The 72,089-nt window shown below is 39.8% G+C and overlaps 2 protein-coding genes across 6 annotated transcripts in view; one reads left to right on the forward strand and one right to left on the reverse strand.

Moving 5' to 3' along the window:
• Positions 1-14,773: 14,773 nt before the first annotated feature.
• On the reverse strand, positions 14,774-50,943 carry ptpn18 (protein tyrosine phosphatase non-receptor type 18). 2 transcript variants are annotated; one of them, XM_027151612.2, is made up of 18 exons: positions 50,735-50,943; positions 50,500-50,607; positions 38,698-38,806; positions 38,390-38,466; positions 38,042-38,137; positions 37,657-37,695; positions 37,500-37,568; positions 37,245-37,307; positions 35,892-36,034; positions 35,348-35,414; positions 34,815-34,892; positions 34,321-34,410; positions 32,340-32,434; positions 27,142-27,449; positions 23,828-23,853; positions 22,084-22,111; positions 16,034-16,126; positions 14,774-15,063 (listed from the first exon to the last, which is right to left on the reverse strand). In XM_027151612.2, exons 2-18 carry the CDS (start codon positions 50,581-50,583, stop codon positions 14,990-14,992), a joined length of 1,539 nt encoding a protein of 512 aa, XP_027007413.1. In that variant the 5' UTR covers positions 50,584-50,607; positions 50,735-50,943; the 3' UTR covers positions 14,774-14,989. The 2 variants fall into 2 exon arrangements, with proteins under 2 accessions (XP_027007413.1, XP_027007414.1); XM_027151613.2 differs by having other exon boundaries at positions 50,500-50,610.
• A 7,111-nt stretch (positions 50,944-58,054) lies between these two features.
• Positions 58,055-72,089, forward strand: part of gripap1 (GRIP1 associated protein 1) — a 59,153-nt gene continuing 45,118 nt past the window's right edge. For 2 of the 4 annotated variants that reach the window (XM_027151241.2, XM_027151243.2), the window contains exons 1-14: positions 58,056-58,200; positions 61,456-61,522; positions 63,140-63,201; positions 64,688-64,714; positions 65,109-65,216; positions 65,727-65,883; positions 66,241-66,404; positions 68,357-68,399; positions 68,715-68,785; positions 69,010-69,057; positions 69,142-69,173; positions 70,957-71,004; positions 71,224-71,323; positions 71,420-71,497. In XM_027151241.2, coding sequence (XP_027007042.1) covers positions 58,159-58,200; positions 61,456-61,522; positions 63,140-63,201; positions 64,688-64,714; positions 65,109-65,216; positions 65,727-65,883; positions 66,241-66,404; positions 68,357-68,399; positions 68,715-68,785; positions 69,010-69,057; positions 69,142-69,173; positions 70,957-71,004; positions 71,224-71,323; positions 71,420-71,497 — 1,047 coding nt within the window. In that variant the 5' untranslated portion in view covers positions 58,056-58,158. Of the gene's footprint in view, positions 58,201-61,455; positions 61,523-63,139; positions 63,202-64,687; positions 64,715-65,108; positions 65,217-65,726; positions 65,884-66,240; positions 66,405-68,356; positions 68,400-68,714; positions 68,786-69,009; positions 69,058-69,141; positions 69,174-70,956; positions 71,005-71,223; positions 71,324-71,419; positions 71,498-72,089 lie in introns of all 4 variants that reach the window. The other 2 variants (XM_027151240.2, XM_027151242.2) reach the window with 2 other exon arrangements.

The raw sequence follows: 72,089 nt of genomic DNA on the forward strand, positions 1-72,089 counted from the left end.
GAGACGAAGGAAGGAAGGAGGGAAGGGAGGAAGGAAGGAAGGAAGGAAGGGAAGGAAGGAGAGATGAAGGAAGTGAAGGAAGGACTAGCGTCATAGGATGGACGGAAGTCATGAAGGAATCCTTCACGTCCGGTATTATTAGCTTATTTATTTCTTAATCTTCGTTCTTCTTATGTCTTCACCTTCGCTTCTTCATCTCTCCTGCCTTCCGTCTTCCTCCTTCCGTCTTCCTCCCTTCCGTCCGTCTTCCCCTTCTCAGTCTTCCTTCTCTCTCCTGCTTCCCTTCCCTTCAGTCCTATCCTTCCTTCCTACCTTCCTTCCTTCCTTTTCAATTCAATTCAAGTTTATTTGTATAGCGCTTTTTACAATAGACATTGTCTCAAAGCAGCTTTACAGAACATAAACATAGAGCAGAAGGTAAACATAAGGAATGATAAAAGAAATAATGAATAATAAAAGAAAAAGAATTAACAGAATAAAAATTCCTTCCTGTCTTCCCCCTTCTGTCATTGTCTTCCTTCCTTCCTTCCTTCCTTCCTTCCATCCATCCAAGTCATTAAAAAAAGAAAAAAACAAAACAAAACAAGACATCCTAAATTCCACCAGTGATCTATAAAATACATCTCACAGCTGAACATAATCCTAATAAAACGATTAAGCTCATTGTAAACTATCTTCCATCAGGTCGTGTGTTCTGATTTTTTACTGAAAGGAAACCACACACTACTTTAAGAACTTCAAAACTAGAGAACTAAGGTCTAAAAAAGTACAAATACATGAGCTGAGTTTGACTCATGTGTGCATTTACAGTTTCCTCTCGGGTGTCCAGCCGTGACGGCGAGTCATGTGAAAATTGATGCCTACTCCTTTCTAATTTGTTGAAGGTGCCATAAAAATGCCAGCAGCATGCATGACAATGGCTCACTTCTCTCTCTCTTTCTGCTTCTCTCTTTCTCTCCGAGGCCCCTGACAGAGCCGCTCTATTCCTCTACGGGCTCCGAGCCGCACATCTGGCCTCTATAAAGCCACTGCAGCTGTTTAACAAATTATCTGTGTGTGTGTGTTTGTGTGTGTGTGTGTGTGTGTGTGTTGGTGTGTCCTTACTACAGAATACACAGCCTCCCTCTCTTTCTCTATTTCTCTTCAGTTCTGATGACAGGCTTCTTTCAACCCCCATCCTTTACTGTACGCCCCGTATCTCTTTATTCTTCTTATTTTCCTCTTTCATCTACCACGAAAATCATTTGTTTGTTCTGTCTGAAAAAGAGAAAGAAACTCTAAGTCTCAGATGATTACATTAAGGCCGCACTCGGCGGAGCCACGTAGGCCGACGTGTCAGAGGTGGCGCCTTATTGTTGTTTAATCATTCAGTTGTTTTCAATCGTCGCTCTATTCACCTTCTTCTTCTTCTAAGAAGGGGAAGAAGAAGGGAAAATAGAAAGAACACGTCAAAGTGCAGCTCAAACAGTTGCCAGGCAACAATTTTTTTGAAGCCCAGCAGCAGTTTTGCTCTGGTGTTGTCAGTGAGGTGATCCTCAGGGAATTAGTTACGGAAGCTACGAAAAGCTCACATCAGGATCCAGGTATCTGACTCGAATCCGACGCCAGGCTCATATCCGAAGTCCACTTTATCTCCTGCGCAGAAAGATTTTCATAAGGTGGAAAAAATATAAACAGAAGTTAATAAATAAATAAAACCCTACGCTACAGCACCTGTCAGTGTCTGACAGCTTGCCATCACAGTATAAAGAGATTCACTCACAGGACAGTGTGTGGAGATAACTGAGCAGTTACTGCAGTCATCAGTGTAAACATTAACACCTTCAGTGTATCTCATCACAAAGCTGCTAAAGCTTGCTTGCTTGCTTGCTTTCTTTCTTTCTTTCTTTCTTTCTTTCTTTCTTTCTTTCTTTCTTTTTATTTTCTGCCTTGTCTTGTCTTCCTTTCTTGCTTTTTTCTTTCTTTCATTTGCTATTACTACTTACTTAAATATTTTATTTATTTATTATTATTATTTATTCTATTTATTTTATTTATTTATTTATTCTTTATTTATTATTTTCAATATAAATCTTTTTCTTTCTTCTTTCTTTCTATATTAATTTCTTTTCTTTCTTTATTTATTTCTTTTCTTTAAAATAACTTTATTTCTTTCTTTCTTTATCTCTTTCTTTCTATCTTTTTATTTATTTTTGATTTTTGATGTCTTGTATCTTTCTTGATTTTTCTTTCTTTATTTGGTCTACTTTCTTTCTTACTTATTTCTTTATTTCTTTCTTCTTTCTTTCTTTCTTTATTCACACATAAATTTCTTTTATTTTCTTTATTTCTTTCTTATTTCTTTCTTTCTTTCTTCTTTTTTATGCCTTGTCTTGTCTTCATTTATTGATCTTTCATTGGTATTCACTTCATTAATTAATCCTTCCTTACATTCCTTCATCTTTGTTTGTTTGTTTGTTTGTTTGTTTGTTTATTTTTATTTCTGTCTTGTATGTATCATCTTGCTTTTTTATTTATTTCATTTGGTCTTAATTAATTAATTAATTCCTTATTCATTCCTTACATTCATTATTTTTATTCTATTATTTATTTAATTTATTTAATTTATTTATTTACTTTAAAAATAACTTTATTATTTATTTATTTATTTCTTTATGAATTGTCTTCCTTTCATTGCTTTTTTATTTAGTTCATTTGGTATTCCTTACTTATTACCTTAATTATTCTTTTTTTGTTGTTTGTTTGTTTGTTTATTTTTATTTTTTTTTATTTATATGTATTGTATTGTTGTCCTTTCTTGCTTTTTTCTTTCTTTCATTTGGTCTTCCTTCCTTCCTTCCTTCCTTCCTTCCTTCCTTCCTTCTTTCTTTCTTTCTTTCTTTCTTTCTTTCTTTCTTTCTTTCTTTCTTTTTATTTTCTGCCTTGTCTTGTCTTCCTTTCTTGCTTTTTTCTTTCTTTCATTTGGTCTTCCTTCCTTCCTTCCTTCCTTCCTTCCTTCCTTCTTTCTTTCTTTCTTTCTTTCTTTCTTTCTTTCTTTCTTTCTTTCTTTCTTTCTTTCCCTGCTCATCCCACACTTCCCTGTTCTCTGCTGCTCTTACATCAGGGTCGTTGGAGAGTTCAACATTCTCAGCTTCTTAAACTGTTTCTCGTTGGACTCCGTCCTAAAACAGAAACACCAGCTCAGTTTTACCCCAGAGGAACTTCGTCCTGATCGAAAATCCAGCTGGTCCAGTGTTTAACTGAGTGTGAAATTCAGAGCATAATTAACTTTACATCACAAAATATTTTTAATTTTATATATATATAAAATAACACAACAAAGTACTGTCACTTATATGGGTCTTACAACTTTTTTTTTTTTAAAGATTTTTTAATGTTTTCTTTTTAATCATAAACCGTTGGCATTTCTGGGAGCCTCCTTAGTCCAGAGCGACGTACAGAACAGCTTTGCAGTCTCCATGGAAATCATATCCTCATGCTAGCACAAAACACAGTCCTAAAGGCCAAGACAGAAAAACTGCACCCTACTTGTGGTAGCGTCCTATTTTTACATACGCATTTGGGATATCAGGACCAACCTCAAGCATTCTAATTCATATTTTTGGTTTGTTTACATCAAATTGTAATTGCTGCTTATTTCAGAATTCCATCGTGACCTAAAAGTAGCTTTTAGATTTTTAGTCAGAATTAAGGGTAGCTAGATACAAACAAACGAAAGCCCTAAATGTGCCCTTATAGGTGCAAGAGTAGTCATTAACATCAACTACTTTTCTCTTGTTCCTCTAAAATTACGTCTAAGTAAAGGTATGAACGATGTGCCCTTGAGGGAAACACCCCTGTAGCTTATAATCCGGTCCTTCCTTTTCTTCTTCCCATTCCTGATTACGAGCCTGAAACAATGCTGCCTTTATAAACCCTTTATACATCCAAACCGGTGTCAACCACTAAGGGGGCATTTTCAATCAGTATAAACTTTGAGAGTCAGGAGTCAGACGTTTGTTGGCTTTCTTGTTGTTGTTTTTTCCTATTTAATGGTTGTAGACAAACATTCATTCATTCATTCATTCATTCATTCATTTTCTTCCGCTTATCCGAATTTCTCGGGTCACGGGGAGCCTGTGCCTATCTCAGGCGTCATCGGGCATCGAGGCAGGATACACTCTGGACGGAGTGCCAACCCATCACAGGTCACACACACACACTCTCATTCACTCACACACTCACACACTATGGACAATTTTCCAGAGATGCCAATCAACCTACCATGCATGTCTTTGGACCGGGGGAGGAAACCGGAGTACCCGGAGGAAACCCCCGAGGCACGGGGAGAACATGCAAACTCCACACACACAAGGCGGAGGCGGGAATCGGGAATCGAACCCCCGACCATGGAGGTGTGAGGCGAACGTGCTAACCACTAAGCCACAGTGCCCCCCTGTAGACAAACACTTAAACTTTAATTAAATTTTATTCCTATAACACATTTAACAATAGACATTAATATTATACAAAAAGTTCAAGATTATTATTAGACTTAATACTTAAAGAGTTAAATGTGTTTGTATTTATCCCTAATGAACAAGTCTGAGGTGACTGTGGTGAGGAAAAACTCCCTTAGATGGAAGAGGAAGAAACCTTGAGAGGAACCAGACTCAAAAGGGAACCTCATCCTCATTTGAGTGACACTGCAGGGTGTGATTATAAACTGTTATAAACACCAGAGAGTGTTATAACGAATAATGTCCTTTATACAGTCAGATACAGTCTGATAATTGTGTATTGATTAGGAGGATGTTGTCCTCAGAGACCACATGGAGTTGGTATTTTCTCTTTGAATGCCTGAATCCTCATGAAGCTTGATCTGGTACGTCTCTAGATGTCTCAGGATAATCACAGGGTTCGGCTCTTGTCGAGTCCTGAGTGAGTGTCTACGTTCATATGAGCTTCATATTAACCACCACTGTGGAGTGAGACATGACAAGGACATTCAATAATAAACATGGACACTGAAGCAAATTCCATTTTTTGTCCTCTGGGGAAAAAGAATATTCACAGGATTCTATTTTTCATGAAGTTTCTGTAATCAAAAGTCCACACATCTATAAACAATCTTTTCAGAACTGATCCTAAGAGACAGGTTTGTTCTGAGGTTTTTAATCAGACTCGTCTAAGCTGTAGTGAACTTTAATAACTGTGACATGCTTCAGTTCTGCTGTTTACACTGAAGAAAGAGAAAAAGTGATGACCAGCTTTTTACAACCTGAGACACACACACACACACACACACACACACACACACACACACACACACACACACACACACACACACACACACACACACACACATACACACACACACACACACACACACACACACACTTTCACTCACACATCTGGACTCACTCAGCAGGCTTACTTACACACACACACACACACACACACACACACACACACACACACACACACACACACACACACACACACACACACACACACAGAAACTCTTGATTCAATGTGAGAACAAAAAGAAGGGAGGGAGTGATGAGGGAGGAGGAAGAAAGGGGGAAGGAAGGAAATTAGGAAGGAAGGAAGGAAGGAAGAAGCGAAGGAAGGAAGGGAAGGGAGGGGGGAGGGAGGGAGTGAGGAGTAGGAGGGAGGGAGGAGGGAGGGAGGGAGAAGAGAAGGAAGGAAGGAAGGAAGGGAGGGAGGAGGGAAGGAAGGAAGGAGGGGAGGGAGGGAGGTAGGAGGGAGGGAGGGGAGGGAGGGAGGTAGGGAAAAGGAAGGAAGGAAGAGGAGGAAGGGAGGGAGGGAGGGAGGGAGGGAGGGACGGAGGGAGGGAGGGAGGGAGGGAGGGAGGGAGGGAGGGAGGGAAAAGGGAAGGAAGGAAGGGAGTGGAGGGAGGGAGGGAGGGATGGAGGAGGTGAGGGATGGATGGAGGGGAGGAGGGAGGGAGGAGTAAGGAATGAAGGGAGGTAGAGGGAGGGAGGGGAGGGAGGAGGGAGGGAGGGAGGGAGGGAGGGAGTGAGGGATCTTTAGGTTTCTTTCTTTATTTCTAAATACCTACACAACATAACTAAGTTATTTGCTTTAGTTAGGTCTTTCTTGCGCGTTATTTATTTATGATTGTGAGTTAGGTATGAATAAATAACTAAAAAAAATCCATCACTACTTTATTGCTTTCTTTCTTTCTTTCTTTCTTTCTTTCTTTCTTTCTTTCTTTCTTTCTTTCTTTCTTTCCCTACCTGCTTATCCCACTCTTTCCTCTTCTCTGCTGCTCTTATGTAAGGGTCATTTTCAGTAAGACAGAAGTTGCAGCTCTTTCGTGTTCCTTAAAGGGCTTCATAATGGGCCTCGTTTACCAATATTTCAGTAAGCTCTAAGAGTGAGCTCAAAATATCCAGCAGTTTCACAAAAACTGTCAATTTCCCACCTGAACACTAGGGGGCTTTTCCTGCCTCTACACACCTGTTCCTAATGTTTCTCTGATGATTTGTCCTGTTTATACCTGATGTCTTGCTTGTGTGTGTGTGTGTGTGAACGTGCGCTCCCTGAGGCCTCGTCTCTTGTTTCCTGTTTTTTTTTTTTTTTCATGTTTGTCATTTTTCCGTTGTTCTGTTTTAAATAAATCCCTTAGTTTTGTAGTTGTCCTTGCGTTTGGGCCCGATTTTGTTCCTGAAAAGTCGCCCGTTACTTGGTATTAATCTGTGTATGTGTATGTAAAAACACAAGATTTTATAATGTACAGCTAATGAACAGTTAAAGTTCTGAAGTGGAGACAGAAGGCAACATCAGTAACCATCTGCTACAAGCATCTCTCATTCTGTGGTGTATTATGGGATAGATTAATACAGGAAAAAATACCCACTGCTTCCTATTTGTCTTGTTTGGAGAAAAAGTCGTTTTTGGAGCTGTGGTGTAAATCTTGATCAATAATATGTTCAATTAATTACAGTAAAAAAACATCAAAAAGAAAGAAAGAAAGAAAGAAATAATAAATAATAATAAAAAAAAACAAATAATAAAAAAATTACATTTATTAAATTTTAAATTACATGTATTACATTTTAAATTAAATTTAAATTTAAATTTAAAATTGAAATGAAATCAAATTCAATAAACTAACTGATAGCACACAAATTGATTATTTCATTAATTAAAATTTTATTTATTTTATTTTATTTATTAATTAATAATTTTATTAATGAAGTAAATTAATTGATCATTATACATGGAAGGTTTTATGTATGTTTGTACTTGTAGGTGCTGTAAAAAAATTATAATAATATCAATAATGATAATCATCATCATCATCATCATCATCCAAATAATACATTCAAAAACACATTCATTAAACATAATCTGATAAATGAATCACTCTATATTTAGCATTTCATTAATTAAATAAAGTAATTAAGCAATATAAGTTTAAGTTGTCATGTATCTATGTAGTTCTAGGTGGTCTGGTGTAAAAAAAAATAACATCAGTAATAATAATTATCATCATCATCATCATCATCATCATGCAAATAAAGAATTATTCATTTAACACAATCTGATAATAAATTAATGAATCATTATTAAGCATTTCATTAATTAAATAAATGAATTAATCATTTGAAATAAAAGGTTTATATTTCTGTTTAATATACAACAACGAACTGATTCCCCATGTGAGGAATCATCCCTTCACAGAACATCATTTAACTCTTTAATTACCGTTTATCTGTTCAAATTTTTTTAGTCTTAACACATTAGACAGCAATGGATTCCATTTTTAATCACGCACTGATATACAGAGTGAGACGGAGTGAAAGAGTTTCGGTGAAGGAATAAAGAAAGATGGAAAAGAAAGAGTTCATAAAAAAAAAAGAAACAAAGGGGTAAAATGGAGTGAGAGAAATGAGGGAAAAAGATGGAAAGCTAGCAAAGTGAACGAGCGAGGGAGAGGGGGGATGAAGAGACAGAGTGATGGGGGGGAAAACAGGCTTTGCTCGTGTGTTGTCTGTGCCAGGTCTTGGCATGTCTCTGCTGCGTCTGGATGAGAGTTTTTCAGCTTTCTCTGAGCGCGTCTCTGAGCCGAGAGAGCGAGCGAGCGAGTGAGCAGGCCTGGGCACTGCTTTAGCAGCTCTGACACACTGCCGGTAAACACTCTGGTCCTGAAATAGAACACACACCCGTATGGCTTTTTCCCACTTACACACACAGTCTGCTTCACATTTGTTCTCAGTTACAAAATGTACCTACAGCATTACTGCGCTCGTACATCAAGCGCACACGAGGCAAAAAAAAAAAACGAGAAGCAGGTGTTTGGGATGTGTGAGTGCAATAGAGTGGACGGCGTGGGTTTGAGTCGCCTCGCTTTCTTTGGCCAAATGAATTTGGGAGTTGGAGAGAGAAACTGAATGAGTTTGGAGGCTTCAGCTTTAAACAGCAGATGCTATTCTTCCTCTCTCTCTCTCTCTTGCTCTCTTTCTCTCTCTGTATCTCTTTCTCTCTCCATACACATGCATGCCTGTGGTCTCTCTTCCACTCGTTTTCGCCAACACCCAGTTCCAGAGGGAGATCCAACTCGGCCTGTGCCACGCAGCACTGCCTCTCGTACACCGCCAACCACCTTCTGAGAGAAAGAGAGAGAGAGAGAGAGAGAAAGAGAGAGATTGGAGAACAGAAGGGTAGCTACAGCCCACTGTGCAGCACTGAGTCCCCTGGAGAATATAATCTGTAGTTAACCGCAGGTCCTCAAATCCCACACTCCTCTGCTTTACTGCCTACAGCCATGGTGTTAGAAATGCAGCTGCTTCACTAGCACATAAATAAAGAGTAGGAATTTTCCAATACACCTTTTTTCACCCTTTTGGTTATACCAGTTCCTGTCCAGTTCCTGTCCTGACATGCACAGCTATGGATTTATCCAAATGTCTCTAACGTCCTTTAGACAAAGATCTAAAACAGGGATCCAATGTCAAATGTATGACTGTGAAGCTACAGATACACCAGATACACAAGCTTAGTCATCGTTGTGATATGAACGGTGTTGCTATGAAGGCTACTGGGAGAATTTTAAGACAGGGGCTAACCTGAGCTAAGGATTGAACCATCTGAGGTACCTGTTTTTCAATGAAAATATTGCCCCGAGCTGGCTAGGTTAAAAAAAAAGATACAGTTCTGTTGAATGTAACTATACAAAAAAACTCATTGCTAATTCGAGCACAAATGCCATGTTTTTGGTTTGATAAAAAAAAAAATAAAGAAAAAATAAAGAAAATGAAGTCATTCAGAAACATTAAATTCAACTATGAATAAATGTAAATAATAATAATTAAAAAAAAATTATTTGTGATGTAGAATTATCATTCATTCATTCATTCATTTTCTACCGCTTATCCGAACTTCTCGGGTCACGGGTAGCCTGTGCCTATTTCAGGCGTCATCGGGCATCGAGGCAGGATACACCCTGGGTGGAGTGCCAACCCATCACAGGGCACACACACACTCTCATTCACTCACACACTCACACACTACAGACAATTTTCCAGAGATGCCAATCAACCTACCATGCATGTCTTTGGACCGGGGGAGGAAACCGGAGTACCTGGAGGAAACCCCCGAGGCACGGGTAGAACATGCAAACTCCACACACACAAGGTGGAGGCGATGTAGAATTACTTTATCGGAAAAAAAGAACAGGAATTAAATAGTTTTAATGAACCACAACATTAATTTGAATCTTGTTGGATGGTATTTATCTCCTAAAATTATGTAAGAGATAAGTGCGCTAGACTGGATCGTAGATCTATCAAAATTTTCAGATCAGCATTATTATCGTATATCTACGTGCACCTAATAACAAAGCCAGCTAACAAAATGTATTCAAACAGAATAATATCTAAATAATCCCACTTAACCAGGTGAGAAAGTGGTTATAAGCCGCCTGTGTGTTCTACGTGTCCTTGAGCAAAGGGGCCCAATTCAGTCCGGGTGTGGCCTTTTGTTCTCCGTCGGTTCTCCTCTGTAAGGTCTTTTTGTTTTATTTGATAGGTGTAATTGTGTTTTAAAATTCTTTTGTAGCGGCTCATAATGCGGCGCTCATTTCCTGAAGGACAGGACAACAATGAGACGTGATGAATATGTTGAAGTGGAGCCCAACCTGTGGTGTGAGAAGCATTATTCCAGTTCCAGTGAAGGCGAATTGAAAAAGTGTCATGTCTCAAAAGCATGACAAGCCAATTAAGGCAAAGACAAGCGTAATTAAGCTTGATGTGGAGAGACAGGCTGATCTGGGTTCACACCAGTCGTGGCAAAATGGTTAGTGTTTTAGTTAAAGATTTCATCTGAATACTGTAGCAGTGTGAACATGTGTGTGTGTGTGTGTGTGTGTGTGTGTGTGTGTGTGTGTGTGTGTGTGTGTGTGTGTGTGTGTGTGTGTGTGTGTGTGGATGTGTTATGTGTAGTATTTAAGCTGTATGTCACTTCATTATCAGGATTTCATTACAATTACTGAACTTTGGCTTCTGGTTGACAGAGGCAAACTTCAGGGTCTTAAAGCCCTCCATTTTCATATACACAGAAAAAGCTTGTGTTTTCTGTCATCTTCGTGTTTTTTCTCCTTTTTTTTCTGTTTACTCTAATTCTTCCTCTCTCATTTTCTTTTCCTTTCTACCTCTGTCCCTCACCCCCTCTTTTTTCTCATTCTTTCTTAATCTCTCTCTCTCTCTCTCTCTCTCTCTCTCTCTCTCTCTCTCTCCATTCCATTCTCACATTCGCATGGCATCTCACTGTGTCTCCTTTTTTTCTCTATCTCACTACTGCTTTCATTCTCCACCTCTTCCTCCCCTTTTCTTCCTCTCATTCTCTCTCTTATATCTCATTCTTACCTCATCTCTCATTGTCTGTCACTCTCTCTCTCTCTCTCTCTCTCTCTCTCTCTCTCTCTCTCTCTCTCCATTCCATTCTCACATTCGCATGGCATCTCACTGTGTCTCCTTTTTTTCTCTATCTCACTACTGCTTTCCCCTTTTCTTCCTCTCATTCTCTCTCTTATATCTCATTCTTACCTCATCTCTCATTGTCTGTCACTCTCTCTCTCTCTCTCTCTCTCTCTCTCTCTCTCTCTCTCTCTCTCTCTCTCTCTCTCTCTCTCTCTCTCTCTTTTCTCAACCCCCCAGCTCTCTTTGCTCCAGGATTTGGCTTAGGAATCCCTGTAAAAACGCTCAATCCAGCGCTACTCTCTCTCATCTAAATCCAAAAGCACTCATCAAAAGGCCAAAGCAAACCCAACTCCTCTCCCTCCCTCCCTCCCTCCCTCCCTCCCTCCCTCCCTCTCCTACTGTACACTGCACTACCTCAATTCACTCCCACACACACACTTCAATATAATGCATTACCCTGTTTAAGCCCCTCCCCTCCCCCTCCCCATTTAAATAGGTCCCCTCAGTCAGTCTTTCTCTAACCAAACGTCTTTCCTTTTCATTCTCTTGACAGTTGCCAGTTTGAGATAAACCACCCGTATGTAGTTTTTGTTTTGGGGAACGCTATTTAATTATTTGATATTAATCACATTCTTTAACCGACCATACAAGCTGACGTTGCATATTTCCTGTTGGAAACACACACACACACACACACACACTGACACACTTGTGTTTTGCACTGACAGTGAAATTCTTTTCTTTGCATATCCCAGATTAGGATGTCGGGGTAATAGAGCAGGATACGGAGCACCTGAATTTCTGATCAACAATCTAGAGCCTTAAACATTTGTATGTACAGGATGTGTGTATAAAAACACAGGGATCAGATTCCCCATTCTGATCCTGTGGACACTATCTAAAGCTCTGGAGTTGTATCTGCAGACTTCACACTATACCTGGAACAAATCTCCAGGTTATGCAATTGCAATTTTTTGACCTCAGTTAGGGGGCACGGTGGCTTAGTGGGTAGCACGTTCGCCTCACACCTCCAGGGTCGGGGTTCAATTCCCGCCTCCGCCTTGTGTGTGCGGAGTTTGCATGTTCTCCCCGTGCCTCGGGGGTTTCCTCCGGGTACTCCGGTTTCCTCCCCCGGTCCAAAGACATGCATGGTAGGTTGATCGGCATCTCTGGAAAAATTGTCCGTAGTGTGTGACTGCGTGAGTGAATGAGAGTGTGTGTGTGCCCTGCGATGGGTTGGCACTCCGTCCAGGGTGTATCCTGCCTTGATGCCCGATGACGCCTGAGATAGGCACAGGCTCCCCGTGACCCGAGAAGTTCGGATAAAGCGGTAGAAAATGAATGAATGAATGAATGAATGACCTCAGTTAAAGAAAGAATGTTTCCTTTTATTGTTATATTTTATAATACTATGTCACCCAGATGATTTCCCTTTTGAGTCAGCTTCCTCTCAAGGCTTCTTCCTCGTATCATCTCAGGAGTTTAGACAAAAGTGTTGAAGTACTCTACTGAATGAAATAACTGTAGACACACCGCATAGACACGACTCTGGAGTATTACTTTAAGGTCAAGTACACAACTTATCACAACACTGGCTTTTTGTTGTAACCGCTAATGGAATCACATTCAGATAAAAAGCCTGACAAATAATAAAACAGCCACCAATATGGCTTCTGCTAAACAAACTTCATCGCTTGCGGTAATCCAGGCGGATAAATGGATGGGTCTCCATGGCTACGGGTGGCGGGAGCAGCGGGACGGCGGGAACGCGGCCCTCGCCCAAACAGATGGGGAGTAACATGGCGCCGAGTGGATCAATATCCACGCGCTCGGATGAACACTGGCTCCTCTCTTCTCCTGGACGGAGAACAGCCCGATGACCAGCATGAGCTCCTCACCCCCTTGAGAACAGCGAGGACGCTTTGTCTTCTCGAACACTGAACGTACTGTCGGTGCCGGGAGAGGGGCAGAGTTTGATGAATGAGTTTGCAGGCAGGACAGTAAATGCTGTTTACCACGCTTTTCACTTTATTGATTTTTTAGCGTGCTGATGAACACGAGGAATTCTTCCGAAGAGCGAAATACAGCAGGCCACCCTGCTATTGTGTTAACTTGACCCGGGTTGTGTTAACTTCCTGTGAGCTGTGATGTGTACAGTAAAGATGACATGACAGGCTGAGGGACAGAGTCAATAGGATGATTTGTGCTGTTGTTTGTCAGTTGTTGTTTCAGTTGGATATATATACTATATATATATATATATATATATATATATATATATATATATATATATATATATATATATATAAAACACAAGAACATACTGTATTGTTTTTGTGGTTTGTATCTTCATAACTTTAAGAGGAATGCGTCTCTTGACAATCAGTTGTGTGTGTGTGTGTGTGTGTGTGTGTGTGTGTGTGTGTGTGTGTGTGTGTGTGTGTGAGGGGGTGGTGTTGCTGTAGGGTGAGGTTGAAAAGCCATGGCAGAAGGTCATTAGATTCTAGTTTCACATTAGCATGTACTGAATGGGATTACCCAGCCAGAGGAACCCAGAGGACATCAAACTACACACACAGACACACACACACACACACACACACACACACACACACACACACACACACACACACAGACACACACACAAACAGACACACACACACACACACACACACACACACACACACACACACACACACACACACACACACACACACACACACACACACACACACACCCTACAGGCACAGTGCTATCAGACCGTCATTAGTTGAACCCCTATGTGCAACTCTCTCTTCTCTCTCTCTCTCTCTCTCTCTCTCTCTCTCTCTCTCTCTCTCTCTCTCTCTCAAACACACACACACACACACACACACACACACACACACACACACACACACACACACAAACACACACACACATTCAACAGAACAAAGAGAAAGAGGCAACAAGCTCTCCTCCATTCAAAAAGCCATAATGCTAAACACTCACTGAAGTATCATTTCACGTAATGGAAGGCTTTCTTTACCAAAGACGTGCACGCTTTCCTTTCTTTCTTTCTTCTTTTTTTTTTTTACAATTTATTTTCTTATTTTTTATGCCCGAGTGACCTGATGCACATTCGCTTACATTTTACAAATGAAACGCAGTTCTCTGTGCAGTTAAGGCACAATTAAAGCACCAGAGCTTTTTACAGCAATAAATGTTTGTCTTCGTTTATTGGCTGAGAAACAATTACATCCGACAGCCGCAGGATTCTCTGCTTATTGCGTTATCTACACATCTGACCCGCTATAGCTGAGGAGTAAATTAAACAATATTTCACAGCCTCTATGTTATATAACACCACACATTCTCACTTCTGTAAACTTGGATTAGTCTTAACTATTAATGTTAATAGAGTATTTATTCATATTAAAAAAATGATTATTATTTATTTGTTTGTTAATTGTTATATTAAATCCTCTTAGCATATTTACCTTACCTTTAAGGTAAAAAAAGTGAGTCTTATTTATTGCAATTATTGAATATTATTTTTGTATAATTTTTGCTCAAGTTCTATATTTTCTTTTTCAGCATTTTATCTATTACACAATCTGTATGTATCTCATTTTAATGGTTTATTTGTCAATAAATTGTATTATCTAAAAAAATAGCAAAATATTTGTACGAATATGGTATTATCTGTTTATCAAACTTTTATATATATATAATATAGAGTAATATGGTACAGAAGCTAATCTATGTGGTGACCCAGTTTACCTTCTCATAGTTCATAAAGTGTTCGAACTAAACCTCACCAGCGCCCTCTACTGGTCAGCGCAGTGTATCACAGCAGCACTGTGTACAATCCAGACAACACATTTATTGCAATAAATTAAACATATACATTACATTTGTAATAAACTCTTACATTACTCCCATACCGCCCCTCCCCCCACGCACACATCTAAAAAACCTTCACCTCTATAACAAAATAAACAAAATAATGAATCCATTCCATGGATTTAAAAAAATGCTGAATATGTAGCTCTATAGACAACATTGTTGTTGTAATAGTTTCATCTCTCTGGTCGATTCCATTGTGAAGGCGGGTCTCTGGGTCCTTTGGGTTTCCTGACTCTGCATTTAAAACCTAGAAGTCCAGAAAAACAAACTGAGGTGAATCCTTTTGAAGCATAATAAATAAATAAATAAATAAATAAATAAATAAATAAATAAATAAATAAATAAATAAATAAATTTATTTGCAGCATACGCTTGAATTCATATATGCTTTAACTGATTTAATTTATTACTAGAATTTACTAAATGTCAAGATAGATAGATAGATAGATAGATAGATAGATAGATAGATAGATAGATAGATAGATAGATAGATAGATAGATAGATAGATAGATGGATGGATAGATAGAAAGGGAGGGGGTGGATGGATAGATTTGGGTTCTTGTGTACAACATTTTTAAAGATTTGTATAATCTTGTGAATACATTTAGACCTTCAGCTGTACAATAATTCATACTGATAAACACATTAATAATAAATATATGCACCCATGAGCCATTACGACGGCCTACTAGCAAGCACTTCAATAATAAAAAAATTTTTTTTTTTTTTTTTTTAGAAAAATAATTCATGTCAATGCACAGCATTTTTTTTTAAACAATGCAATAGTGGATTTTTTTTTTAGGAACCGGAGATGCATGACTCGAATCGCTTGAACCTGAACTGATTTACATATCAGTGCGATTAGAGAAACTGGCAAGACAATTTACATTGAAGGTGTTTTTGCGCTTGGTCTGAAAACTGGAATCCGCACCCAGGACTGATTCTGAGGTGTGAAATGATCAGCGGTTTGATCGAGGACTTTAAGAGAGATTTCGAAACCGGCCTGCTCCAGAGATCTGATTCCTGACCCTGATTAAAATGGTGTTTTGAGGTCGGCATCAGTCAACCAACAGCACAGTCTGTGTCAGGTGTAGAAGCTATATGTGGTCTTGAGCTACCGCTGCCATGATGTGTGTGTGTGTCTGTGTGTGTATATATATATGTGTGTGTGTGTGTGTGTGTGTGTGTGTGTGTGTGTGTGTGTGTGTATACTGACCGATGCCTCCAGGGCTGCACTGGCTGCTGTTCGTCTCTCTGACTGGGTTTGAGACATACTCATAGTCATCATCTGAATTGTACTGTTTCTCTGCTGTATAGGAAACACACACACACACACACACACACACACACACACACACACACACACACACACACACACACACACACACACACACACACATACAAAAAAAACAAAAAAAAAACAGGTCAGAACATCAAAGGTGCAAACAAGAGGATGAAGTTTCTGTGTGAGAGAGAGATGAAAAGAGGCAGAGAGGGTACAGAGTTACACAGTTTGAGCTCTAGAGAGAAAGAGCAAGAGAGAGAAGTAGAGAAAGAGTGAGATGGCGCTAAGAAAGAACGAGACAGCGACCGAAACGAATCTAACAGCTCTTCCTGTTTATTTCTTCATGGCACGTGGTGAAGTTGATAAGAATTCTCCAGAGAAGGTGAAGACTTCACCAGTAATCCAGTTCTCTCTCTCTCTCTCTCTCTCTCTCTCTCTCTCTCTCTCTCTCTCTCTCTTACAGACACACACACCAGCTTCTGGGGGAACTTGTAGGTAATTTACTACTGCAAATATATTTTGCGAAACACTGCATGTGAAAATGATCTACACGAAGCCTTTATAACACAGAGGAAGTGAAACAAAAGGCAACAACATACAAGAAGTGCTGCAGTTATTTCACTTATTATGCACAATAATATTTACCATAACATATCAACAATGTGTGCAAATCTGAGCTACACTGCAGTGTGTAGAGTGTGTGCAGTGTGTGTAGTGTCTGCACAGACTGTATGTAGTGTGTGGTGTGTGTGTGTGTGCAGAGGGTATGTAGTGTGTGTGTAGTGTCTGCACAGACTGTATGTAGTGTGTGGTGTGTGTGTGTGTGTGTGTGTAGAGTGTGTGCAGTGTGTGTAGTGTCTGCACAGACTGTATGTAGTGTGTGGTGTGTGTGCAGAGGGCATGTAGTGTGTGTGTAGTGTCTGCACAGACTGTATGTAGTGTGTGGTGTGTGTGTGTGTGTGTGTGTGTGGAGTGTGTGCCGTGGGTGTAGTGTCTGCATAGACTGTATGTAGTGTGTGGTGTGTGTGTGTGTGTAGAGTGTGTGCAGTGTGTGTAGTGTCTGCACAGACTGTATGTAGTGTGTGGTGTGTGTGTGTGCAGAGGGTATGTAGTGTTTGTGTAGTGTCTGCACAGACTGTATGTAGTGTGTGGTGTGTGTGTGTGTGCAGAGGGTATGTAGTGTGTGTGTAGTGTCTGCATAGACTGTATGTAGTGTGTGGTGTGTGTGTGTGTGTGTAGAGTGTGTGCAGTGTGTGTAGTGTCTGCACAGACTGTATGTAGTGTGTGGTGTGTGTGTGTGTGTAGAGGGTATGTAGTGTGTGTGTAGTGTCTGCACAGACTGTATGTAGTGTGTGGTGTGTGTGTGTGTAGAGTGTGTGCAGTGTGTGTAGTGTCTGCACAGACTGTATGTAGTGTGTGGTGTGTGTGCAGAGGGCATGTAGTGTGTGTGTAGTGTCTGCACAGACTGTATGTAGTGTGTGGTGTGTGTGTGTGTGTGTAGAGTGTGTGCCGTGGGTGTAGTGTCTGCACAGACTGTATGTAGTGTGTGGTGTGTGTGTGTGTAGAGTGTGTGCAGTGTGTGTAGTTTCTGCACAGACTGTATGTAGTGTGTGGTGTGTGTGTGTGTAGAGTGTGTGCAGTGTGTGTAGTTTCTGCACAGACTGTATGTAGTGTGTGGTGTGTGTGTGTGTAGAGTGTGTGCAGTGTGTGTAGTGTCTGCACAGACTGTATGTAGAGTGTGTGGTGTGTGTGTGTAGAGTGCATGCAGTGTGTGTGTAGTGTCTGCACAGACTGTATGCAGAGTGTGTGTTGTGTGTGTGTGTGTGTGTGTGTGTGTGTGTGTGTGTGCAGAGGGCATGTAGTAAGTGTGTAGTGTCTGCACATACTGTATGCAGAGTGTGTGTGGTGTGTGTGTGTGTAGAATGCATGCAGTGTGTGTGTTTTGTCTGCACAGACTGTATGTAGAGTGTGTGTGTGTGTGTGTGTGTGTGTGTGTGTGTGCAGAGGGCATGTAGTAAGTGTGTAGTGTCTGCACATATTGTATGCAGAGTGTATGTGGTGTGTGTGTGTGTGTGTGTGTGTGTGTGTGTGTGTGTGTGTAGAGGGAATGTAGTAAGTGTGTAGTGTCTGCACAGACTGTACAGTATGTAGAGTGTGTGGTGTGTGTGTGTAGAATGCATGCAGTGTGTGTGTGTGGTGTCTGCACAGACTGTATGTAGAGTGTGTGGTGTGTGTGTGTGTGTGTGTGTGTGCAGAGTGCATGCAGTGTGTGTGTAGTGTCTGCAAAGACTGTATGTGGAGTGTGTGGTGTGTGTGTAGAGTGCATGTAGTGTGCAGTGTGTGTGTGTGATGTCTGCACAGACTGTATGTAGAGTGTGTGTGTGGTGTGTGTGTGCAGAGTGCATGCAGTGTGTGTGTGATGTCTGCACAGACTGTATGTAGAGTGTGTGGTGTGTGTGTGTGTGTGTGCAGAGTGCATGCAGTGTGTGTGTGATGTCTGCACAGACTGTATGTAGAGTGTGTGGTGTGTGTGTGTGTGTGTGTGTGTGTGTGTGTGTGTGTGTGCAGAGTGCATGCAGTGTGTGTGTGTGATGTCTGCACAGACTGTATGTAGAGTGTGTGGTGTGTGTGTGTGTGTGTGTGTGTGTGTGTGTGTGTGTGTGTGTGTGTGTGTGTGTGTGTGTGTGTGTGTGTGCAGAGTGCATGCAGTGTGTGTGATGTCTGCACAGACTGTATGTAGAGTATGTAGTGTGTGTGTGTGTGTGTGTGTGTGTGTGTGTGTGTAGAGTGCATGCAGTGTGTGTGTGATGTCTGCACAGACTGTATGTAGAGTGTGTGGTGTGTGTGTGTGTGTGTGTGTGTGTGTGTGTGTGTGCAGAGTGCATGCAGTGTGTGTGTGATGTCTGCACAGACTGTATGTAGAGTGTGTGGTGTGTGTGTGTGTAGAGTGCATGTAGTGTGCAGTGTGTGTGTGATGTCTGCACAGACTGTATGTATTGTGTGTGTTGTGTGTGTGTGTGTGTGTGTGTGTGTGTGTGTGTAGAATGCATGCAGTGTGTGTGTGATGTCTGCACAGACTGTATGTATTGTGTGTGTTGTGTGTGTGTGTGTAGAATGCATGCAGTGTGTGTGTGATGTCTGCACAGACTGTATGTATTGTGTGTGTTGTGTGTGTGTGTGTGTGTGTGTGTGTGTGTGTGTGTGTAGAATGCATGCAGTGTGTGTGTGATGTCTGCACACTAAAAATTTGGTGGAGGTTCCATCATGCTGTGGGTCTGTGTGGCCAGTGCTGGTACCACGACCTAAAACACTGCTCATAATCTACTCAGGCATTTATGCAGAGGAACAAGTAGAATGTTGTGGAACGGCCATCCCAGTCCCCAGACCTGAATATCATTGAACATCTGTGGGGTGATTTGAAGCAGGCTGTCCATGTTCGGCAACCATCAAACCTAACTGAACTGGAGATGTTTTATAAGGAGAAATGGTCCAAAATACATTCATCCAGAATCCAGACACTCACTACAGGCTATAGGAAGTGTTTAAAGGCTGTTATTTCTGCTAAAGGAGGCTCTACTAGGATGTGGTAGCTCAGTGGTTAAGGTGTTGGGCTACTGATTGGAAGGTCATGGGTTTGAACGCCAGATCCACCAAGCTGCCACTGCTGGGCCCCTGAGCAAGGCCCTTAACCCTCAATTGCTCAGTTGTAAGTCACTCTGGATAAGGGTGTCTGCTAAATGCTGTAAATGTACTAAATATTGATGTGATTTTTCTGCTGGGGTGCCCAAATTTATGCACCTGTCTAATTTTGTGTGTGTGTGCAGAGTGCATGTAGTGTGTCTGTAGTGTCTGCACATACTATGTAGATAGTGTGTAGTGTCTGCACTGACTGTGTAGAGTGTGTGTAGTGTCTGCACTGACTGTGTGTAGAGTGTGTGTAGTGTCTGCACTAACTGTATGTAGAGTGTGTGTAGTGTCTGCACTGACTGTGTGTAGAGTGTGTTTAGTGTCTGCACTAACTGTATGTAGAGTGTGTGTAGTGTCTGCACTGACTGTATTTGTAGTGTGTGTAGTGTCTGCACTAACTGTATGTAGAGTGTGTGTAGTGTCTGCACTGACTGTATGTAGAGTGTGTGTATTGTCTGTACTGACTGTATGTAGAGTGTGTGTAGTGTCTGCACTGTCTGTATGTAGAGTGTGTGTAGTGTCTGCACTTACTGTATGTAGAGTGTGTGTAGTGTCTGCACTTAACTGTATGTAGAGTGTGTGTAGTGTCTGCACTGACTGTGTGTAGAGTGTGTGTAGTGTCTGTACTGACTGTGTGTAGAGTGTGTGTAGTGTCTGCACTGTCTGTGTGTAGAGTGTGTGTAGTGTCTGTACTGACTGTATGTAGAGTGTGTGTGCAGAGTGTGTGTAGTGTCTGCACTGACTGTATGTAGAGTGTGTGTAGTGTCTGCACTGACTGTGTGTAGAGTGTGTGTAGTGTCTGTACTGACTGTATGTAGAGTGTGTGTAGTGTCTGCACTGACTGTATGTAGAGTGTGTGTAGTGTCTGCACTGACTGTATGTAGAGTGTGTGTAGTGTCTGCACTGACTGTATGTAGAGTGTGTGTAGTGTCTGTACTGACTGTATGTAGAGTGTGTGTGCAGAGTGTGTGTAGTGTCTGCACTTACTGTATGTAGAGTGTGTGTAGTGTCTGCACTTAACTGTATGTAGAGTGTGTGTAGTGTCTGCACTGACTGTGTGTAGAGTGTGTGTAGTGTCTGTACTGACTGTGTGTAGAGTGTGTGTAGTGTCTGCACTGTCTGTGTGTAGAGTGTGTGTAGTGTCTGTACTGACTGTATGTAGAGTGTGTGTGCAGAGTGTGTGTAGTGTCTGCACTGACTGTATGTAGAGTGTGTGTAGTGTCTGCACTAACTGTATGTAGAGTGTGTGTAGTGTCTGCACTTAACTGTATGTAGAGTGTGTGTAGTGTCTGCACTGACTGTATGTAGAGTGTGTGTAGTGTCTGCACTGACTGTATGTAGAGTGTGTGTGTAGTGTCTGCACTGACTGTATGTAGAGTGTGTGTAGTGTCTGCACTGACTGTATGTAGAGTGTGTGTAGTGTCTGCACTGACTGTGTGTAGAGTGTGTGTAGTGTCTACACTAACTGTATGTAGAGTGTGTGTAGTGTCTGCACTAACTGTATGTAGAGTGTGTGTAGTGTCTGCACTGACTGTGTGTAGAGTGTGTGTAGTGTCTGCACAGTCTGTGTGTAGAGTGTGTGTAGTGTCTGCACTGACTGTATGTAGAGTGTGTGTAGTGTCTGCACTGACTGTATGTAGAGTGTGTGTAGTGTCTGCACAGTCTGTGTGTAGAGTGTGTGTAGTGTCTGCACTGACTGTATTTGGAGTGTGTGTAGTGTCTGCACAGTCTGTGTGTAGAGTGTGTGTGGTGTCTGCACTGACTGTATGTAGAGTGTGTGTAGTGTCTGCACTGACTGTGTGTAGAGTGTGTGTAGTGTCTGCACTAACTGTATGTAGAGTGTGTGTAGTGTCTGCACTAACTGTATGTAGAGTGTGTGTAGTGTCTGCACTGACTGTGTGTAGAGTGTGTGTAGTGTCTGCACTGACTGTGTGTAGAGTGTGTGTAGTGTCTGCACTAACTGTATGTAGAGTGTGTGTGCAGAGTGTGTGTTTGGGTGTGTGAACATGTTCTTGTCAGCTGCTCTGACACACATAGCTCTGCTCTGTGGCCAGCGGTGGTTACATGTGCTAGTTTGTAGACTGTTTATCAACCAAAGGGACATTAACATCGCAGCACAAGACTCCTCCCTGCTCACTGACACTGCTCTCACACACAAACATAACATGATCATAACACAACATTCAGTCCATGTTGTACAGCTAGTGTTTCTGCAGTCTTTCATCGTGTGTGTGTGTGTGTGTGTGTATGTGTGTGTGTGTGTGTGTGTGTGTGTACATCTGTAAAGTACTTACAAGATACTTGTTTTAGAGATGGATACAGCTGTAAGATACACAAAAGAAATCCACATCAGAATTTAATAAGTTAACCGTTTTTACAAACACACTTGAGTTAAATTTTCAGTTTAAACAAATGAGCTATTTTCTGACTGTGTAAAATGCAGAAATAGGTTTGAGCAGGGGTGGTTCTAGGATTTCATCTTTAGGGGGGTTTTAGCCCTCAGTGAGAATATTTATATTATATATTATATGACTACATAGTAAGCCAAAAGTTATGGTATTATTTAAAATGGCAAAAGTGGACACCAAAATTTTATGCATGATGTAATGATGCCAGTCTTGAATCAAATCAGTTCATGTATGTGTGCATTCTCTACAAACAGTGTGTCCAATGAATGCAGACATTAATAAACAAATATTCACAAGACAAAGACCAAATCAATAAATGTTATTTTTATTTAGTATTGAATGGATTGTTTGCATTAATATTTTGTTTGTGCTACAACTCTGGTAATAAGAATAGTGAAATTTCACTCTTTTGCCGTCTTTGCGTTTTTCCGCCGATTAACGTTATAGATAAACGCCTCCAGCTCTGACTCTGTGCTTCTCCGTTCAAATAAGTCAGACAGCTGATGATGCACTTTTGAAAGACTACAACGCACGTGCGTAAGAGCAAAGTAAAAAAAAAAACGCTCTTGGATCAACCTGATAAATAATTTTCTTTCCCATCGACGACATGTCTTGCATTTTAACGTAATTTTTATTGTTTATTTATGAAAGTAAAAATTATAATTAAGCTTTGCATTAGTTCTGGCAGGCCACGTCGTCAAGCGCGCATCAGCTGTTAATCAGCAGTCCACGACGCACACCAATCCGGTTACGTCATCCATATTACCCGACCATTTAAATTCCCATTCATTGAGCCACTTTCTAGCGTGTCGCTGCTGCAGCGACTTAAACTCCCTCCTCTAACCCCGACTCCACCATGCCGGAACCCGTGTTCGTTGTACCAGTTTACGTCTTAAATCTCCACTTATTTTCTCTCTCTCCCTCTCTCTAATTATTTATTTATTTATTTATCCATTTATTCATCTATTATTTGGAAAAAAAAAACAACTCTATGCATGATCAATGGTCCTGTTATAGGGGGTCTATTCTATTTTCTAGTTGCTGCTGTCCCCGTTCGGTCCCTGCATGCTCACGGACGGGCGTGCAGATTCCTGCCCCGAACAGAACCATACCACCAACACTAACTGTATGCTATCATCTAATCTACTCTCATTTGACAAGTGGTCCTGACAGAACGTTTAGTTTTAGGGTGGCTGAGATCACACACAGGGGGCTGGAGCCACCCTGAAAAAGGCCTAGGACCGCCCCTGGGTTTGATATCAACATTTTGTTTCCACAACACAAACATACTACAGGACTACTGACTGGACAGGAATGTATTGTTTTTTAGACAGAAGAAAGCTGTAATTTATCAGAAATATTTGTGAGTAAATCTCCATTGTACAAACAACATCCAGACAGGAAAGTGGAAGTGCAGGTTAAACTTGTTCTAGTCTCTGTTGGTCAGATTGTGTCTGTTAACTGTGTAGGACTCTGGTAAGATATGGTCTGAACTAAACTGGGAGATGTAATCTAGATTAGCGTTCAGTGGATAAAGTGCTACATAATTACATGTAATACTCATGTTATAAGAGATTTAGTCACTATAGTTTGAGGTCATGAGGTGTAGAGTAGATGTAGGTGGAGTTACCTGTGAGTTTCTCATCTGGAAATCGCCTAGAGAAGAAAACACACGGAAACAAGGTCAATTAGTTTAACAACACACACACACACACACACACACACACACACACACACACACACACACACACACACACACACACACACACACACACACAGACTCATGCACCCAAACACACACACAGACCCATGCACCCAAACACACACAAACGCACACAACGAAACACACACAACGAAACACACACAATGAAACACACACACACGACCAAAAAAAGACACACACACGCAGACCCATACACCCAAACACTAAAACACACAACCAAACACACACAACCAAACACACACATACACATCCAAACACACACACGAGACCAAAAAAGACACATACACGCAGACTCATACACCCAAACATGCATCCAAAAACACACACACACACAAACACAACCAAACACACACACACACACCTACACTTACACAACCAAACACACCCACACAAAGCCATGCAACCAAACACGCACACTTACACAACCAAACACACACACACACACACACACACACACACACACACACACACACACACACACTCACACACACAAAACCAAACACACAAAACCAATAATTTCAGTAATTTTTCAGCCGATAGTCGAGTGCTAGCCCCCCCACACCCCCTTAAAACAAGTAGAATGTTTAATTACACTAAGAAAGTTGTGTGAAACATGAAAATTCAGACTAAACATATCATCGGCAGTCTGCGCTAGCAAGTCGCTAATGTCGCTTGTCACTTGTGGGTGAAACGAGCGCTATAGTTTGTGTGAGAAAAACGTCAAAACGTGTATCCAACAACACATGATGTACTATTGTACTCCATATGCTTGCCTTCTAAATGTTAAAAGTTAAATGGGGTCTCATTTAAAATAAAGTTAGGAAAGTGTGAAATTTGGTCCTTTGATGTAAATTCCGGTCCAAGCTGCTAGGCTAAGCTAGTCGGTTAACAAAGAAGCTTAAATACAAAAATCTCTGCTCTAATGTGATTACAGGCTTCTTCATCCTTAAAGTCATGCTACATAAGAAAGACTAAAATAAAATACTGTGAGAAAATAAAAAATATCGTCTTCCTGTCACCCCGATGATCATATGAAAGAGAGGAATTCAAAAAGAGAAGTAAAACCGGGGACAAAAGACGTGTTATCCAAAAAGCACTGACAAAAACCCACAAAAGCCTCCGTACAAAACTCAGCAACAAACGCAATAAAAAAAACAAAAAACAAAAAAACAAATGTCAGGATCACGTTTAAATCTTTAATTTTAATAAAAGATGCTAATAAATCCAAATCCAAACACAAACAATCTTCTATTTCAGTATTCTTCCTTTATTTTTTTTTTCCAGATAACAAACGTTTCTTAAATTAAAACTTTTCTTTTTTTAAAAAAGGGAAGAAAAGAAGTTCTGTTTTTTTTTTTTTTTTTTTACTGCTTTGATTTCGTTTCAGCTTTTCGATAACGGTTGATATTTAAAACAAACTGCAGCTCGGTAATTTCTTCCACTAAATCGATAATAATGTGTCGATCTGTGTATATATAAGCGTATAGACTCGCAGTGTGTTATCTCTCGTACGCTACGCTGATCCGATAAGCGTTCAGAGTTAATCATTATGTTTATTTCTGAATGTCACTGTCGTTTTCTTCGGCTGTTTATAGTCACATTTGTGTTGCTTCTGCCGAACATCCCTGAAACGAGTCGCTGCCTCACCAGCCTCGCCTTTTTCTCTCTCTCTTGCTTTGTAAAAAAAATGAGAAACCGCGACCTCGTCGTTGTTACAGCTTGGCTACAGCAGTCACACTGGTGACGCCTTCTGTAAACGTGTGAAACAAACATCTAACAGAAACCTTCACCATATCAGGGATTAGAGGTTTTTCTTTTTTTAAGTAACATCAGTTTATTGTTACATTAGGATTAGATTGGGATTAGAATTTTAAATGATTGAGAATGAGTCTTACTGCAGGAATGATAATGTACTGAATGAGTGCATTAACATTAACCTGTCATTTATATCACAGAGAGAGCTGTGCCTTATTTATTCATTAATGAACACACACACAAACACGCATATACGTACATGCACACAAACACACACACACATATACATACAAACACAACCAAATAGACACACACAAACACGCATATACGTACGTGCACCCAAACACACACACATACATACAAACACAACCAAATAGACACACACACAAACACACATATACGTACGTGCACCCAAACACACACACATACAGTATACACACACACACACATACATACAAACACAACCAAATAGACACACACACAAACACGCATATACGTACATGCACACGAACACACACACATACAGTACATACACACACACACACACACATACATACAAACACAACCAAATAGACACACACACAAACACGCATATACGTACATGCACACGAACACACACACATACAGTACATACACACACACACACACACACACATACATACAAACACAACCAAATAGACACACACACAAACACGCATATACAAAAACAACCAAATAGACACACACACACACACATGCACACACACACAACTAAACACATACAGACACACACATGCACCTAAACACACACACACACCTTCCTGACTACATTTTCCTTTTTTCAGTAAATATTAATCAAGTCAGTCTGTAACCATAGACGATAAACAACCCTGCGTTGTCCTGAACACATGTCCTGTAATGCTGGCTTACTTCCTAACGTAATTAACGTAATGTCAACGTTTTGCAAGTAAACCTCAGAACTGTGTAGAAACACAAAGCTGACTGACTGAATGAAGAAATGAAAGTCATAGAAAAAGTTCAGAAAACATTTAGCCAAACTATAACAGAAAGTAAAAGTAAACAAACGGTTATTATTATTATTATTATTATTATTATTATTATTATTATTATTATCTAACCCAATATGACCGACCAGTATAAATTACGTTGGTCCAGATATCCAGCTACAAATGAGAAGATTTGCGGTGGCACTAAACATTAATAGATTCGACCGATCGGTTCCTGTGTAACAGAGACCACCTGTAAATGTGTGACTTCCTGTAGTGTTTGTCAACTTCTCAACATCTCAGTTTGGCCTGCTGCCAATACGCCCGCTCGGACGTGTTAATCTTTTTCTTTTTTTCCAAAACAAAGGTTTTTAAATGGTTCTTCTTTGAATGTTCAAGACTTCTAGCTACTCATAATGTGTCGAACAGAAGGAAAAATTATATTAAAGCTGAAGAACCCTGTCAGAGCCGTCTGCTCACCTGGCACTGGTTCGTAGTCATCGCAGTCCATCATTGGTGTAGTCATACGGTTGAGTGGCCATGTGCGGTCATTAACGCGATCCGTGCTAGCAGGCGCGTTTGCAACTGCCCTGTTTTTCGGCTTTACGATGCTGTAGAGGTCACTCGTAGTCGTCTTCTGGCTGGTTACGTTTTCGTTGTCGTAGTGGTGGGTAACGAGACGCGGGACCGTGGCGGGCTGCTTGAACTTGTTGACGACTGCGTACGTGTCGTTCATGTTGCCGGATGACTGAGGATGAGAAGACCTTGGACGGAGGGCAGGAGGTTTTCTAAGTAAAAAGGGAACAAGTGGTGGTTATGATCATGGGCGTAAATCCCGGGGGGGGGGACGGTGAGGACATGCCCCCCATTCGAGGATTGTCCCCTCGAAAAAAATTATTTAAAAAATATCACACTCTCTCTATTGTGAAAAATATATGTATGTATGTATACCTAAATAATTGTGTAAGTAGAAAAAAAAAAAAAAACGCAAAAAATTCATCTAGAAACAGTTGAGTTCCCCCTCCTCTTCCTCACAGTGGTTTGACCCACTGCCTGCTTTCCCAGATCATCTCACCTACTCTGTACACACGAGTCAGGTGTGTGGCTGCGGCTCAGTTAATGTTTAACTCTGTTTTAAATAGGGGAATTTATTCAATTTAAATAAAGCGATTCTCTTCAATGTAGTTGATGCAGACTCATTCGTAAATTAGTTGCGGCAAAAATGCTGATTACCGATGTCCTTACCCATGAATCTTCTATATTAGCGATTAAAATCTTACTTATCTAGTTAACGTGAGCTTGTTTACAACAGCTTGTTGCACGGTGCACTGCAACTAAACCGCCAAAGCCGTCGAGAAAAACTTTGAAAATAACCATAATGACGCGTCTCCATGCTACAATAATAATGATAAGAGCAAAGTTTTTCACTGTGGGGACATGTCTTTATAAGTACAATTAGACTGTATTATTTGTGTCCCATTCCAAAATTGCTCATGAGTAATTTTATATTTATTGTCGTCGTCCCCCCCCACCCCACCCCACTGTTAAATGAAATTTACGCCCCTTGGTTATGAAGATGATGATGATGTCAAAATTATTGACAAAGAGGAACATCTGCCAGGAACATCCACTGGGCATTGGGTAAACTGATCTAAAATGGTTCGAGACATTGTCTTTAGGTCCATTTAGGTCCAAACAAATAATGCCCTAAAATGATGTCCTTAAAGGGAAGCTACTCAGTTAAAGGGAAGCTTCACATGTGCTTCATAAGCATCCATAAGATCGAAAGCATTACACGAATCTCTTATAAAGCAATGCTGGATTAAAAATGTGCCATTTTTTTAATTTTCTGCAGTCTACACTATATGGGCAAAAGTTTGTGCACCCTGTCCATCATGGTTCTTCTCTAGATCGTTGGCACAGTGTACACTCTGTACACCGAAGCATTTGTACCAATTTCTCTTCACGACTGTTCTGGCACGACAATGCCCCTGTGCACAAAGCCCCTGAGCTCATTTACAGCATTTGGCAGACGCTGTAAATGACCCCAGGAAGCTCCATGAAGCTTTATACACCTTGAGGTCATGGTGTGTAAAGGTTGGAGTGGAAGAACTCGAGTGTCCTGCACAGAGCCCCTGACTCAACCCCACTAAACACCATTGGGATGAACTGGAACTGAAGTCTCCTCACCATCCCAACATCAGTGTCTGATCTCACTAATGCTCTTGGAGCTAAATGAAGACAAATCCCCACAACCGTGCACCAACATCCAGTGTAAGCCTTCACAGAAGATTGGAGTGGAGCTCGTTATAACAGCATGGAAATGTAGGAAGTATCCAATCCATTCATGTTCATTTAGCTGACAGACGGCTTTTTAACGACAATTTAAATTCAATCATTCGTTCAGCTGAAATTCTAGCTTATATAATCCACCATTTCACCAATATAGCACAAGCAAATCTTCTTCTATAGAAAGTAGATGCGGTAAATACTAGGATACTTCGCCGTCAATGTCTTCAAAGCTTCCAAAATTTGTATAAAGCCTCTGTGCATTTATTTTTGACACACTACACCATACTAACTGCTCATCATACGTATCGGTAAAACGTACAAACGTACTATTTGATACTGAGTGATGACTGTTTTGTTTCTGTTCATTTATTTGGGCCATTGGAATATTTAATGAATGTTGTACATTACATTCTGTAAAACTAATCTACACAGAAATCCCAGTCTCAGTCTGACGGTAACTTGGTTTATTTATCTATATGTTTCTTTATTCTTTTTTTTATTTGTGGGTTCATTGAGTCTTTATTGAATCTTTATTAATTCCTGGTCCTCCTTCTTGCACGTGTGCTGTGGCTGTTGTGACACCAAATCACACCCCTTAGGGATTAATAAAATCGAATCTCCTTAACGCTACTCTACAATAATCTTCTCTATTTTACTCTAAACTCATCTACTCTTCTCTACTGTACTCTATTCCAATCTGATATTCTCTACTCTTCCCGAATCTAATCTAATCTGCACTGCTGTAATCTAATCTAAGCCTAATTATCTTATCTTCTGTACTCTGCTCCGATCTGATCTACTCCACTCATTTCATTGACGGCATTTAACCCGAGTGACTTACATTAAAATTTATACAATTGAGCAATTGAGGGCTAAGGGCCTGGCTCAGGGGCCCAGCAGTGGCAGCTTGGTGGATTTGGTATTCGAACCCATGACCTACTGATCAGTAGCCCAACACTTTAACCACTTAGCAACCACACTTTCTTTACTCTACTCTACTTTAATCTAATCTAATCTTCTCTACTTGCACAGTACTTCTCTTTTCTACTTCTCTACTACCACAATCTATCTGCGTATCTTTCAAACGGCAGTGTTGCTATAAATGAAACGGACAAAATCAACACGTTATAGATTTGTGTTTCATAAATCTGAAAGTAGGAACTGCGTGTTCTCTTTCTCAGAAGTTACAAATAACTTCTGCTTGGTCTGAAACCTTTTGGTGCGATGGATGCTAACGTTAATGCGATGGATTGTTCCGCACGTATTTATTTATTTATTTATTTATTTATTTATTTATTTATTTATTTATTATCATTAATTTAATTCTTTAATTCTCAGTTCTGATTGGTCAGAAGGTGTGTAAGAATTCTCTATCATCGAGCGTGTTAAACACGCTTGTTGTTTCTATAGCAACAGGGACTTATATTCTGAGCGTGCCACATGATTTAATGAAGGATTGGATTAAAGATTTTTACTGTTTTTTATATAACAAAGAAATAAAATGATCATTGCTGTTAAAATGGTTTAACACTTTTGGAAGGAGTCTCCGGTGTCAGTGATTCGCGAATTCGGCAAGTTTTCCATCACAGGAAATTGTGTGTGTTTGTGTGTTGCAGTTTGCTGCTATAATTGTAAGTTACAAAATTGTTATTTCCTGTCCTCTAATTTAAAGTCTGCTTTTACTTAATAGAACCACACAAGGCTGTTCCACTGGGTATCACTCTATAATTAAACTAAATTTAAATTTCCATGACGACGGTAATGTTAGACACGTCATCGACAGACACAGAAATAATAATGAACGACGAATAGCATTTTACTAAAAGTTTAGTTTACTAAACTAAAACTTTAGTTTACTAAACTAATAGTTTACTAAACTAATAACCTCTACCAGTGAAAACGTTGTTCGGTTTCAATTTATATCTAGATTTGTTCCACCGAGGTCTTGTAGTATAAGAGTAGATTTTATTACACAAATTATAACATTATCACAAAAAAACAAACAAAAAAAAGACTCTTTCATTGTTAAATCTGATCTAGAAATTCCAAACGTTAATCCCAAATGTTTTATAGATTGTTTAGGATTGAGATCAAAATTATATGTGTCTAATAATATCTGTAAATTTGCCCCCATCATTTCCAAAGGGTCCAAAGAGATATTATAAGTGTTAAGAAGATATGAAGGGACGCCAATGTGAGCTGAAGTATCTTAGAGTTGAATGTACAACACACGTCGACACGAGGCAGACGTAAAACAAAAAACGAAAAACAAATTGTTCATACCGTGTCACTTGTAAATGTCACTTACTCTATATTAAGTGTTGTATAAAAGGGATACGATACTTTATACAGTTATATGGAGAATGTTAGCACAGACGGAATCGGAACAGTCGGGATCGGTCTTCGGTTTTCTCACTCGATGATACTTGCGAAGAAAACCAGGACCGGATTAACGATATTAATATTAGCTTCGTTACGTGAGAGATATAATTCTGTCCAGAAGAGCCGCCTCCTTCCCCTGATGAGAACAATGGTTTGTCATGACAGGAAATGGTCTATAAGAGAATATTATTAATATCTCTGAGCCCAGCTGCTTGAAATGTGAACGGCGTGCTTTACGTGTTGTTATAGGAACATAATGAAGGATAATTCCTCGGAGCGTTTTATTACAGTTTTATTATTTGTTAACGGATGACTCCTTTTCATCCGTTTTTAGTTGTTAGTTAGCTATGATTAAGCGGAGTATCGCATGAGTGTATCCCCTGAGCTTACACATATGCATCACAAAACACACACACACACATACATACATATCATACACACACAAACACACACAAATATAGACATACGTTTTTTTTGTTGTTTTTTTTCATCAGAACAGGATTCACAATATTACTAGCACACATCAGTACAGCTTTGGTAAAGTACAGTAACACACATGTCCAGACACAATATAGAAATATAAGATCACTAATCAGGCTTCATATTATATCTCTAGGTAAGTATTCCTATCTGTATTTAAATGAAATATCAGTGGAAGGATATTATCGTATTTATACTAATGTTTATTAAAATTCTTACGCTTTTTATTTACTATTTTTGGGAACGGAAGAGATATACGGTGGCAAATATTTTCAATGTTTTATTTGTGTACTGCGTTTAACAATGGACATTGTCTCAAAGCAGCTTTTATAGAGCATCAAAAAACAGTACAAAAAGTTCATGATACAAAGATTAATGGTATACAAAAGTAAGATACTAAAATTGACTAAACTTTAAAAAAATTAAATCAGTACATAAATCAGTTTAATATAGCGGACGCTTCAAAAGCGCAGATAAGAACCCGTTACAGACAAGAAATATTGTGTGTGTGTATGTGTGATTACCTTGTATTCTGGGTTTCGTAGCCGTTAGAGAGCGACCTCAGTGCTGGCTTAGGGGGCAACACATTGGCGTAGTGAGAGTCCGAGGGCTGAATCTTCTAATGAAAAGGAAATAAAAACGACTGAGAAAGAACGAGAGGATGAGGAAAGAGAAAAGTGTTTTTGTCTTGTGAGCGCTGCCGCCGCCGCTGCTGCTGCTGTGTGTGAGACACAGTGAGCCGATGGACTGGTGCGCGAATTTGCATAGAGGAAGCACAGTGTGAAGATACTTCCTGCTGAAGCTCAATTTTAAATGGGTGCTACAGAAGGACGTCAAGTTAATCAACACCAGAATATATATAAATAAAGTGTCCCAGTGGTTTATAACCATTGTATAAAACATCAGAGATGACATGAAGATGGATCACGTACATCTGCTTTGATACTGTTACTGTTCATTACAGTTATTATTATTATTATTATTATTATACTAATAATTGTTATTATTATGATTATTGTTATTATAAAAGATTCATATATAAAAAAAAAAACAATAAATAATTGAAACAAATTCACAACAATATCAGTTTCCTTTAAGAGTTTAGGAACATTTCATGTGTTTTCTGCTCAGGCTCTCAGAATGCCACCTAGAGGCCGATGGCGGTCATTACAACCACAATTAAAGTTAATAAATCCTGTTGGATCAAAATAAAAAATGTTTATTTAAATTATAATGTGTTACATTATAATTTAAAGAAAGAAATGTCTCCTGTATGTTCCACTTCACTTTGAAACATATTTATTAGGAGCTCAAATGGTTAAGGTTCTCACTAAATGCCCAGAAAATCAGTGGTTCTTTCTCCGGTACTGCAAATCTGCCAGCGTCGAGCCCTCGAGCAACGTCCTTAACCCTGTCTGTCCCTGTGCTTTGACCTTGATTTCCTAAGCACAAATTTCACTGTTCTGTAATTTACATGTGACAAATAAAAACTTCTGCTTTCAGGAATATACAGTATTATGCAAACTGTCAAGGTCCTGTCATATCAGCACTCTGGTGATGAGGAAGGCCACTGCAGATGCTTTCGAGAGCTTAAACTGCCCTCTAAGGTGTTACGGACCTGCACTAATAAGAGCACTGTGACAGAAAGAAACACAGCCAGGTTCGGGAACAGCACCGAGCAGTCCTGACCTGCTATCGATCTACAGAGAGCAGTGCTGGACCAGGGCCAGGTCCATAGTGCTGGACCCTTAGCTAATCCGAACGATGGAGGCTTCTCTCTCTGATGTTATGGAAGTTCTTCCACTCTCTGAAGGCCAACACAGAGAGAACGAGGAGAAGCTTCTTCTCGCATAGTATTCAGGCTCTCAACCTAGAGAGCTTGGAATTTTCTGGATTTCTGTATTTTTGCAGAGCAGTATTTTTGTACACTTTATTCATAATAGACATGTATTCTCTCTCTCTCTCTCTCTCTCTCTCTCTCTCTCTCTCTCTCTCTCTCTAATTTTATGACATGGACAGTTGTGTGTGCAAATAAAATTGGAATTCTTAAAGTATTGATGGAGGGGTCACGGTGGCTTAGTGGTTAGCACGTTCGCCTCACACCTCCAGGGTCGGGGTTTCGATTCCCGCCTGCACCTTGTGTGTGTGGAGTTTGCATGTTCTCCCCGTGCCTCGGGGGTTTCCTCCGGGTACTCCGGTTTCCTCCCCCGGTCCAAAGACATACATGGTAGGTTGATTGGCATCTCTGGAAAATTGTCTGTAGTGTGTGAGTGTGTGAGTGAATGAGAGTGTGTGTGCCCTGTGATGGGTTGGCACTCCGTCCAGGGTGTATCCTGCCTCGAAGCCTGATGACGCCTGAGATAGGCACAGGGACCCCGTGACCCGAGAAGTTCGGATAAGCGGTAGAAATTGAATGAATGAATGAATGAAGTATTGATGGATTCAAGTGCAGGATGTGATTGTGATTGTGATGTGATTGTGATTGTGGATGTGATGTGAAAGTACCATCTTTTGATGCTGTTGTTTCTGTGAACATTCCTGCAAGAACTTCTCGAACATCTGAGCCACAGTATGAAACACAAACTCATACTGCTCCTGGAGGGAAACGAAAATAACAGCGTCTGACCACAAAACCTCAAAACAGCAGCATTTTTTTCTGTTTCACTTTTACTCAAACTGGATTAAAAAAAAGTTACATGTGTCTATCTATCTATCTATCTATCTATCTATCTATCTATCTATCTATCTATCTATCTATCAACATATATATATATATATATATATATATATATATATATATATATATATATATATATATATATATATTCATCAATACACACACACACACACACATATATGTGTGTGTGTGTGTGTGTGTATTGATGAATATTTGATCATAAACATAAATAATGGAGGGATTACATGACTTTACCATTGCTGGATGTTTTATTAAATGACACAGCTACTGAATTTCTCTCGCTCTCTCTCTTTTTTTTTACCTTAGTCTGAACAGCCGATGGTCTTTGTCTTCTCAGCTCCAAAACTAAATCCATAATGCTGAAATCTTCTCCGATTTTCTAAGAGAGAACCAGGCAGGTTGAATGCATGAATACAAGCACCTTATATGGTTTATGAAGGAAACTATCATCAACACCAGGAGTGCATCGATACACCACAGCATGATCAAGAGCACATTTAATGAAATGACGTTTTTTAAACTGTGACTTGTGAGTATTTTTTGCAGACTCGGGGTGCTGAAATCTAGCGTAAATGGAAGGGGTCTTTGCCTGAACGCGTGTTGTGATGACGTCACATGGCGTATCACGTCACATATCTGCGGAAAATCTGCGCGGTACCTAAACAATATGTTGAGCGTATCATCATCTGTTAAAATGTTAGATATGAATGATTCCAGTTATGGGTATCGATGCATCCCTGCTTTTAATAACACATCATGCCTGACTACAGCTTGAAGAAATGAAACTAACTGGTCACACAATGACTGTAACTAACATTCGAGAAAATTTCCTACCTTTTTGAGCAGCAGGTCATTAACAATGTCAATGGCGCAAATCACCCCAGTTCTTCCGCAGCCGGCACTGCAAAAAGCAAAAGCAATCAAGACCAATCACTCAACACAATCAAGCCTATTTCTGCCCCCGCTTTGCCTCTGGAGGTCAGCGAGGCGCTAAGGTCCATATTGTCAAACAGAGCCTTTCTCATACATTACAGCGAGGGGGCTAATGAGTGAAATTGTGCGGTGGTCTGGGAGTTAATTGGCTGCCGCCGTGCTACATCAGGTGCTGAATATTTAACATGTCGCACTCTATTCAAATGTTGGGATTAAAATGCATGGAGCCTGGGAGGTCCGGGGCGAAGCAGAGCGTGCTGGGAGATCTGCAGCTTCTCGCTCTGATGAATTTTCATGGGCAGATGGGTCATTTGTCAGAGCGGTGAAGAACAGGCAGTTAGTCGAGGCGAAGATGGAGTGTGTGAGTGAGAAAGCAGTTGATGATTTGATCAGTGTGTGTGTGTGTGTGTATGTGTGAGAGACGGAGACAGACTCAGAGACAGACCTGCAGTGCACAAGCAGAGGTCCCGTGTGACAACCCTGTCTGACACGAACTGATTCCATCATTCCCAAAATGCCGTCTGCAACATCTGGAATTCCGTGATCCGGCCAGGACATGTACTGGAAATGAGACACGGTGCGAGTTTCCTGCGCACGGAAATGGATGATGAATAAAATACAATGAACTTGTGTACATTTTCTTCAAATCCGCTTGAATTCAAATTCTACATTCAGATAAACAGACAGTGAGAGATATAGACAGGCAGTCAGACAGACAGGTGGACAGACTCTGGGAGATATACTGTAAACGGACAGTCGGACAAACACACAGGCAGTCAGACAGATAAACGATAAACAGTGAGACATATAGTCAAACAGAGGTATGGACTGGCAGTCAGTTACAGACAGATAGACAGACACTGAGAGATATGGACAGACAGTCAGACAGACAGGTGGACAGACAGATAAACAGACATTGAGAGATATCAACAGTCAGACAGACAGACACACAGACAAACAGATAGACAGATAAATAAACAGTGAGACATATAGTCAGACAGAGATATAGACAGGCAGTCAGACAGACAGTCAGACAGACAGATGAATAGACACTGAGAGATATGGACTGGCAGTCAGTTACAGACAGATGGACAGACATTGAGACTTATAACCAGTCAGACAGCCAGACAGACAGGTGGACAGACACTGAGACTTATAACCAGTCAGACAGCCAGACAGACAATCAGACAGACAAATAAACAGTGAGACATAGAGTCAGACAGAGATATGGACTGGCGGTCATCTAGACAGGTGGGCAGACAGATGAACAGACATTGAGGCACACTGACAGACAGTCAGTCAGATGGACAGACACATGGACAAACAGACAGATAAATAAATGTTAAGACATATAGTCAGACAGAGATATAGACAGGCAGTCAGACAGACAGGGGGACAGACAGATAAACAGACATTGAGAGATATCGACAGACAGTCAGACCAACAGACAGACAGCCAGACAGATAAATAAACAGTGAGACATATAGTCAGATAGAGGTATGGCCTGCAGTCAGTTAGACAGGTGGACAGACAGATGAACAGACACTGAGAGATTTGGACAGACAGTCAGACAGACAGGTGGACAGACACTGAGACATTCAGACAGACAAGCAGTTGTTGTGTGATGAACGTATTTTGCTTGCTCGTCTAAAATTACTCATTTCTGTTATTGCGTATGGAAGGTAATTCCCATTCACAATTTTGCTAACTCTGTAACACACACACACACACACACACACACACACACACACACACACACACACACACACACACACACACGGCTGCACGGTTCACTTACATCACAGTGTTTCACTGCCAGCGTTCGCACAATGACTTCCTCATTTGTGGGTGACTCTTCAACCTAACAGAACAAACAACACACAGTGAAGTTTCAGCTCGAGCACTTCCTCTGATGCAGCAATCACCGCACTGTGGGTCAAAAAAGGACTTTTGTGTTTCTTCCTTTGTAACAAACCAAGGTACAAACTCAAGCTCGGACAATAGCGCTGCAGTTTAACCCAGAAGTACTGATGATAATGACTGAGCAGCTTACAGTTGAGACAGTGAAAGGACCGAATGTGGATGGATCGTCTCGAGGAGCCCAGTAGACCTCACATTTTTTCTGCAGAGAGAAAAACATAGTGTGTGAGGAGAAATGACCCGACTTTGAATAAACCTTTATGTTGACCAGTGAGACAGAAGAGCTTTACCTTCCCCAGCTCGAACTCCCTACACGCCATGATGATCACCTACGGCACAGAGACACGACGATCATATATAAATGAGTCTAATGCACAACAGTGCACCAGTGCTGGATAGACACAGAGAGAGAGAGACAGACACAGGCAGACAGGTAGACAGCCACAGAGATACACAGCCTGACAGTCAGACAGACAGACAGACAGACGGTCTGACAGGAACGATGATGGTAAAGCAGACAGACGGGGTGAAAAATAGATAGACAGACACACGGATACGGCTAGCAAGATAACACATAGATAGATAGATAGATAGATAGATAGATAGATAGATAGATAGATAGATAGATAGATAGATAGATAGATAGATAGATAGATCTACTTTACACTCATTTACCCTGATGTCATATTGCCAAACCATGCGCCAGAAATCCACTACTGTGTTGCTCAGAGGACCCTGTGTGGCGATGTATGTCCTGCTCTCCGTCGCCCCCTAGTGGACAAACACCATCCTGTTAGCAGCAGAAACTACAGCAATGGCATTCTAACTCGAGCTAAAACACATTTCTTTTCATGTCCTCATGTCATATTGTTAATAATAATAATAATAATAATAATAATCATAATAATAATCATAATAATAATAATCAGTAAATTTATGAAATATTTATTTCATATTTGAATATTTGTTCTATATATTTTTTCTAAACTCAGTGTGTGAAAGTGTCCGATCTCAGATCAGTACCTTGATGAAATTTGCATTAATGTAGTCACTTTGATCTTCAGGTGTTGTTGGACTCAGAACCACTCGCGTTTGGTCATCTGCAGAAAGAAGAACATGATTCTGTTTCTAGCTCGTCTCAGAGCATGGCACGGGTTTGTGTGTTTCGTTTCCCTAACACCGCAGACCCGAGGTCAGGCTTAGGCAACACGGATCAATCACAGCTCAAATGCAGAAGCGGCCTGCGACATTACATCGTATTGATGAAATGGAGGAAAGGGAAAGTGAGGAAGTGCTGCGGACTGCGATGCTCAGAGTGTGGTGCTACTTACACGGCAGTATGTCCTTGTAGCGGTTTTTCTTCATGTTGTCTTTTACTCCTCCTGCCTCTGTGGTCAAACCGTACTTCTGTTTCAGCAAGCCATTCTGATGCTTAATAATCTGTGTTCACACACATGCACGCACACACACACACACACACACACACAGAAAGTTATTACATATGTGTATGTGTATTTGTATCTCAAACGCAGGCTGAAAATGATGCTAGTCTGATTTCCCTCCCAGTTCCCACTTCTGGGGAACGTTGAATGTGGTGAACATTATAACTGCCCCGAGAGGAGCACAATAACTATAGCTCAGATTTCTACTGTGATCTGGAGAGCAAACTGTGTCAAACTAAATTTAAGAGTGGTTCTCAAAACTAATTTCATTTAAGATTGTTCATAAGTTACAAACTAACCTTCCTTCCGACTGGAAACATACAAAATGTATCCACAGATTGTTCAGCAGACAGAGGAGTGTGTTCAGTGTCAGACTGCTGTCTCTGTCACACACTACTACAAGACCGAGGAAGTCTTTTGTCCCCCTGACCGTTAGACTGTACAGCTCTCAGGTACGGCAGGGTGGAGACATACACTGAGGAGTGACTTAGTACAGTGTTTCATCTGTACTTACTTGTCTTTACTTGCTGCTACTGGACATTTTACATTTTTATAATTCAATATGTACAAAACATTACCTCATTAAGACGTGTTTGATATTTATCATGTTCAATAAAGTATCTATCTATCTATCTATCTATCTATCTATCTATCTATCTATCTATCTATCTATCTATCTATCTATCTATCTATCTATCTATCGGTGCATCTATCTATCCACCTATCCACCCATCCATCCACCTATCTATCTATCTATCTATCTATCTATCTATCTATCTATCTATCTATCTATCTATCTATCTATCTATCTATTTGTCCATCTCTCTCTCTCTCTACCATCCATCCATCCATCCATCCATCCATCCATCCATCCATCCATCCATCCATCCACCCTATCTATCTATCTATCTATCTATCTATCTATCTATCTATCTATCTATCTATCTATCTATCTATCTATCTATCTATCTATCTATCCATCAGCTTTTGCTATTTTTCTTCCTGTTACTGCATCTATTCTTTAACCATGTTTTTTTTATTTCTGAAATCTCTTATGATGTCTTTTTAACAGACTTCACATCAGTGTCTTTTACTTCTGCGCCTTAAGATCATACACCAACCATGGACACCTCTGGAGTCACCGCCGTGAGGCACTTCACCTCAAACCCGGCTTGTTTTTACTTGTGGTTTTAGTGATAGTAGAAGGAATTGCAGAGCAGTTAGATTTCCTCACAACCTTCAAGAAACACCTACACTGATGCTAAAAGGTCTTTTCCTCTGAATACAAAAGGAGTGTTTAATTCATTTCGATGTGCTTTCTTGTAAAATAGACATAAACACCTCGTCAGCATACACCCACAAAAGTTACACACGAATAACGATAACAGGCAGAAACACAAAGGATTATATGCTAACTGATTATATGCTAACTGATTATATGCTAACTGTTATGATTGTCATATTATTATAAAGATTATATCACTTGTTTTAGCACTCCTAGTATTAACACTCCTTCTAGTTCTTATTTTTTGTATTTCTGTCAGTTTCTTTTCATCCAATTGGTTCTACTTATGGGATGAATTCTGACTGAAATCCAAAAATGATCTCTTATAAGAAACATCTCTCTGGTTTTTAAAAGCCATGTATATAAATGGCACCAAATTTGGCCAGTGATGTAATTATATTTGGCCCGTGAGATCATATTAAATGTGCATTACAGCTGACTAGCCGCATGCTCCGCTAATGCTACAAATCCCAGAATGCCTTGCCACTGTATTGAAGCGTATTCACGAACTGCAAGCGCCCCTCATTGGCAGTCTTTAACAACCCTACAGTCACATCGGGCAAGTTAATTCACCCTCCACAAAAATGGCCAAACGAAAGATGGACAATAGTAGCTTTCAAGAAAGGTGGGGGGGGGGTATTAATCTGTTCATGAATATAAAGGACAGACCTGTTTGTCTTGTGTGCTAACGGAGCTAACGTGTCTGTAACGAAAGAATATAACATAAGAAGACACTATGAAACGAAACATTATGAGAAGTATAAGGACCTGGACGTAAAGCAGAAGCTCCAGAAGACGGAGGAGATGAAAAAAAAGTCTGGTTTCCCGGCAGACTATGTTCATGAACGCAAAATCAAAAAGTGAAGCTGCTGTAAAGGCTGTAAAGCTTTATTGTGGCAGCAGAGATCGTAATATCTGCCCGGCCCTTTAATGAGGGAGAGTTTGTCAAAAAGTGTATGGTCAAAGTTGGCGACATGAACACCACCGATGTGTCTTTTATTTCAAATGTAATTTCTTATGTGTTGTAATAACAAGCTCTGGTTGTTCCAAATCCTGTGTTTAAGCAAAACTAAAGATTGTTTCCATATGAAAAAGGTCGAACATTACATCATATCAGTTGCAGTTCATTTTTCAATAAATATTCAGTTTGGCCTGTGACTTTATCTCAGTTTTATATTTTGGCCCGGTGTGAGTTTGAGTTTGACATCCCTGCTATAAAGTGTCCAAGTACCTGCATGAGGTGGTACTAAAGGAACGGGTGCAATAAATATAAACATATAAACCTGTGATTTGCTTGTAGTAGGAACTGCTGCTGAAATGTAAAATTAATTAACAACTTAATGCTAATCAAGCCGCTAACCCTTTCTGTTGGATGTGTGAGAGCAGTCACGGTGTCTTCTTGTCACTGCTGAGTGTGAATATTAATATCATTAGAGTGACAGAAAAAGTGTCAGTGTGGTAATGAGTTTTGACACTTGATTCTTTTATACTTGAAAGCGTCTCTTTCTGTAAGGACAACAGGTTTGGGTACAGCGTTTACTGATATTTTAAGAAAACATGATTGTAAGTAATACATGAGTTTCGGTTATTTGCGGAGAGCAAGCGAGAACCACAGGGTTTTATTTTGGTTTGCACTTTAACATGTTAGAGAAATTGTAAGAAATTGACAGCGAGATGTGTGACGTGTTACTGAAGATGTTACCGAAGAGACTTTGCAGAGGAAATGGTACGATGACGTTCATGAACAATTGTGTCAGATCAGTCGCAGTGTTCTTCTGGCTGTGAACGCTCCAGTAAAAAAACAAGAAGTACTCTAGTGAGGTTACTCAACTCAACTTTTGGACATTGGGGTCAGAGCACAGGGTCAGCCATGAAACTTGGGGCAGTGAGGGTTAAGGGTATTGCTTAAGGGCCTAACAGTGGCAGTTTGGCAGTGCTGGGCCTTGAACACTTATCTTCTAATCAACACCACAGAGCCTTAAATCAACACCACAGAGCCTTAACCACTTAAGCCTCCTGTGCCCTCTACCCCAACAATGCCCTCTACCCCATCAGGGCCCTCTACCCAACCATTGCCCTTTACCCCACCACTGCCCTCTACCCAACCATTGCCCTCTACCCCACCATTGCAATCTACCCACCATTGCCCTTTACCCCACCACTGCCCTCTACCCAACCATTGCTCTCTACCCAACCATTTCCCTCTATCCCCCATCATTGCCCTTTACCCCACCACTGCCCTCGAACAATGCAGCTGGCTAATATTAGATGGTTAGATAGTGTTAAAAGCAACAAAGTAAATATGACAAATCTTACAGGCTAGTAAGATCTGACTGTGGAACAGGTAACAGGGAACTTGAAAGAAAGCTCTAAAGTCTTGCTGTTGTTTTTGCACGTGGTAGCTTAGTGGTTAAGGTGTTGGACCCAACCACCACCACCACCAGCACCACCAAAAAAAAAAAACAATAAAAAACCGGGGTTTCCCCAGGATCACTGACCACATTTTAACCAAATACAAAGTATTTGTTCAATTTCCATTTATTAATGTGTGTGCGTGTGTGTGTATGTGTGTGTGTGTGTGTGTGTGTGAGAGAGAGAGAGAGAGAGAGAGAGAGAGATTATGACTGGTGGTGTTTATTCTAAGTGTTTGTTGCCTTTTTGGACTCCTTTATCATTTGTAATATTGCTCCCATATAAAACAGTTCGGCTCAAGCCCAGCCGTTTTTAGTGTCATGATTGAGGACGATGTCCCGTCCAAAGACAAGCTGTTTCGTGTGGAGGTTTGTTCAAACCGACCACCGAAAATACCCTCTCTAATGAACATGTTTTTTTTTTTCATTGGATGTTGCGTTAAATCTTACCCAGATACAACAGTGCTATTTTCTGATTGGCTGTTGTGTAGCCTCTTTTTTTGATTGGCTGATAAGTGTCAGGTTCGACTAAGAACTTCCATAGACACGGCGGTGTTTACAGATACGTTTTGAGCGCTGCGGCATATTAAATATATGATAAACAGTAAGTTTTCTGCGTGACAAATACAATGTGTGGTGGGAGAGCGTGACAAAAGACCCAAATGCCTGCTTTATCCCACATTTGTATAAAATTATACAAAAACAAAGCACACTGTACAAGGGCATCTGCCAAATACTATAAATGTAACATAAGCTAGCTTAGTCTTAGCAAGACTTCATATGACTGCTCTTCCCTTTCCGTAGATTTCATACAGTAGAGATAGCATGACTAATAAGATAAACGATAGCTTGTTTTCCTTCATCTACCCTACGAAAGAAAAAATAAGAAAGAAAACAACATCGGAAAGCTGTAAGTCAAACTGAAATTGATTCTAACGCCCTGTTGTGATAATGAACATCTCTATAAGAATGACTAATCGACTTCAACCCTGTGATCTTCATCCTGCTTCACGTCACTGATTATTTTCCTTTATCGGAGTGCGCTGAAGTGTTTTATGGCATATTTAACCATGAGTCAGGTGTCATGTACAGTGAGCATCCTGAATACTGAAATGAAACCTGGGACCCGAGAGAATCGGGTCGTTTTTCCTGCGCTGAACGTTCCTCTTGTTTACGCTCATCTGTCGCTCGGCTTACCTGCAGACCTAGGTTTTTTTTTTTTCCTTTCTTTTTTTTAAATCACAGCTTCTAAAAAAACAACAGTATGTTCTATATAAAAAGTGATTTATAAAGCTAATATATAGATTTTTTTCTCTCTTGTGCATCATATTGAAAGCCTCAGTGTCTTTCTTACTTCCCTGCATTAAAAGCAGAACAGACGGTGTTGTCGTGCACTGGGTTCCTGTACTGACCTTGCATTGCTGTCGAAAACAAAAAAGTTTACCTACTGACAGAAACCAGGTCAAACATGAGCTTCACAAATCTTTCCAGTCTCTGGGGAATGTGTTTGTCACAATTCTGCAGCAGACAAAGCACCAAACCTCGAAACCACAGGAAGAAAAGTGTGCACCGTGTCACTGAGTGAGCTCTGTGAGGAAACATGTGTGACCTAAGTCTCTTTTTTTAGTTCTTCGTCACCACAGTGTCATGTGCAAGTGCACAGAGGATGCATTTGGTCATATTTATATTACACCATGCATGCAGCCATGGAGAATGTAACAGGTCTGACGTTTGTCTTGATTTTTCTCTGTGTTCCTTAAGTTAACCCTCGAAAATTAGAGACGGTTTCGGGAGATATGACTTTTTTTCTACTACAATATTTAGTCTGTCTTTTACTTCCTATTTATTAGCCTTGGAATATTTAGAAAGAAACATTTTAATGTTAATAACACAACATCTCCCTAATCTGAGTTTATACTAATCTTAATATATTAAAGCTAATCACGTTAATGTTACACCGCATATTTGTTGATATAGAATTCATCTTGTGTCAATTTCTTATGGAAAAATAAAATGTGAACAGTTATTATACGTGTCGATTAATTCATAAATAATCAAATCATTTTTCTTCCTTACTGTACGTCTCTTAACCCTTCTAAGCTCAGTCGTGATTTATTTATTTTGAGTTATTTTCTATTCTGTTAACATTTTAATGATCGAATATTTACAGATCGTTTTCTACGCATGCGCTCAAGGCTTAGCTGGAATTTCATCAAAAGTGAAAAAAAAAAAAAATGGTTTAGTTATTTGTCGAGAGCGAGCGAGAACCACAGAGTCTTTTCAGAGGAAACGGTATGATGACGTTCATGAACAACTGTGTCGGATCAGCCGCAGTGTTCTTCTGGGAGTGAACGCTCCAGTAAAAAAAACAAGAAGTACTCTAGTGAAGGTGTTTCCCCAATTTTTGGACTTTGGGGTCAGCGCACAGGGTCAGCCATGTTACTTGGGGCCGTGAGGGTTAAGGGTATTGCTCAAGGGCTATAGTGGCAATTTTTACTTTACAGATGTTCACATGAATCTGTCCTTCTGGCTGGTAGTTATTGTGACTAGAGGTTGCAGTTGTTTCTTCCTAAAACTGCTTTTAATCAGACCTTTCGTGTGAGACCTTAGTTGTTCCCGTGGGATCAGTTTAGTCAGAAGATGAGCAGGCGATGCTTCTAAGCCAATGGTGGATGATGTTTTGGCTTTTACATGTCCTGTTTCATTTTTTTCCTGTCTATAAAATCCTGATGTTATCAATGATCGGGGCCCTTCCTCTCTGATTTTACACGTAGAATGTTGGGTCCTTCTGCAAAGTTGAACGTGATCTGTGAAAACTTTTTTACTCTTGCCCGTGCCTACTGGTGTGATATTTTATGCTTTAATTCTCTCAAACCTCAAAACTTCCACAACAGGGCCTAACAGTGGCAGTTTGGCAGAGCTGGGCCTTGAACCCCGATCTTATAATCAACGCCCCAGAGCCTTAACCACATGAGCCACCAGTGCCCTCTACCCCATCAGTGCCCTCTACCCAACCATTGCCCTTTACCCCACCATTGCCTTCTACCCAACCATTGCCCTTTACCCCACCATTGCCCTTTACCCCACCATTGCCCTCTACCCAAACATTGCTCTTTACCCCAACATTGCCCTCTACCCAACCATTTCCCTTTACCCCACCACTGCCCTCTATCCACCTTTTTGTTAATTAATTAATAAATAATCAAATATGTTTTCTTCCTTACGTCTCTTAACCCTTCTAATCTGTCACAATTTATTTATTTTGAGTTATTGTCTAGTTTGCTAACATTTTAATGATCAAATATTTAAAGAAACAATCATTTTCTATGCATGCGCTCAAGGCTTAGCTGGAATTTCATCAAAAGCACAAAAAAAATGATATGCGGATTGAAGTTTTCAAATTTTTTTTATGTTTTTTTAAATTAATGTGAAAAAAATGCATCCAATAACCTCGAATAACTACTCCGACTCAGTACTTAAGTAATGCATGACTCAAAAAAAAAAAAATGCAATGCATCTAAACCCAGCTGGTTTTTACTTTTACTTTTACTTGTACTTTGAGTGACAGTGAGATCATTTTCGGTTTTATTATCTTATCATGACATGTATTACTTCTTATTATACTTGTTAAAAAGTTATAAGGGAAATTAAAGTTTTGGAAAAGAGCAGCACATCTCTTTGCGGTGTTTGTGGTGTCTGATGTTTGTACTTTAGCTAGCTAGTACAGTTAGCGTCTGCTGCTAATCTGCTAATCCGCTAATAGCTAATACGATGCCCGGTGTTTAAGATGAAAATTATCGTGTTATTGAATTTGCGTTTAGTTTGAAGACAATATGTAGATATGTAGGTATAATTTGGTGCCTCTGGTGAGTATGTAGCTAGGTTAATTGTCTAATCTGCTATTAGCTAATATAAGCAGAGTCACATGCTGCTAGCTAGTGTGAAAGCACAGTAGGTTTTCAGGCACAGGAAAGTCTTCAGGACAGATGAGTTTCTGCTTTATCCTTTGGCTGTAAAGTCATGAGCTATGTTTCTAACTAAGAGAATAAAGATGGAGGTACCAGCTATAATGTTAATGAGAACAGGTAGTTCCACAAGATTAAGTGTATTTGAAGATGTCAGTGTTATAAGTGAAGTTTATGAATTAATTCTGACACAGATATATACCTGCAGCATGATATTCTCTATATATACACTCTAGCAATCGTTTCTCTCGATGGACAACGTATTATTTGCTGAGGCACTAAAGCCACAGGGTCAGCGGTCACTCAGGAATTAATTGAAGGTTTAGACCACAAAGTCTCCCAGGGTTCAAACTCCTGAAACTGAGGGAAACATTTCACTCTGAATTTAAGCCGATGTTTGGTCCCATGCAAATGTCCGCAATGTGCAACAAACACAGCTCTGTTAAAGTCTGGCACAAATATGGATTATTATAAACATATGCAAAGTATGTGGAATTTTTTATTTTTTTTTAAATTCAAATACAAATCGTGTACAATGAGAACATGACCGGATCCAGACTACAATCCCCAGATTACTATAATCCGGCAGATTACCCGTTCACAATCACCAGACTTTTAACCACAATCTCCTGTTCACAATCAACAGACTGCAAACGTTCATCCAGTCACAAAGTAATGTGTTTCAGGTTGTGTTTTCTCTCACTACTACTGTATCTATTTACATGTTTAGTTTACCTAATGTTTCCTGTATGTCCATCACATGACCTTACCTAAAATTTCAGATGCCTCAGCCTTGAGATACAGTCTAACCTTTCAACTGCATCTGCATCTGTCTAGAGCAGGGGTCGGCAACCCAAAGAGCCATCTGGACCCGTTTCCCACAGAAAAAAACACAGGGAGCCACAAAACCCATTTGACATCTAAAATGAAGAGAACGCTGCATATGTCGTTTTTTTACCTTTATGGAAAGTATAGAAAAAACTGTAGTGTGTTTCATTTATGAAATCAATGATCTGCTACCGAGTAAACAAAATGTTATTTCTGCAGGCAAACAAAAATATTTTGAACAGTTTGAACTAACCCAAAAAAGACGCCGTGTTGAAGGTTACTTTCAAATAAAATGTCCAATGTCTAATTGAGTCCTCTTCGTAATTTGACCAGGGCTCACAAGTTTTGAAGACAGGCAAGCGTGACATCTCCAACCCCCCGCAACCCCAATTTTTTTCATTGGTTTTTGTGTTAAATTTTTCCCAGATAGTGCTATTTTCTGATTGGCCTCTTTTTTGATTGGCTGATAAGTGTCAGGCTCGACTAAGAACTCCAGGTGACGCACTTGATTCCTGCCCGGGTTCCATACGGACAAAGACATTTTGGGCGCTGCGGCATATTAAATATATGATAAATAGTCAAAATGTTTTTCTGTGTGAGAAATACGATGTGTAGCGGGAGAGCGTGATAAAAGACTGAAAAGCGTGGCTGTCACTCTCAATGTGTGACACTTGACAGAACCTGCATGACATCAAAATTTTAACTTGCCGGCTGCAGCAAACCAAAAATGCGTCTGCGTCTGATTTTGCAAGTCGGCAGTTATGACACATATTTTGAGTGACAAAAAAGTTAAACACGGTTTATTTTAATGTTAATGTTTTTTAAAAAACTAACAAACTAAAATAAAATAGAGATGCGGGTTGCCGACCCCTGGTCTAGACAGATACCAGCTTCATACTGAAAGTGGGGATAGTTAGAGTTAAATTATAATCATCATCAGTCATTCATTCATTAATTTAATGACTCTGGCGTCCAAATTGGACGTCAGTCATGAACACACCCTGGATTTGACGCACGTTTTGTCAAAAATGCACTATTACACACCCATTTACATTACATATATACCTATATATTACATGCTGTACATATGTTTACATATATACCTATATATATTACATGCTGTACATATGTTTACATATATACCTATATATATTACATGCTGTACATATGTTTACATATATGCCTATACAGTATATATCCTTGAGTTACAGTCAAACCTTTGAGCTGCATCTGCATCTGTCTATACAGACATCAGTGTCATACTGAAAGTGGGGATAGTTAGAGTTAAATTATAATCATCATCAGTCATTCAGTCATTAATTTAATGACTCTGTCGTCCTAATTGGACGTCAGTCATGAACACACCCTGGATTTGACGCACGTTCGTCAAAAATGCACTATTACACACCCATTTACGTTCTCTTTTACACCCAGGGGCAATTCACTGCAGCAAGTTGTCCTACTGGCAGTTGTTTGTAAGGTAGAAGGACACCAGTGAATCTAACAGAAACCCACATGGGAATTTGTGAAACTGAGCTCAGAACCAGTTAAAACCCAGGACATTAAAACTGTAAGGCCACAAGGTTACTCTCTCCCAATAAGGGCTGATCTGTGCTTCCTCATTGAAGCATGTTTCACAAGGGGTTTATTGGTGTGGTCTACAGAAATAGATATAGAACCTTGCAAGCTGTCTTCTTACAATGTGTCAGACAGCCTTCAGACAAATACTGGTTGTTTGGTGGAGAGGTGTATTCATTTGTGTGGCCATATTTTCAGACTAGTACATTTCCAAATTCATCTCGAGCAATAACTGTACAAACCATCGCCTCTTATAGTGTTACCAGCCGTCATTTATAGACTGAGAACATGTTCCTACTAGTATTTTTGAAAGTGATGATTAAAAACGCTCTCTAAATACTAATAACTTTTACTTTTATACTATTATATTTTATACTATCACTATCTTATTATGTTCATCTGTTTATTGTTAGCTCTTAATTAGTTTGCCTGTTTAAAACTTGCTGTTTCGATGTCTTTTGACATTGTGGTTCTTGACATTGTTCCTGGTTTCAACTCTCGCTAAGAACTATGATGTTTATTGCTGGGTTACAAAAAAAAAAAACATGCACTGAATTTATGTACTTGCATCCTGGTTATCACATGGTAATACATGGTGCAATCACCAGATTAGTGTTCTCCTTATACACACCCAAACCAGTTCACAAACATGATGAAGATTAGCTGATGAGGCGTGGTACGTTCAGCTCATCAGGTATATCACGTGACTTACTATGCTACAACAGAACTAAACTCTGCCATAGCGTCCCATGTGCAGATTTTTTTTAAATCACAAGTGTCAAGTTTTATCTCTGAACTCTTCCTCAGGTTAATGTTTGACCGGTTGTATATGGACTCAATAAGGAACCAATGCTTGAACAGATACTGTAAGGCTCTGATAGATGAGATTCACTTCTGTAAATGCAGCAGCTATAATAGCCTATGTGTACACTTTATAGGGCTAAGGTAATGGTAAAGGTAATGACAAAACAGTTGCCTCTTACTGCTAAGCTTGTCTGGAAAATAAACTTCATCTACAACTGTACATAAAATGACTTCTTTTAAGAGAAAGTACAACAGAACACAATACATGAGTGTAAAATAAATAAATATATATGTACACACACACACACACACACACACACACACACACACGTATATGTACATATATATAGCCATAAACCTTATAAACTTCTACTTGTTGTTCCTTTACAACAGTGTCTGCACGTTATTTTTCAATGCCATAACCTTAGAACCATTTACTTGTACTTTTCAACAATTTCCACTCATCTCTGCACTGCTATAGCCTTTATATTTATTTACTGTGCATATGTTTACATATATACCTATATATTACATGCTGTACATATACTTACATATATACAATGTAATATATATAGGTATATATGTAAGCATATGTATATCTATCTATCTATCTATCTATCTATCTATCTATCTATCTATCTATCTATCTATCTATCTATCTATCTATCTAAAAACGAGCATTTGTTTTGTGTCCCTTGTCCATACTGACAATAACATCATTACTTACAATAAAACATGATTCTTCAGCTCTGTGCAATTGATTTAACCTTTTTTATCACGCTCAAAATGTTTATATATATAAGTATATTTAGTTACTTACCGTGTATTGAGCGGCGATGTCATTCTCTCCATCTCTGCTCTCAGCTCGCACGCGCTCGATAAACTTCAGCAGGTACGTCTCCATGGACACCCCGACACTTTATTATTACTGCTATTATTAGAAGTAGATTGTTAAGTGCAGTAATTTTAGAGTCTTTCGTTTGTTTGTTAGTAAAAACGTGGTTTATTTTATATATTAAAACACCCGAGAGAACATGAATATGACCGGCGGTCACCTGTGCGCGAGCTCCGTGATGCGAAATCTGTGTTCGTTTTTTGTCTCCAAAGAGCAAAAGCGACAGAAGGAAATTATATTTTAGCTTCTCGTATGTCGCTTTTCAGCAGTTTTAGACTATGTTCTGTAATTACTTAAAGCCGTTTTCAGTTCGTAATGTCAGCCGTAAACCCAGAGAGGGAAGTAATCTGTCAGTAACTGAGATAAACCTTACGACCGGGTGCACATTTTAATCGGTCATAAACCGGGTTGCCAGATTGGTATTTAACCACGTAACCCAGAAGTTGTGGATAACAGAGGTTAAACGACTTTCAGTTTTTCTAGTCATCCAAAAAGTAGTTTTGTATTTGATTATTGTAATAGTACACAATTTTTCCATAGTTGTCCATTGTAAAAACATACAAACAAACAAGCAAACACACACCTAAAGTGATTGTGATGTTTAGGCTCCTTTACAGCTGCCTTAAAAACTTGAGTAAACTCAACCTGAAGATTTGTTTTAAGTCACAACTACTTGTTATTTAATAACAGTACATTGTAATTTCCACCACTGTAATGCCTACACTCTCACACGAAGAGAAAGAAAGTGAAGAATCAAAAAGGGGAAGAAGGAGGAAGCGGAATGAGAGAAAGAAGAAATAAAAAATCAAGATATATACGAATAGGGAAAGAAGACGAGGAAGAGAACTCAAGAACGAGTGAAATTTAAGAAGAAGAGGAAAGAAGGAGAGAAAGTAAGAAGAGAAATATGAAGAGCGAAAGAACTGGAAAGAGAGCGAAAAATAAAGAGAAAAAGATAAAAGAAAGAAAGAAGAAATAGAAAAGAAAGAGATAAAAGAAATAAAAGAGAACGAGAAAAGAAAATAAAGAAAGAGAGAAAGAAAGAAAGAAAGAAAGAAGAAAGAAATAAAGAAATAAATAAAAGATAAGAAAAACCAGAAGAAATAAAGAAAGACATAACTCAAGAAACTATAGAAATAACTAAATAGATAACTAGAAAATGAAATGATAAATAAAGAAAGAAAGAAAGAAGAAGAAAGAGAAAGAAAGAAAGAAGAAAATAAAGAAGAGAAAGAAAGAAAGAAAGAAAATAAAGAAGAAAGAACAGAAAGAGAAAGAAAGAAGAAAGAAAGAAAGAAAGAAGAAAGAAAAGCTAAATAGAAGAAAGACGAGAAATAAAGAAATAATAAATAACAAAGAAAGAAGAAAGAAAGAAAGAAAAAGAAAGAAAGAAATAGAAAGAAAGAAGATAAATAGAAGAAAGAAAGAAAGAAAGAAAGAAATCAATACATACAGAAAGAAATAAAGAGAAACGAAAGAAATAGAGAAAGAAAGAAAGAGAAAGAAAGACTAAAAGAAAGTCAATTAACTATAAGAAAAGAGGAAACTAAATAAATCGAAAGAACTAAATAATAAATAGATACAAATAAATAGAAAAGAAAGCAATAAATATAAGCAAAGTAAAGAAAACTAAGAAATAACACGAAAGATAAAGAAATAACTAATAACTCGAAATGAATAACGTAAATAAATAACTATAAAACTAAGACGATAGATAAAAAGAAGAATCACTCACTCACTCACTCACTCACTCACTCTCTAACTCACTAACTCTCTAACTCACTTACTCTCTAACTCACTCACTCTCTAACTCACTCACTCACTCACTCATTCACTCACTCACTCACTTACTCACACACACACACACACACACACACACACACACACACACACACACACACACACACACACACACACACACACACACACTCACTCACTCACTCACACACACTCACTCATTCACAAACTCACTCACTTACTCACACACACACACACACACACACACACACACACACACACACACACACACACACACACACTCACTCACTCACTCACACACACTCACACACCTGCATACTCACTCACTCGCTCGCTCACTCACACACTCACACATTCACACACTCATTCACTCACACACACACACACACACACACACACACACACACACACACACACACACACACACACACACACACACACACACACACAGTCACTCACTCACTCACTCACACACACTCACTCACTCACTCACTCATCATGAGCTCATCATGGGCCATTTTTGGGCATCAAAACCCATTTCAATTAAAAATTTATTTATTTTCATATGTGATTTTTCACAATTGCTTTATCTTCACACATTATACACAACAAACAAACAAACAAACAAAAATCAACAAAAAGCAGGAAATAATTGCCTTCTCATAGAAAATGTCACCATATTAGTCTGGTGTAATAAATGTATATTAGACTATGTATGTTCTTGGGCATTTAATTTGGTTGCTGAACTGAAATAATTGATCTCAGAGTTCGCAGCAAGGAAGCTCATGTCCATGAACTTTTAAAGCTGTTGATGACCCACGAGTATGAATGTATTAATCAAATAGTCTAATAGTCCTTCCTGAATCCTAAAACTGCTCAAGATTTTAATATATTTTGTATATATTTTACATGTGTTGTGTTGTGCATGTTGTTGATCTCTATGGTTCTTCCATTAGGAGTGGATGAACCTATACTATATTTCTTGCCAAGTTCTGTTTGTTTTTTAAAGATGATGTAGTCTTTTTGCATGATTTAGCAAGGCTGAAAAATTTCCATCTTGCACAATAACAATATTCCTATATTGTTATTTCCTATATTCTGCACAATAGTTAGTCATTATTTAAAGAAGATGACAACGAAATATAGTTATGTAGGAAATTGCACAATCTGGCAAGGGTATATAATGTACCTCTCATGTATATAGGACACACCTCACTGGATTGTAAAACTGCACCTCAATGATGACATATCTGTTAATTACTCCTTATTAATAAGGCGTGAAGTTACGTGAACAAGTTTTGCTTGTTGCTACTGAAAGATTCAAACATTTCTCTTGCTCGTTCTGGCTGTAGCTGATCCAGATGTTTACTTACTGTATTTATGACAGTTAATTTTTTTTATTTTTATATTTTATATATTGGATGTGCTTATTTATTATCTTATTATATGTCAATTTAGCCAATCATACATCAGTTGATTAGTTAGTTCGGTTATGAAAATAAGACTACGAAACATTTCAGTACTTTCGTTGCTGCACTGTTTCTAGTACATGAGCTTGAGATGTGGACTCAAGTGTTTCCATGTCCAGGGGTGAAAATGCATCTTGTCACCAAAGTGAAAGTAAAATTTTCATTGCAGAAAGGAAGTGAGGCTAAACATATCAAAAGTAAATGTTTTCTTTATAATATTCTCTAAATTCAACATGGTTGTTCTGAAATCTTAAGAATGATACTATAAATAGACATGTTGGAGAAGGTGTTTTAACTAAAATTAACAACATAGATAGATAGATAGATAGATAGATAGATAGATAGATAGATAGATAGATAGATAGATAGATAGATAGATAGATAGATAGATAGATAGAAAGAAAAACTTTAAGTGAAATAACCAGATAATATTCAAAAGAGGAGATAAAAAAGTGGTACAAGTGGTACAAAGAGGAGCAAGTGGGCAAACGTAGCTTAGAAATGAAAGTGTGAGGTATTTAAGTAAATGATGGTGACTAGTAAATGGGTGTGTGGTTAGTAACCTGCCTGAGAGGAGGGTGTTGAAGGAAGAAGCAGTGTGATGCATCCATGATGCAGGTAGTTGTGGAGCTGCTCATTAGCTGTTATTTAATGAGATCAGGTTAATAAAAATAATTTTAAGTTGCTCACACTCACGCACTCATTCACTCATTCACTCACTCACTCACTCACTCACTCACTCACTCACTCACTCACTCACTCACTCAGAGACTCACTCACTTACACACTCACTCACTCACTCACTCACTCACTCACTCACTCACTCACTCACTCACTCACTCACTTACACACTCATTCACTCACTCACACTCACTCACTCACTCACTCACTCACTCACTCACTCACTCACTCACTCACTCACTCACTCAGAGACTCACTCACACTCACTCAATCACTCACTCTCTCATTTACACACTCTCGAATGACTCAGTCACTCACTTTCGAGTGACTCAATCACTCACTCACTCACTCACTCATTCACTCGATCAATCAATCAATCAATCAATCAATCAATCAATCAATCACTCAATCAATCACTCACTCACTGACTTACTCACTCACTGACTTACTCACTCACTCAGAGACTCACTCACTTACACACTCATTCACTCACTCACACTCACTCAATCACTCACTCTCTCATTTACTCACTCACTCACTTAATCATTCACTCACTTTCGAGTGACAATCACTCACTCACTCACTCACTCACTCATTCACTCGATCAATCAATCAATCAATCAATCAATCAATCAATCAATCAATCAATCAATCAATCACTCAATCACTCAATCAATCAATCAATCAATCAATCAATCAATCACTCACTCACTCACTCACTGACTTACTCACTCACTGACTTACTCACTCACTGACTCACTCACTGACTCACTCATCCATTTACTCAGTCACTCACTTACTCACTCACTCACTCTCGAGTGACTCACTCACTCAATCACTCACTCACTCACTCACTCGATCGATCAATCAATCAATCAATCAATCAATCAATCAATCAATCACTCACTCACTGACTCACTGACGTACCCTAAAGCACAGTGAGAACATGCAAACACTTCACACACAGGGAGGAAATGGGAACCGAACCCCCAACTCTGGAAATGTGAATAAATCAAGTGCCATTGTGAATAATTTCTCAGCTCATAGCAACCTAAAAACTTTGTATAAACTCCACACTAATTGTTTAAAAATATTTTTTAAAAATGATCATTTTTGTACTGAAAGTAAAACAGGAAGTAGCTATAGGTTTTATTCCATTCTCAACACTGTAGTAATGAAGTAGTGAAATTAATAATGAAATTAATCCACAGAAATGTTTGAGTACAGTACAGTGGAGAAGACAATGTGTTTGTGCTCAACTTGTGTCACCGTCACAGAGACTGAGGAAATCATCTGTATAATAACATTGAGGATGCTCTTAGGACATTATTGAGCCACTGATTTCCTGTCACCTTTTATTACACCATGATTCAGTCTCCAGCAACTAGCCAGAACGTGATTGCAAATGAATCTGGTTGATGGTGTAATTTCTGAAAAAACCTCTTGGTGAAACCTTAGAAAAAAAAACTCTCACTTATTTAAGTAAGGGTAAAATCCGGTCATCAACATTGTACTAAAACATCTAATAACTTCTTGTGTGAGGAAGAGGGAGGAGTTTGGTGATGATTTACAACGCTGCATTTTATCAAGAGATTGATTTTAATAATAGTACATTGTAATTTCCACCACTGTAATGCTTACACACTCACTCACTCACTCACACACTCACTCACACTCTCACTCACTCACTCACTCACACTCTCACTCACTCACTCACTCACTCACACTCTCACTCACTCACTCACACACTCACTCACACTCTCACTCACTCACTCACTCACTCACTCACTCACTCACTCACTCACTCACTCACACACTCACTCACTCACTCACTCACACACTCACTCACTCACTCACACACACTTACTCATTCTTTTACACAGTATTAGAAGATTTAGGAAGCTCTAGAAGTAGAGCAAATGCTAGAACAAGATTATTTCAGGATTATTTCAAGTTTAGGGTTCATAAAAGTAGGTTTAATAATCATATATTCGATTTACAGCTGTGTTTTGTTATAACAGAATATACTGTACTAGATAGATTTGAGAATATTCAAAATATTGTGAAATTTATCTAGATCTCATGACCAGAAACATTTTATTCCTCACACAACCATTTAAACAACCTTTCAGCAACCTTCACATTAATTCCCTTCATCATATTTGTGTCGTTTCATTTACACCTGCAGTGCAAATAACAGTGTTCAGTTCACTTATATGCAAAAAAGCATGCAAATGAGGTCAGGCAGCCCAGTCAGACCAACACTGGTGCTATAGAGAATGTGTGGAGTCATTGATGAGCAGCAGCCAACATGCAGAGTGTGACAGGAGCCTGAGGTAAAAAGCTAAATGCATCATTGTTTCACCAACTAAGTGTCACACACACACACACACACACACACACACACACACACACACACACACACACACACACACACTGAATGTGTGACAGTATGCTGCTTAAAAGTTTGTATTTTGCACGCACCCACGCACGCACACACAAACACACACGATGAATGTGTAACAGAATGCTGCGGGAGTTTTTTTGCGCACAAACACACACACGCTTAACGTAAAAAGTTTGTATTTTGCACGCACACACACACACACACACACACACAGCAGAATGCTGCTAGAGTTTGTATTTTGCACGCACACACACACACACACACACACACACACACACACACACACACACACACACACACACACACACACATTGAATGTGTAGCATTAAGCTGCTAGAGTTTGCAATTATTTATTTAATTTTTAAGTTGTGAAACTTCAATCAATGAATCTTGTGTCCAGATCATTTGCGATATTTTTAACAAGCTACACAAATGATCAGAATCAGGTTTATTAGCCAAGTGTTTAGACACACACAATGAATTTGGTTCCAGCTGTTTGTGACTTTTAAAAGTACAGACATAAATAACACTATACTATACAAGAAAAGATAATACAGACTATACAAGAAAATGCAGACGATGTGATACAATAAAGACTGTATGAGTATTAAATATGAATACAGAATATGTGACTGATCAGTTATGTACATAAAGTGTGAGAGTGCATGGAATATATAATAAATAAATAAATATATAATTATTATTATACATTATTATTATTATTATTATTATTATTATTATTATTATTATTATTATTATATGCTTATTATATTATATATATATATATAATTTAAATAATAAGTATATAATAATATATAATAATGTATAATAATAATTATAGATTTTTATTTATTTATTTATTTATTATTATGAGATATATATATATATATATATATATATATATATATATATATATATATATATATATATATATAATGCTATTAAAGCTGTTCAACCTGGACAACCAAAAGTGACAGGGAATTTAAGAATATACTTCAAAATTAGATGAAATTATCACTAGTTTTTCTTCGCATATATAAGAGATATTTTGGTAAAGTCAGGGATTCAGGGAAGCTCCAGCATCTAAAACCTCACAAACAACTGACCTATAGTGTCCGAATCCCAAACGGCTTCCTATAGGTCACGTAGTGCACTACGTAAGGCGTTCACGTCTATCGGAATAGTGCACCTACATAGTGCACACGTACACAAAGTATGGCGTGATTTAGGATCGGACCGGTGAAGCAGTTTCCGTGCGCTTGGGGGAAGATGGCGCAAGCACTATCAGAAGAGGAGTTTCACCGTATGCAGGTAACTTAATATGTAATTAGTCACCTCTGTCGGTTTTGTTTTTAACATGTCGGATCGGCGCTTGAAGTGTTTTCGTAAATAAAGGGCAAAATCATTTTCAATCTGCACAATCTGCTGTGGTGATTGAGGGAGGCGTCATCCTGCTAGCTAGCGTTAGCTTTTCACCTAAAAGCTTGGTCACTATCGATCTTTAAACACGTTTTGTATTGTTTTATTGAGTCTGCATAATATTTAGCAACCTCATGAAACGTATAACAGCTGCTGTCGTAAGTGTTAAGTCCGTTATGTTAGTTAGTGAGGCTGCTAATTATCAGCTAGCGTGCTAGTTAGCTTCTTTCTCTTCCTTAGCAGTGCATCATACAGCGGTTTGCAGTTGTTTTAAGGATTAAGAAAGAGCTTTAAATCACTCCAGGAGGACAGCAAGTGGATTATTTGGTGTTTTGTATGCGTAAAGGTAATAGTACGACTCTGATAAACTGCTGTCAAGGATTTATGTCCCAGCATCAGGTTTTGTTGACACATCAGTGTGGAAACTGGGGTGAAATGTAGCTCACTGCCCTGGTATCCAGTTTCCGTCATGGCTAATCATTTGCAAGATTAATCACTGACACGTTTCCATTACGTTATTAGAAGTGACTCGTTAAACCAGGCTGATTTTCAAACACATGCTTATAGTTTTTTCGATCGACCAAATATTCATTCGGCTGTGCAATAGTTATGTATCGTTTGCAGACGAGTCGACTCTGGATCTTGTATGAGTTATACGCTATTCGATTCATTGAGGCGGCACTTTCAGGTGAACCGAGTCGCATAGATGAGTTGTATAAGAGTCGACTCTTATAAGTGAACCAGGTGAACCTCATATGCAAGTCGTGTTTTTTTTTTACCCCCCTCTATTTTTTTGTCTGGTGTATTTGGGTCTCTGTTGCATATATGAGTCGACAGCGAGGTCTGACTCACTGAAAAGAGCAGGAACTCACATGACCGAAGAGATTGATTACTGGGACATTTTCTGTCTCAATACCAGTTCTGTTCCGTGTCAGAAAAGCATGACTCACTATTCACTACTGTATTTGCTGTGGTTTTACACTGTACATAATTAAGGCTGGTAAACAGGGATGTGGTAGTTCGGTGGATAACAAGTTGGACCACTGATCTGAGTTCAAAACACAGGTTCACCTCCACTGCTGGGCTCTTGAGCAAGGCCCTTAATGGTGGGGTGCACGATGTTAGAGAAATGCTTCAGAAAACTGAGTCAGGCCGACAAACAAAACAAAGTGTGGCCAATGAGCAGAAAGGGGCGTGTCTTGTCAATATGCGGTGGAGAGCGTGTTTGGTGCACATGTCTGACATTAGCAGAGAGATATTGAAACATTGACATGGCGGATACCTGCCGTTACCTCTGCCTCGGGTTCAAGGTGTTGAACGTCGTCTTCCGCGTGAAACGGAGCTAAACCTATCACGGTACAACACACAGTACTACAAAAATTCATTCTACAGTTCATTTATTGATAAAACTATCCCCTCGGCCACCTGCCCCAGCAGGTTCCGCCATAATAGTTGCCTGGGTTACGTATGTATGTTTGGGGCGGGGCTATCAAAACAGGGGTGACACCCATTTGGGTTAGGGGCGTGTTTGTTGGCTTTCAAACATCGCGCACCCCACCTTTAACCCTCAATTGCCCAGTTGTGCTAAAATTGTGCTAAAATAAGGCGCTCAGGAAAATTGTGCTAAAATAAGTCGCTCAGGAAAATTGTGCTAAAATAAGTCGCTCAGAAAAATTGTGCTAAAACAAGGCGCTCAGGAAAATTGTGCTAAAATAAGGCGTTAGGAAAATTGTGCTAAAATAAATCGCTCAAGGTTAAGAGCGTCTGCCAAATGCCGTAAATGTACAACTTCAACAATTACACATCATATTAATCACCTGAGCATGGAATACACTGAGCCACAGCTAAATAAATAATCAGATTATTATAGAATTAACTGGGTTTGTGTATCACCTTCAACATTTAATTTTTATTCAGTCCAAACACATTTCTACAGCGCTACCCTTCGGATCTCAGGATCTCAGAGTCCAATCACTAAAAGTTCACTTGGAACAAAAAATTAAAATGCACCTAAGGGGGAGAAAGACCAGTGATTAGCTAAATACGCAGGGCAGTTATTCCAGTTCCACTTCCTTAGAATATGATATACTATTTTTACCTAGAGGCCAAAAAATGGAATTTTGTGCCAGTTCGCTTGTGTCCATTTCAGTGAAATTCTTTCACATGCCTCAGTGCACACTAACGGTTAATGACGTGTATGAAAGTAGACACTCGTTGTTTTAAGAATTGGTAGTTTCTCTGTTTCTTTTAGGGTGTTTTCACATATAGTTCTTTATAAAAGAACCAAACCCAGTTCACTTAAAGTGAACCAGAAAAGGAACTAGCCGAATGTGACCTCAGCTCGTTTGGTGTTCACGATATAGTGGACTCCCAGTTCTCTTTTTGGTCCTCTTTAGTATTGAAGTGATCTCAGACCCTTTCGTGTTCACACCTCAACTTCATAAGAACTCAGAACCCAGAATTCTGTGCAGCAATGGATTTTGAGTATTTGGTCTATTTTTAATATATTAATAATATATGTTAATATATATATATATATATATAATAACAATAATATATATAAATAATATATATATACATATACATATACATATACATATATATATATATATATATATATATATATATACCTGCACGACTGCAGGTATGGCAAGCCTCCAGGGACATTTGGCGAAACGAAATGCAAAGCGGACCGGGACCTCATTGCTTTCACATGTCACACACAAATCGAACCACAAACCAACCCACAAATGAACCGGAGGTGGTCTGAGTAAGGTTCGCTTCTGGGTCCTTTTAAGGGGTCTCAGATCACATGGTTTGTTCACATACACAATGATGTTTGTTCAGTATACACACTGAACCGCTCCAAGAGCGTTTGGAGGGCTCAAACGAACTAGGTGTGAAAATACCCTTAAACTCATTTCTGCTCTCTGAGAGACCCTAAGTTTTCACCTAAAATCTGTAGGTGTTTATCTTCAACCACTAACCAGAGAGAAAAACTCCTGACTCATTATATATCAGGCCATAAAATAATTTATTTGTTGCTGCAGATTGAAAATGTTCGTTAAGTGCACTGTTATAAAAGAGTTAAGCTCTATTAAGGAGCGCGTAAATTTCTTTCTGTCCCTTTTGTTTTGGCGACAATAGGCTCAGCTTCTGGAGCTGCGAACACAAAACTACCAGCTCTCGGATGACCTACGAAAGAACACTGCAGGTAAGCGACAGCCGTGCACCTTATACACAGACGCCATTAAATAAACACCAGCAGGTGAGACGAGTTATCTTTTATAACAAGGTGTGAATATGGACACGTGTCCGATTCTGTAGTGCTGAGAAATCAGGCTGTGTATGTCTACTGTATATCTTCCTTATTTCAATCCCTTGCTGTTCAAAAGCTTATAGAACTGTTGTTTTTGCTTCACAGAGCACTTTACGCCATTCTGTAATAGCATTTGTGTTTTAATCATGTCGTTGTTTTAATCTTCTATCTTGCTGTACTGAAATGAATACAGAGCTACATTTTAATCAGGTCTTTTCACCGAGGTGTCGAGCACGCAGTCGGTGTCGGAACGATGGAGAAAATAAAACGGGGCATTTGTTTGTTTATTCCAAAGCAAGCGTCAGTTATTAAAATGTTTTGCCTGTGGTGGTTTAGCACTAAATAAATATCTTGCTATATTATGTAGAATACAGTAGGTCCTCGATTTACTTCAGAGATCCGTTCCTACATCCGAACCCACCTACATAAGCACCTACGTCACTCACATGGTGCACATACACAGCAGTGAAACAGTAAAAAAAAAAAAAGATAACAATTCCTGACCTTTACTTCTATGGTAAATAAACAAAAGAAACAAGGAGCACATACATACAAGTGTAAATATTATCCTTACCTTTACTACTGTTGTTGGCTTGCAAACAGGATGTTGGGTGGGGTGGGGTGGGGTGGTGGGGTGGGGGTAAGAGACAGGCTTACTCTAGGCTACTGGGGGAGGAGGTTTGAGAGGCAAGACTTTCTGAATAAATTTATGGGAGATGGCGACGTAACCACGGAACGCCGTACGTCGAGTCTGACGTAACCCGAGGACTCTCTGTATACCGGATGTCCCAAAAGTCACTTAAGACTCTTTAGCAAAGTATCACCTTAATAAATCTCGTCCTACTTCGGGTGACACTGGAGGGTGTGAATATAAATGATTATAAACACCGGAGAGCGTTATTATGATTAACGTCCTTTCTACAGTCAGATACAGTCCGACAAGTGTGTATCGATTAAGAGGTTGTTGTCCTCAAAGGCCACATGTACTTGTCATCTTTTAATCTGATGCCCGAATCCTCATGAAGCAGAATAAAGTGGTAAATTCCTCTGTGTTTGAATAACTCCATGTATAAAAAACTTATTAGACCAAGTGCATTAATGTAAACCTGTAATTTGCCAAGCCTGCTGTCAGAGCTGCTGTTATAGGAAATGAACCAATACCTTCTGACCAATCAGAATCGAGAATGCAATGAATTCAGATTTGTTTGCAATATAAGTGTCGTCTAGTTTCTAAACGCAGTGTTGTTTCAATTTAAGTTCATTATATTTGTTGCCAAAGATAAAATAATTTGCATTTTGATTATTTGAAGAGTTTTTGGTATTAGTCTGTTCTTGAATGAACTGCACTGCTTATTTTCACCACTCATGTGGCCATTAAACCACAGTCTGGTGCTCTAGAGCTGTATCTGTACTTTTCAGATCATTTAATCATAGCCGTAATCAGTACACATGAATTCTATCTTATTTACCTTCCGAAACTACCGCCGATTAACCTCCTCGACTCTGCCTTAGAGCTCAACAATGTCCGCCAGAAGACCTTGACCTTGGAGAAAGATTACCTCAAAGCACAAAAGGTAAACACGCATCTATTTTCAAATCAGGTTTCATTTCATCTCATCGTCTTCATCTCGAGTCACAGGCTTGCAGGATTGACATGCGTAGTATGTTAAAGTACGAGTGCTAGCTGTAGTAACTTTGACAACACATGACACACGATACACACACAAGGCAACCTCGATGGAGAAAATGACTAAAAAACACAGACGATCTATTTTCTGTCGCACTATATGGTGTCACTCGCCTGAATGATCTCTCTTTTAATGTATTCCACTCAACTACTAACTGCTCCGTAGTTCGTTCAAATTCACAACAAAAGGAAAAATCGAGACAGAGACGTCATCCACACGCGTGTGTAACGTATGGTGGGGATCGATCCCAGATCTCTGCCGTTTGCTCGCAGGATTCAGTGCATGCACTAAACATCAATAAATCAATCAATCAAACTTTATTTATAGAGCACTTTAAAACAACCAAGGTTGGCTAAAGTGCTGTACAGAAGAATATATACACATAAAATACTCAACTCATACAAGACATAAAACCATAAGACCAGAAAACAAACTAAGAACAAAATGACAAAATCAGGTGTTAAAAGCCAAGGAAAAAAGGTGGGTAAACATGAAAGAAACAAAACATATCTACGGCATAAAACCTGGATATTACAACAATCAGTAGCCCAACACCTTAACCACTGAGCTACCACATCCCTATATATATAGCTAGATATATAGATATAGATATATATATAGATGTAGAGATGTGGTAGCCCAACACCTTAACCACTGAGCTACCACATCCCTATATATAGCTAGATATATAGATATAGATATATATAGATATAGATATAGGGATGTGGTAGCTCAGTGGTTAAGGTGTTGGGCTACTGATCGGAAGGTCATGGGTTCGAACCCCAGGTCAACCAAGCTGCCACTGCTGGGCCCCTGATCAAGGCCCTTAACCCTAGTTGCTCAGTTGTAAGTCACTCTGGATAAGGGTGTCTGTTAAATGCCATAAATGTAAATATATATATATAAATCAAGGTAAAGAAGAAACAGGTGAGGTGGAGGGAAAACAGGATAGTGTGGGTTTCGGCACAGCCAACATTAAACAATAGCAATGTGCTGAACAAGAAACACACCTGTCAGCTTCACCTCTGCTGCACCTCTGCATTTTGATGGACTAATGACAAAAAAAAGTCCTGCTTTGAAAAATTTCAGTGGCTCTCTTATAGATCTATAATAGATGCTTCAATCCAATTAGTCTGAGCGTTACACGCCGAGCCGTACCTGCGAAAGCAAGGATGTCCTTCCATCCACGGATCTTTCCTTATTTTTTCGACCAAATGGATGGGAGGAAGCCGTTTGCTAACGGAATTAGCATCAACACAATCTCCGTTATAACTAGAACTTAGCCTGATGGTTTCTTTCATCACAGTCAAAATGGATCTGATTTGAATTTATTTTTTTTTAGTCTGATTTGTCATATTTTCTCCCTTCACAGGCACTTAATAAGAGCAAGAAAGCTCAGGTAAGTCCCCCCCCCCCCCCCCTCAATCATACTGCAATGTCGGGTTGTTACAGCGTCACAGTGTGTGGGAGAGGAGAGTTATTACATACCAATTAAAATGTGTTTTAATATATTTTTTTTTAGTATTAATTCTTGTATTAAGAATTATATAATATAGGCAAATATTTGTGTAAATGTCTTTTAAAGGTTCTGTAGGCAGCGGTTTTAAAGACACTTTTCTCTAGTCTCACATTAACAGGCACAACGAACAACAGACAGTCTCACGTTCTAGTCGTTGGGCTCAGACTGCGGTTCCGTCCGCCGCTGTGTCTCGTATCTCTCCATCTGTGTGCTCTATGCATAGTAGAAATCATTTGGTGTTGTGAATTAAACTCTAAACCAATTGTTGCTACAGGAAGTGGACGCGTTACTGAGCGAAAATGAGATGCTTCAGGGAAAACTGCACAGTCAGGAGGAAGATTTCAGGCTGCAGAACAGCACCCTCATGCAAGAGCTGTCCAAGGTGCTGATACACACACACATACACACACACACACACAATGCAGCATGGTTATTGTTATTGTCAGATAATCCTCCCTCAGGGGAAGAATCTAGATTTTCTTTTGTATTGATTCCGTTTTCAGCAAACGCTACGGTTTATTCCAGATAGGATTTCTTGCCCTGTTTAATTCCTCGTATCTAAACTTAAATAAAAAGCAGTTGATACGCTTACTCGTATGGAGCATAAGGTGGTTTCACTAAAATGGTTTTAAACCATCGGTTTTGTTTGAGACTGGGGAATGTAATCGTTTCATCAGCAAAACGTATTATGTTCTGTAATGACTCTAAATATAAGTATAGTCTTGAATATTCCTTGCTATATTCAAGTATAGTCTTGAATATTACTTCTGTGCTCTTACCAAGTTTATATTTAATCCCCTGATCCGTTAAGGACTAAGGATAACCTACGGCAGCGTTAATCTCTGCTCTGGATGTTTTAGCTGTGTCTGATTGTCCGTTTTTTTCTGTGTAGTTATGTTCCCAGATCGAGCAGCTGGAGGCTGAGAATAAGAGTTTGTGTGAGGGTAGGAGCCTCCAAGCTCAGGTCCCTAGCCCTGTATCTGGACCAACAGATGGAGAGGTTCTACGCCTACAGGCTGAAAACGCCGCCCTGCAGAAAAAACTGGCAGGTGAGAGCACCGATTAGTCGTCTCTAACTGTAGCATGACCGAATTGCGCTAATAATGCTGATTATTTTACAGCTGTGATGTACTAAAGACGGTTCTTTATACAGCTTCCTTTAATTTATGTTCATTAGGAATATTGCATACTGTTCTCTATGGATTTTATATTGACTTAACAATTTTCTGTCGTTTTCGCTGACTGAGATAAACCCAAATCTCGCTATGACCTATATATGTACTCGCTATGACCTATATATATACTGGCTATGACCTGTAATATATGTACGATATAAGAGTGCATGCGTGGCAGTATAAATGTGATGTGAACATTCACTGCAGCGACTGCTGTCTGTGTTGATCCAGCTCTTCATGACAGCGAGCAAAACCGCATGCGTGGAGTAGATGTAGGTGATGGGAAAGAGGCAGGGATCGAGAGACAGACTGACGCCAACGGCCTCGACCAGCTGCACACGGACGCTGCTCGTACCGGTGACGAGGCGGCAGCTGTATCAGCCAGTGACAGACAGGTGAGAGGTTTAGATAAAGATTGATGGTCTTCCATGTTCCACATTGGAATTGAGCCCACGTCCACGCGGTTCCACCAATCCCCTACACTAAACTACGACTGAGCGTCGGTCGCTTAGTTACAGCAACTACTAAGAGGTCTAACGATGCATCATGTCCAGATGCAAAAGTGTGGCTGTGTGTTGTGTAACTCTGCAATTCACACTGTGGAAATAAGCCTAGTGTTAATTATGTTTGTAATGCAGTTGCACTATTCCAACACCAGAGGTCCCAACCGTCACAAGTTTTAATATCTGAACCCACTGGTCACACGATGGCTTTCTTTTGTGGAAAACTGCCAACATTAAAGGGAGTCGTCTGCACTCGAAGTGATATGTTAGAGGTTATAAGGTTACACAGTCTCGTTATAACTGGTTACGTCAGTAGCTTGGGAATGAATCCAGCCTGTGCTGCACGGTGCCTGGGACAGAGGTGGTGGACTTCAGGCATTTAAAACCCATCTTGAAGCTCTATGTCCAGTTAAAATGACGCCCGAGCTTCAGAACTAATCACGTTTCACTCAGTCTTTTTCTCTGCATCAGAGGATTTTAATGTTACGTTTATGTTCATTCAGAAATAATCCGAATCTTTCAAAAGTCACAATTTTCCTTCAGATTTTTTGGAGAATTCGACCGATTCAAATCGAATCAAAATCGTGACCCGGTTGTATTGTTACACACGTAGCAATTAGGACCGATCACCTTCGGTCAGTTAAAAGGATGCTATTTTCATGCACGTTTTCACTTAATGAAAGTTTATCCACAATAATAAATACCAGGCAGACAAAATCGGAGAGTCTGTTTGTGCGTTAGAGCAGATCACGACTTCATAAAGCCTGTCGCGTTCACGTCATCGACCAAACACGACGACTGAACGTCTTTCTTTTACACTCTAATGCGTCCTGTCTCTCGTGTCTCCGTTTTTGGTTGTTTAAACGTGAGGCAGTGGAGCACCGGAAGGAACCTAAAAGCTCACCGAACTCTTTAATTCTTATTCTAATCTATTCAATAATCTTGTAGTCCAGTACATACAGATGAGTAAATTAGCTCGGCTCAGGTCTAAACAGGGGTGGGGTGATCGCATCGTATCTCCTCACAACATTTCTGCACCTATATACAGTTTTTCTAGGCGTCATACATAATCCTAGCATTCAGCATAAAAAAACTTAGTTGAGTGATTCACTTTTTTAAAAAAAAATAAAAATGATAAAAAACAAACAAACAAAAAAAAACAAAACAGTTTTTTATAGTAAAAATAAATAAATAAATAAATGGCAAGACATCACAATATCTGTGTCTCCCAGCCTGATGTCCTGAGCGTCTTTTTAAAATAGTAATCAAAGTAGTAATCAAATATGACTTTAGATTAACTGTAGAAACGATCTAAAGGAGATAATTGAGCTCCGTGTCATGTTTCTGTTCAATCTTTAACCAAACCCACTGTAGTATAGCGAAAACAAAGAAAGGAATGAACTCAATAATGATCGAACGTAATAACGTGGTATGTGGGGGACACAATAATTACTCAATAAGGTTGTGAGTTCGATTCCCATGTCCAAAAGGCTGCCATAGCTGGGCCCCTGAACAAGGCCCTCAACCCTCAGTTGCTCAGTTGTATAAAATGAGATAAAAAATGTAAGTCCCTCGGGATAAGGGCATCTGCTAAATGCTGTAAATGTAAATTATACATTATATGGAAATGTTTAACTGAAATCGGTGGCCCATGCACGCTAAAGATCCAGAACACAATCGTTCCTGAGGCTATCTGTTTCTGCGAGGACTTAGCGAAGTGGGTGGGGCATAGAGTCTTTTTATTTATTATAGGAATATTGCATTTATTTTTGGGAAACTGCCCGTGTTTGAAGCATGCGATCACGTTTCTTACCCACGTTTCTGTCTCTGCCTTTGATCTACAGGGGACAGGCATCAGTTTGGAGCAACGAGTAAACGAGCTAAGCGGTACGCTGAGCCTTTCTCACTGCTAGTGTTGTGTAGAAACTCTGTTTTTACATGTCTTGTGTTTCTTAACCATGACTGCAGCAGGTCTGTGTGAGTGAGTGTGTGTGTGTGAGTGTGTGTGTGTGAGTGTGTGTGTGTGAGTGTGTGTGTGTGAGTGTGTGTGTGTGAGTGTGTGTGTGTGAGTGTGTGTGTGTGAGTGTGTGTGTGCGTGCGAGTGTGTGTGTGCGTGTGAGTGTGTGTGTGCGTGCGCGTGTGTGTGTGCGTGCGTGTGGTGTGGCGTTGTATATCATGGCCTTTTACATCTGTCCCTTTCAGAAGTGGAGCTGAAGCTTCAGACTGAGATGGAGGAGAAACGATTACTGAAAGAGCAGCTACAGGCCCTGGAGGTAAACCCACACACACACTCACTCACACACACACACACACACACACACACACACACACACACACACACACACACACACACACACTGTAAATGCCACAGCATATAAAATCCCACAGATTATACAGTGTGTACCATATGCGATCATCCACTGTGCACATTTGCAGCATGATAAATCTCCAGCTACTCATTTCCATATTTAATACATTCATCTTGTCTTTTTTTTAGGCATCCAAACAAGCTGAATTCGCAAAGCTTCAAGAAGAGAACGCTAAGGTAAGCGTAACACCGCTATCCATGCAAGTGTGTGTGTGTATTCACGCGAACACTCATCATGAACACGATTTGTGTCTTTTCTAGCTATCTGACAAGTTGAAGAAAAAGCAGGAGAGGTAAGAACCGTGTACAGTCGTGCCTTTATTTTAAAACACTCACAGCGCTGAAGTCACAGCGGTTTATTAGCATCATCGGAATTGAAACGGCGCGTCGTCGTGTTATAGGTCAGTATTTACATAATCCGTTTAAAGACGACCGAAAAGGATTAGCGAATAAACATTTTGAGCTTTTTTTTTTTTTTCTGCTTTAATGGTTCTTTAAGCTTCGTTATTCCGTCACGATCCCAACTGCGAACGCTTGTATACGTTAGCATGTTAGCTTAACCACATCTACACCGACTTCTGAGTACTGAACAAACACGCTCACTCTGCACCCAACATCCTCAGCAGATCTGCAGACGTTTCTGTGACCTTCATCGCCTTCGTGTTAACATCTCGATAAATACGTCACCCAGAAACTCTCGCACAACTCCACGACTCCAATGGACTGATTTGTCTGCGCATTTTGTCAATCCACAAAATGTCAGTAACTCCTGATATTTATATCGTTTGAAGTCGAGTCTCAAATGAACTCCTTATATGGAAACTTACAAATAGGAACTTTATTTTTCGTTTCGTTTCCTGTCCACATATTTTGCTTAGAATCTCTTACGATTGATTTGTGAAACATTCCTTTTACCCAGACCAACTTACATGTGTGTTTTCTCAGTGCTGGGATCTTGTTCAGTGACCCTGGGATTGGAACTTTTAACCTTCTGGTCAATAACCACTGAGCTCCCACCTCTCTTTTTCATTTCTCTGTGACTGAGGTCTGATGAAGGACAGTTTTCAGTAGCTCTGTAACACCAACCTGTTTGTGTCTTATTCCCCTTGATGAAGCACTGAGGGGTCTAAATAATATCTAATATACATCTCTCTCTCTCTCTGTCTCTCTCTCTCTGTCTCTCTCTCTCTGTCTCTCTCTCTCTGTCTCTCTCTCTGTCTCTGTCTCTCACTCTGTCTCTGTCTCTCTCTCTCTGTCTCTCTCTATCTCTCTCTCTGTCTTTCTCTCGCTCGCTCTCTGTCTCACTCTCTCTCATTGTCTCTCTCTCTGTCTCTCTCTCTCTGTCTCTCTGTCTTTCTCTCTCTCGCTCTCTTTCTCTCTCTCTCTCTCTGTCTCTGTCTTTCTCTCTCGCTCACTCTCTGTCTCGCTCTCTATCTCTCTCTCTGTCTCGCTCTCTTTCTGTCTCTCTCTCTCTCTCTCTCTCTCTCTCTCTCTCTCTCTCTCTCTCTCTCCTTGTCTTGCTCTATCTCTCTCTGTCTTTCTCTCTCTCTTTCTGTCTTTCTCTCTCTCGCTCTCTCTCTCTTTCTCTTGCTCTATCTCTCTCTGTCTTTCTCTTGCTCGCTCTCTCTCTTTCTCTTGCTCTATCTCTCTCTCTGTCTTTCTCTCACACTGTCTTGCTCTGTCTCCATGTCTTGCGCTGTCTCTTTCTCTCTGTCTTGCTCTGTCTCTCTCAGTGTCTCTCTTGCTCTCTGTGTCTCTCTTGCTCTCTGTCTCTCTCTTGCTCTCTGTCTCTCTCTTGCTCTCTGTCTCTCTCTCGCTCTCTGTCTCTCTCTCGCTCTCTGTCTCCAGCTCACTCTGTCTCTCTCTCTCTCTCTCTCTCTCTCTCTCTCTCTCTCTCTCTCTCTCTCTCTCTCTCTCTCTCTCTCTCTCTCTCTGTCTGTCTTTCTCTGTACTGGAGTTGTCAGTTGTGCCTCTTGCTCAGTGACAAGGCTGCCTTCTGGGCACCGATCCTCAAACCGTGCTGTTCTTTCTGTTTGCTTGGACTTTAAACTGCCTCCCTCTGTGGTTTCCTTTCAGCTTCCTGCATCTCCAGGGGGAAAAAGAGGCTCTCTATCATGACAGCAGGTGGGTTCCTGGGAGCGCATTCGTTTCACACTTGTTCTTTGTTTTGCGTTTATAAACGACTCTGTGCGTTCTAGTGGTTCTAAACTGGCGCTTGCGGTCCATCTTCCCTCCCAAACACATTGCACAGATCGTTTCCTCTCGCATTCACGCCGGCGCTCTTTCAAACAAATCGCCTGTTTCAGATCAGCTGTTTGATCATTTGTGCGCTTTTTGCTTCAGGACAAAAATAGATGAGATTCAGCAGCGCAAAGAGGACGAGCTGAAATCCATCAACCTGCGCGTGCAGAAACTACAGTCCGACCTGACCAACGCTAATCAGGTCAGAAATAAAATCTGATAATCTGATGATCGTGATCGGTTAGCAGGACTTTTATTTTATTGTGTGTCTTGTGTGTGTGTGTGTGTGTTGTGATAGAATGTTGCTGAGCTAAAGGAGCAGTTGCAGAGCAAGCAGAAGGAGCACGAGGTGGCTCTCCATGCACTCAAAGATCAGGTAATCATCACCTCCTTCTCCACTAGGAGGTTCACTCGCTCTGCGCTTTACAGCAAAGCCTCGCTCTCGCCGGCTGTCGCTCCATTCTATAACTTGCCGATTTTTTCACAGAGGTTTTAAAAGGGTTGCGTGAGCTCAGGTGAACAACACACACACACACACACACACACACACACACACACACACACACACACACACACACACACACACAGAGCGATCTTCATTATCACAGCCATACCAGTACAGTCAGTTCTGTCTCTATCCTCCAGAACGAGACCGCTTTCTTTGCGCTAATGTGGAAAACGATCCCTGGGTTTAATGCAGTATAATCACACAGTAAAGAGAAACAGTTGTTGTTAATCATCTCGCGTCGCAGTTTTGAAAATTCTAACCGATGTAATTTTAGTCCCGTCGAGGTCACAATGCCGATGCGATACGGATGGAAGCGTTTATCTGTCCCATAAATCAGTGGAAGTGGAACACACAAAATATCCAGCGATTTCTGCTCCACTGGAACACACGTAACCTTTCGGTTTGCCGTCTGCTGTCCGCCGTCATCGTATGAACGCAGCATACAAGACGAATCTGTCTG

Source organism: Tachysurus fulvidraco, chromosome 14, assembly GCF_022655615.1.
Source record: "Tachysurus fulvidraco isolate hzauxx_2018 chromosome 14, HZAU_PFXX_2.0, whole genome shotgun sequence".
In the NCBI taxonomy this organism is placed as follows: domain Eukaryota; kingdom Metazoa; phylum Chordata; class Actinopteri; order Siluriformes; family Bagridae; genus Tachysurus; species Tachysurus fulvidraco.

Excerpts from the sequence above, each read along its gene's own strand:
- ptpn18 (XM_027151612.2), bottom strand. The coding sequence starts at position 50,583 with ATGGAGACGTACCTGCTGAAGTTTATCGAGCGCGTGCGAGCTGAGAGC. Across the intron at positions 36,035-37,244 it reads TGGCAGTGAAACACTGTGAT|GAAACTCGCACCGTGTCTCA; the intron begins GTAAGTGAACCG and ends TTCCGTGCGCAG. Across the intron at positions 15,064-16,033 it reads GTGCAGCCCTGGAGGCATCG|GTTTTAAATGCAGAGTCAGG; the intron begins GTCAGTATACAC and ends CTGGACTTCTAG.